Source organism: Mixophyes fleayi, chromosome 2 (genome assembly GCF_038048845.1).
Source record: "Mixophyes fleayi isolate aMixFle1 chromosome 2, aMixFle1.hap1, whole genome shotgun sequence".
NCBI lineage: Eukaryota > Metazoa > Chordata > Amphibia > Anura > Limnodynastidae > Mixophyes > Mixophyes fleayi.
In genome coordinates this window covers 316,393,121-316,454,068 of record NC_134403.1, presented here as the reverse complement: position 1 = coordinate 316,454,068, position 60,948 = coordinate 316,393,121, and the positions used below count along the sequence as shown (strand labels likewise).

The window sequence follows — 60,948 nt, the reverse complement described above, 5'->3', positions numbered from 1 at the left end:
AACCTTAGATATTCTGACTCATAAACAACTATTTTAAGTTGTGTCTTTTAAGTTTCATTTTAATCACTATGATTAATCACAATCACATGTTGTTTATTTATACGACTGAATGATTCAACCCATTTCAGTGGGTTACTTAATATGTATAATGTGCCTTCTTCTGAACATATGAAATTAAGAATAACGGTGAATAAAACAGATTATTTTACTTTAATACAAAATGTAATCTTTTTACATTACAACAAATATTACGTCATACATTGCAGATGTATACATGTAACTTAACATATACCGTATGTCAGAAAATATTCATACAGATTGAGACATGCCATTTTTAACTTGCAATCATTGTGCAAATTTATACTTTGAGGTCCTTCTAACCGAATTATCAAACTAAATCTACTTCACAAGCATTTATCTGGCAAAGGATACTGACAGTGCTGTTATTTATATTGAGAAAAGGCCAACAGTGTAAGATTCGCCAATTTTAGGTGCAATTATTACATTTTCCTTCTTTTTCACATTTTTGAAAGTAAGCAATCCTTATAATAGTTATTTCCTGCATTTATATGCTTTATAGATTATAGTCAAGTGACAGTTCTACACTAGCATAATTCATTACTTATTTTAGCTTCACCTCTGGAAGCCAAAAAATAGAATACACTTTTTGAATAGCATTCTGAAAGCTACACATCCAACTAGGAAAACATTTTACTAATGTGCCCCCTTCCACAAGCCAGAGACCTGGGTATATAACTGGCATGGTCCCAGGAAAAACAGCTGCCTGTAGCAGCCACTGTGGCTCTGGCTAGGGGAGGAGGCAGATTATTAAAATAATTTCCTAGTCAGTTGTTTTCTACTGTCAAAATTACATGGATTGGTCTAATGAAGGAGTAGAGGTAAGGGGTAAGAGCAGTAGTAGAGAACATGACTCATCAACACTACATAGCCGCTACGTTTAGATATTAACTTGATATATTAGATATTCAACATCAAAAGGCTGACTGCATATGCATAATATTTTTCTTGTTTAACTGTAGTAATCAGATAATTTTTAATCTGTTTTTAATGAGCTTGTTAGTAAAATAAATATGTGATTGCTTCATACACACACATTACAATTTTGGTCTAACAGAGCAGAATGAGCTTTTTTTCAGTGAATTCACATTGTAAAGCAGTTAGGATTGTGAACTTTACATACCACAGTACAATCAACTGTCACTTAATCCGATTGGTTTATCAATTTTATCATCTTATAGTACATACTATAATATAACTCCTCACTTCCTTTTTCAAAACGATCACAGGTTATTGACTGATGTTTCCAATATAAGAGGTTGGCGATTGGTTCCCCTCTCTTGCCAACAAACATCTAGAACTGGGTACAGCTTTCCTTGGAACTCTGCATGGAATGTATACAAGTGTATCAGCTCCTCAGGGTTGTCTGAATTATAAAAAGTCAGTTCACCTTTCTCATAATTAAGGAAGATGCCAATATGCTGTGGGCGGGAGTTGATGGGCAGAGAGACACTGGGAGATGTGAAGGCTTCATAGAAACGTCCTTCTTTGAGCCCAATGAGCCATGCCCCTGCTTCTGGTGTTCGAACCATCTTGCCCTTGCGACTTACTGTGCTCTTGACCACACCAATTCTCCACTTTTGTTTAGTACCAACCGCCACTTCCCAGTAATGTTTGCCTGTGGAAAACCCACGTGTTGCCAGCACACAGCTGCTATTTTCAAAGCCTTCAGGATTGCTGCCGCGGCGGCTTGCTGGTGATCGGCACTGCACCACAGTATCTCCCTTGGACAACTCAAGAAGAGGATGTGCTGTGAGAGGGTCTAGTTTCAAAATCTCTGGTTCTAAAGAAATAAAAATAATAAAAAAAAATGGTTAAATTGTTAAAATATGAAAAGCAGAAAAGAATAAAAGAATGACTAAATAGTTTTTCAATACTAACATGCCTACTAAATCGCTCTCCTCGCTATAAAAAGCCACTGGAATTAGGAGAAGGGGCACCTCCAGTATATGAGAGGAAGGACACAAAAACATAAATAACTATGGCATGTGGATATTTTGCACGTGCTGCAGAGTCATAAAAAGTTAAGTCACGGCGCCAGGTTTACAAATGTGTAGTATAAGAAGATTCTCACTGGGCAGAATCCGCCGATGCAGTCTTTTCCAGACTGTGAGCTTGATGTCATCCTGCCGAAATCCAGGCTTAAAAGAGACAGCACTATAACATGTGTCGGCAGAGCGTGGTAAGGGCGGCTGACAGCTGAGGGAGAAAAAGCACCATTATTTTCATTGTTCACCTACCAATCCCATTATCTCCATACAATGAATGTGCGTCTCTTACCTGGAAGTTTTAGCAGCATAGTTCTGTCAACAGAAACAAATGGAGCAATGATTAAAAATATCTTGCGTTTGAAAAAGTTGCACATAAGTGAATGTGTATGTACGCCACATTCAGAGTTGAAGATGCGTCCAGGTCTGAATGAATAACAGGTACGTCCCCTTGACAACAGACACATCCCTTCCGTCTAACTTGTGATCATGTACAAAAACATTTTATTTTATAATATGTTTAAACTTGAATAATATAGTTAATACAGCAGGAACAACTGCCTGATATGCACACAGAAAGCGAAATATTTTTTAATCATTCCTACAACATGCTTGGCAAATCCTAATCTATGGCTCAGTGACTGCAAAAGTCTCCAATTACAAACGGTTCTCTAGGTCGGGTGTTTGTCATTATCATCCCCTAGTTACACCTGTCACATACAACCAACAAATAAAACCTCTTTTTAGTTGTATCAGCCACTACGTTTAGTGCCTGATTAAGGGTTCAGGATGCCTAAGCTCGTATCGCCCCCTCGTCTTCCATGCCAGGCTAATACACGATAGGTAAAAACAAACTTTCACACACCCTCATCAATACTTATGTTCCCGTTTTTCGAAACTCTGCTCCTTTTTAAAAGGGTCATGGCAATCTTTGGCCAGTCAATATTGTGGTGAGTATCCTTGTTTCTTATATTTGACAGTTCATGAGTGTGCCATCAGAAACCAAGACTGATCAAGTATGGCTTTCATGGAAGGGCAGCCAGAAGAATGCCTATGCTCTCCAAAAAAACCTAACAAATAAAACGTAGATTTGCAGAGTTACATCTGAATGAGGCACAAGACTTCCAGAACAATGTGCATTGGAAAAACAAGACCAAACTGTATTTGATTGGTCTTAAAGCACAACACCATAATCGTATCACCAGAAAAACTTAATACCAACTGTCAAGGACAGTTTTAGAGGGGTAATGATTTGGGTTTGATTTGTAGCATATTATCACTGAGTCCATCATGAAGTCCTTTTTATACTGGAGTATTCTACATGAAAATGTGAGGTCATATGTCCGACAACTGAAGACTGGCCGAAATTGTAGCAGGACAATGATTATAACCGCACTTGCAAATTTACAGCTGAATGACTGAAAAAGAAAATAATTGAGGCATTGGAATGTAGTCGCAGACCAGACCTCAACCCCATTGAGACGTCTTGGTTGGACATTGCATAAACAAATGTCCTCAAACGTGAATGTTCTGAAGCAGAGTTATAAGCAGGAGTGGTAAGCAATTTCTCAAATGCAATGTAAGAGGCAGATAAAGTCATGTAGAAGATGTTTATTTCTGCCACCGGTGGGTCTAGAAGCTACTGAACCGTGGGATGTATTTATTTTCACACATGACTGCTTTATAGTTTATTTTTGTAGTTTATAAATAATGACAAAGTAAAATATGTTATGTGTTATTTGTCATATCATATTAGATTTATCAAATTTTAAGACTTGGTAAGAACTAAATGATTGTTAATTATGTCCCGTTAAGTAAAATCACATTTTGAAATAGGGTGTACTTTTTTTCTCAGGACTGTGTTTAGTTATACATTATATAGTCATTATTACTTAAATACCTGATTTTGAGCACATAATACATTATTTTCTTGTATTAGTTGTCTGCTGACATGTACTTTTACATAGCACATTAAAAATATCAGCAATATATTATTTATAAGTTTTTTTTTCATATAAAATAAATTATAGGTATCATGTCATCACCTCAGCTAGACAATGACATGAAGGTAGATTTACTAAAGCTTCTAAAAGGAAAAGTGGAGGTGTTGCCCGTAGCAACCAATCAGATTACAGGTATCATTTGTCTAGTACATTCTAGATGATAGCTAATATTTGATTGGTTGATATGGGCAACACCTCCACTTTTCCTTTGAGAAGTTTTAGTAAATCTACCCCATGGAGAGTGAAGTCTCACCCGGATGAAGTGCAGATAATTCTCATTTCCTAGGTTCTCTAGTTGTTTCTCTTTATCTCGCACTGTGCTCAGGATCTCATTTTTCTGCTGTAGCTGAACGTCGATGCAGTTGATGAGCTCTGTAGCTTTCCTGGACACTAACTTCAGGAAGTGAGACTCTTCTTCTGCAATGTATCTCTGAAACTCACGGAACTCTTTGCAGATTAAGCGTTGAAACACATCCGATTCATTCTGTAAAGCATTAGAGACAACAATGATTAACTTAACATATTGCAGCTAATTATTCTATCCTGGTTGTTAAATATTATACATATTTTATTATTTACGTTGATGGGGTTTTAATTCACTTATTATTTTTATTTGGTTGGAGAAGAGAGAAATAACATCAGGATTAGTCCACTGCGTATTATTTTGAAATAGCCATTACAAACATATAGCCTGCTAACATATTTAATAAATGTCTAGAGACTTTGCTGATATACAGGTGCATGGTGCTTTTATATAGAAATAGATGTACCAATATGCCAGAATCACTGGCATGGTTATAATTTAACCTTCAGAATATAGTAAAATTTATATAAAAGTTTTTGTAATTTTCTTTTCCTGGACTGTCGACATGGCAATGGGACAACGAAGTGTCATGTGGATGGACAGGAAATTGCTGTACGGTGGACACATTATTAATTAATCTTCATGCTGTCTGTTTATACCAACTATAAAAAGGGTGGGATTGTGCTCAATATCATGTCAAGAGGCCAGAAAAAGAAAATTACTGTAAGTCTGAAATAAAATTTCAATTCTTCTGGTTCTTCCAACATGGCAGTAGGACACGCAAAGGAAAAACCCTAGCAGTTACAACATTAAAGAGGGAGGGAGTCCATGCTATTTATTTGTAAGCACAAACTGCGGAAAAACCTATTACTTTGAAGTCTGACAGAAAAAATACATCCAACTTGTTATGTTTAAAAAAAAAAATATTGACAGAAGACCAAAGTACTACTCTGAATAGTATTTCAGATGAGTCTCTCTCTCTCTCTCCCCCCCCCCCACTACTAACCATACTAACTCTGCCCACCAGAAAATCTCCATCATCAATATTAGTAGAGGACCACTGAGGGTACCCCCTTATTTGTTATTGCACAACTGATTGGTCCTTGTATAAGAGTTAAACCTCCTGAAATGGTAGTGAGGAAAGAGTTCTTTGAAGTTGGAAACGTATTCTTGAAACTGATTAGGAAAAGTGTCTGTTCTGTTCGATTATCTAGATGTGTCAACCAAATAAACTTGTGTCCTTGGGAATTGTCTTCCAGGATGGCGTTTTAATCAAACTACCATCCCTAGATTCAGATTCTAGGGGGTTCAGCCACCAACACAGGGGGACTGTGTGCCGTGGACTTGTGAGAGCTGTACTGTATCATTGTTGATGTATGGTTGAAGTTTAGTAAGAAATGGGCTTGTTGCTTAACCCATGCAATGCTGTCTGCTGTTACTGTTGCAGTGTTACCACTGGCTGAATACAGAATATATTGTGTAATATGCTTGTTACATGACTGTGTATAAAGGGTTCATATTATTCTGTACTTGTTTTGTAGATTATTACTGCATTTATACTGCTTTTAAAACACTTAAACCAAATACCATGAGTGGTCTGATAGGAGTTGTACGTTGACAGTGGTCTGAAATAACCTAAATACATGGGAGTTGTAACTAAATAATACCACTTTCATACTGCCGCCCCTGCAATATCCTGGGTTTTTCAAGCCGGGTTTTTGCCGGGGCTCGGAGCGTCCCAGCTCAGAAACACCATTCATACTGCACCTCGGACCCGGGAATTTCCCGGGTTGACCCCATTCATACTGCACAAGTCTGTGCCCTGGCAATTTGTGGGAGTCATCACCAGAGCAGTTTTCATTGGCTGAAAAATGGTGATGTCATTGAAAGGTGACTGGTTAATGCTGGAACACAGCATTTATATGTCTCATAATCTGGGGATGTGATGATTCACGCAATCAATATAATAATGTGTATAGTATTTGGGATCTAAGTACCTTTCTTCATCACTCAGCGACTGAACTTATCATTCGGATTCCTGCATTATATTTACAAAAAGGTATGGTAAGAAGGTGTGTACCAAGATATTGTGATTTAAAGGTGCAGGGATAATAACTATTGGTGCTTAGAATTTAATTTTACTCTATGGTAATAAAACGAGGCAGCAACTTGACATGTACATTGAGCTTTCTTCTTTGTGACCCCTCTGTGGCTGAAGAATGAGCATTATACAGCTGCAGGGACTGGCTAAATGACCTTTAATTGTTGATGACCTTTATATACTACTTATATTCCAAATGTAGTGTACTTGTAGCTCTATTCTGGTTGATGTTCTTAATTTTCTCAAATCCAAACCCAATTACTACATTTTACTCTTTCCCCTTTTAATAAAGAAAACTGAGAGGTCACCTTCAGTTCCAAAAAATGTATGTACACAGCACAGTAGAATCACTGTGAGATATGCTGCACACAGATCTGTACTATAAAACATACCCCTCACCATTGCCCCACAGTTCTTCATGATTCACTGACAGGCAGACAGCCAATCATCTTGTTTTCTGTGCAACCCGGGTTGAAAAACCCGGGTTGCACCATTCATAGTGCAGGCAACCCGGGTCCGACCCGGGAATTACCCCTCGATAAATCCCGGGTTGAAGACCCGGGTTTTTAGACCCGGGATTTTAGACTTGTACCATTCATACTGCACCAAGACCCGAGTCGTTTGAGCTCGCCCCGGGAAAAACCCGGGATTTTGGTGCAGTATGAATGGGGTATAAGTGATACACACACACAGATACACAAAACGAAATCTGGGATTTGGGAAATCATATTTAATGGTCATTAGTACATTCGTCACACTATTAGGTGCCCTCACCTCCTTATCTCCCTTTTACACTGACCATTGTTTCTCTCTTGAAGAATATTAACTGTGAGTTTTGCAGAATCCCTTTCTGTAAGAAATGTATTTGTAAGGGGTGGATATGGATCATTGCCTGAAGCTGGGTACACACTACAGAATTTTCCACCAACTTTTTATGCCGATCGATTTTACATGCGATCGATGTTCCGATCGCTCGGTCCATGGACTGCATACACAATAGCCTTGTTTTAGACGATAAAGGGAAGAGCGGACGTCCCTTTAGCGACTTTTTACAGCCATGTTGTCGTGAGCAATAATTTTAATTTCGTACTCACTGAAGCATCATTTACAGGGCATGTAACCATATACCAAAGACATTAGTGTAAAGGGGCAGAGCTTTCACTATAGTTAACACCCAAAGCCGCATAAAAAGAGAAGGCAACACTGTCTCTTCATTCATTCATATAAAATAGAAGTTTAGTAACATACATACAATTTAGAAAACCATTTAAGTGGTAAAGTGCAATGCAATGAATATTCCCTAATATTAAAGTCCCTTTATATGTAATGGAATGCTCCATTCTCAGCGGGCATCATCGCTGATTGGTCCAGAGCAGAAACGAACGTCCATGTCTGAGTGTATAAAATGACAGAGGAACATGTCTGGCGCCGAGGAGCGTGAGAAGATGGCGAGTGAGAAAGTGTCAGTGGGTGTTAAGGTTGAGGAGAAGGTGTCAGTGGGGGTTGCAGCTATGGAAACGGAGACTGAGTCAGAGATGGTGCTGGAGGGCCAAAAAATGTTGAAAAAGTTAAGGTGGGGGATGGAGATGCTCAAGAAGAGCAAAGAGCAAATCCAATGAGCCCAAGAGAGGTGGAGATGATGGTCAAAGTACTGGACCAGGAGGACAATGACATTAAAAAAGGTCAGTAGCACATGTAGTGTACCTGCTAGAAGGACTTTATTTCATTCTAGTGTCACACGAAGCAATGTAAACGCCTAACTTGTAACATATTTTTTTTTATGTCGGAACGAAGAATTAATGCTGAGAAGGCCTATTTAGATACCACTGATACCACTAATGTTACACCTGTTATCAAACAAGAAAAAAATGAAAAAGAACAATATATAAAAGAAGTTCGACACAAAGGTATTTCAGTGAACATGTGTAGACAGCTAAATGCTTTGGGCAAATACCTGTACCATTATAATAACCAAAATGGCGCCTGTTTTCCAGAATGTATGGAGGTTAAGCCCACTATTATGGCGATTGCGCCACAGGGACCAAAACATAAACTGATCTCGAGCAGTGTGCAAGGTGAGAAAATTAGAGTATTTCTGTTGTTGAATATAAATTACAGATTTAAGGAACAGATAAGGAACGGTTTCCATTGTTGCTATTAGCTTCTCAATGCGCTTCCTTATCTGTTGTGTTATGGCAAGTACAGGTAAGACATTTGAAATTCAGGACAACTACTTAGAATCTGCACTGGACACAGCTGTCTTGGACAAATCTATTGGCTACTTATGGTTTTATAGGTAGTCAATAGTAATTGTAGTGTTATTTATATATAACATATATTTATATATAATAACAAGTAGTTGGTAAAATCTTTAACTATATCGCATTGGGAGAAATTTTCTGTAGTGTGTACCCAGCCTAAGGGTGTGTGTAGGACCATTGTCACTGTGCCAGAACAGCCTAATCTCAACTCTCATGAAGGACAAGCCACAAGGACACCTGCCTCTCTGCCTCAGAGTGACTGTGATCTAATCACCACATGTGGGAGTGTTATTTGTTAGGCCATTATAGCACACAATGGCTCACACTCTACTCACAAACACGAGACATTTTGTACACAACAGGAAATTGTGTAATGGAAAGTTTCAATCGAAAACATTGCTCATTTAAAACTGCAGCCAAATGTTAGCAAATAGTAACCTGGTAATACTAATTTTATCAATCTACTTAGATAACAGATATCAACACAATTACAACATAATATAATACAATTGAAAGAAACCTTACAAAATCCCAGCTAATCCAAACTCTGCTATTGAAGGGAAAGTATGTTTTTTGCGGATGACACAAACATATGCAACATGGTAGACATACCAGGAGGAATAAAACAAATGATTGATGATCTAAGTAGTCTAGAGGAACAGTTGACTGTGGCAACTGTAGTTTAATGCCAAAAAATGCAAAATCATGCACTTGGGTCTCAAAACCCCAAAGGCTAAATATACTATTAACAGCACTATAAGGGAAACTACTGCAGAGGAAATGAATCTAGGAGTCACTATTTCAGGTGATTTAAAGGCAGGTAAGCAATGTAACAAAGCATTGATAAAGACAAGTTAGATGCTTGGTTACATAGGGAGAGGAATAATTGGATAAGTGTAATATCCTCCCATCAGAGGTGGAGCAATTTAAACATGCTTGGGATAGATATAAGGATATCCGTACAAAGAACTAAGAATCAAATAGGGTTTCAGGTTACCATAGGTTTAAAAATGGGCAGACTAGATGGGCCAAGTGGTTCTTATCTGCCATCAAATTCTATGTTTCTATAGTGCTCCCCAAGTTACTGCACCCCACTCACTACAATACGGGTCTTGTTGTTGACGAGTTTGCTTATCTGTTCCTCCAGAACTCTTCTCTCTCTCTGCAAATCAGTCGTCAGTGCAGACACATCTTCCTGTAAAGCAGTATGGAAGGGTTATGTATTATGTGGCATTCATGCAGAATAATATATATATATATATATATATACACACAAAATATCTTTAAAAGGAAGCTACAGACAAAAATAAGAATAGTGGCTTGGAAATGTGGAAAGGAAGGCTGATATACTGGGTTATATGTGATGCTTGTCAGGCACTGGTAATCCACCTAAACATGCTAAGCTTGGTTCTCATCATGGGGCAAGCTTCATGAAATCTGGATACAACAAAAATAATAATTTGTTAAAGAGCTCTTGCAGTGTTCCATTTATAATTATAGTATTGTATATATTTAAAGTATTGGAACTTTACTCAAAAAAGGTTCATAGTCAACCTGATCTTAATAACACTACCTAGAACATTATACGTCTGTGTAATTGGTCATAAATGAGGAAAAATTATGTTCTTAGCACTTTTTCTACTTTTTAATTTTTGTATTCTGACATCACAAACTGGAAACTTGGCCACATTTATTACTTAGGTATATCTTAGATATTTACTAATTACTTAAGAGGTGACGTCCATCTCTGTGGATTCTATTTTACAAAAATCCTGCATCTCTCTAGCAGATCTTTAGAGGCTCCTCTCCTGCGACTGCTGATGTTACCTATATACTACTTACTGAACATTGTATTTTCCAGGCATAGCTACCGGCAGGGTGGTGCTACCACTAGGCAACCAAATGCGGTCGCCTATGCCACCAAGATTTAGGGGCGTCAGTGGTTTTGACATGGAGATGCTGACATGGAGTGGCAGCAGACAGCAGCTGTTTAAGCTCCTCCATGTTCGTGAGGTGCTGGGAGTGTGGAGCCAAGCACCACACTACCAGTCTCACAAAAAGGAGCAGAATATGCCATCCTCAAAACTCACAGGAGGCACTAGTCACATTATTTACTAAAGGCAATTTTAAAGAAGCCTTTTCTTCCATTACCCCCCCCCCCAGCACCCTCAAACTCACTTGAATTAAGTACAGAATCCTCTTTTCTGAACCAGACCTGACCTTGTATATTATTTAAGATTCCCATCCAGTAACCAATCAGATTCTTGCAAGCAAATTTGAATTATTTCACATATATGATATACTTTTGTATAACTTCTGTTCTTCATTATCCAGCAAATGTCAGGTTTCTTTATAAACCAAGACTATGCATGCATACCTTCATTCCACTATAAACGCTGGTGAGTGGTCTGACTTGGTGATGCCGGTGGTCCCCAATAGTGCCACAGAGGCCACAGATAACTTCCTGGTCTTGCTCGCAGTATAGGCTCAGTGGATTATTATGATTAAGACATGTCTCTGTTCCCGCTTGCTCCTCACCCATCATCTTTACTGTCTCAATAAGGTGCTTCAGTGTAACATTGGGGGGAGAAGAACTGTAGTCCACTTCCTGCCGACACACAGGGCACAACAGCTGGATGTCCGATTCCTTCATAAGTCCACATAAACAGTCTCTACAGAAAGAGTGTCCACACTGCAGCATAACAGGGTCTGTAAACATCTCCAGACATATTGGACATGTCAACTGGTTCTCCAATACAGGGAGTCTTATATTACCAGCCATCCCTCTCAATATGGGACCTGCAATACAACACCACAACAAGCAGACCATGTCATTTGTTTGCTGCTACAAGAAGAATTACCATGACAACTCTCGTGGAAAACTAGTAAATTATGAGGGACTTTGTGGATGGTAATTATAGACACAACATGAATATAGTAATGAGTGAAGTCAGTGAATATGTGAAGTATATTTGTCACTAGGAAGATGTAAACTTTTCTGTGATTATTACAGGGACATGATAATCAGTGATCACTCAAATGTGTCTTAGCATTTCTATTCTTTGTTACCTGAATCCCCAAAGACATTGAATAGTGTTTTTCAAAATAGATAGAAAATATGCTTGATTTTAGTAGTTAAATACCACAAAGCACTTACATTGACAGCATAATCATACAATATAGGATAGGTCCATATAGTAGTACATTTTCAGTGCAATGCTTCTGTAAATTGAATATTTTATTCTTACGACTCATAAAACATACCTGCTGTTTTATCAAGGAACAGTCAGCTTGGTCAGTGAAAATCTGCGTAGTATATTATTGTGTGCTGCTTTCTTATCTAGTAGTCATGGGAGGTGGGTGAGTAGATGTGTTTCATGTACGTGTTCTAGAAGTGGTGAGGAGGTACTGTGAGAAACAATCAGATTGGAGAACACCAACCACATATTAACCATGCCACTGCTCAATAAGCCAAACACAGCTTCTGTAACTGGTAGGATATCCTTTTTATCAGTGGACTGCTTCATTCACAGATACTGCAACTAAGGAGACATTTCTACAACCAGCAAAGCTGCTTGGGACTTTCACCCACCCACCACTCATAGCCATGTGATTCAGCTCCTTTGTGAAATAACCGGCGTTAGATCGGACAAGTACCATTACAATTAACATATAATGAAGGATTGTTGATTGCAGATGACTAGGTAGTTGCAGTAAAGCTACAATCAACACTGTCTACTTGTGCATTAAAGCTGCATTTAAAACCTTCCACTGTTTTGGAGACAAAGCCCTTCCTAATACAACAGATTTCCCTGTATGACAGATGGTCAGATAGTCAGTCTGGTTGGCTACTCACATGTAGACCACAATAATACACAAAATTCATCAATGAACTTCATTGATACATTTTAGATGATTCACAGCCCATGAGGGGTCTATACACTTTGGCCAATTAGAGCGGCATTCTAACGCTTTAGAAAAGCTGCTCTAATTGAGCTACAGTGAAAAGCCCTTGGGCTCTCCTTTGGCTTCTAGCGGAGAAAGTTGAGTGTCATTTATGAGGGGTGATTTCTATTTTTTTCTTAAAACACAGTTTACTGGACTAAAGAAGAAGAGAAGATCCAATGAGTAAAGCCTTTCTTTATAATAGGAGTGTCAAGTATTTTGTCATGGTTTGTGTGTGGGTTTATACCGGGACAGCAGAAGGAAACTACTTTTCACAGTCTCTGCCCTGCAACCAATCTAGGTACATTCAGGCCATAGGCACTGCAAGGTGGATTCCTCCCAGCCTTTTCATAGAAATAGTCTTTCCAGGACCTCTGAGACCACACTGCGGTAACATCAGTCCTTTTGTCTCAAATCCCACAGTTACCTTGTCACCCACAGTTACCAATATCTGGTTGTCCCTCAGGCTCTTTCTAGGTCCAGAAACACCCAAGACAACTGGTTGTGGTTTTTTTGCTCTCTGGACAGGAGGCACTGAGGTGCCCCACCTTGTTGTAAACAAAACAAAGGTTGGTGTCTCCCAAAACAGTTTTTCCGTCACCATCCAAGAAAAAACCCCAAAAACTATCAGTAGTATTGACAAATGAGAACAGTGGTACCCACCAGTCCACCCCATTTTACTGGTGGATTGCCCTGGCACGAAGGCGACTTTTTTAACTGTGGATGCCTGATTAGTGGCATATCTGTCAGTCAGTAGGGTTGCCTCCTGATGTTATGACCACGACTAGTAGATGAGCCTTTAGAACCAAGCTATTAGAGGTCTTCACCTGTAGCAGCTGCTTTTCCTGTAGAACTGATCTTGTTCGGAGGTACTCAGATGCCCCCAGGACTTAGGCTCTAGAGTAGTAAAGGTTTATTAGTATAACCGCGTTACAGGATGGAGGTAATCGGAATACTGCAAGCTGGTATCCGGGTTAGGCCAGGGTTGTGGGTCAGAAACAATAAATGTGGTCAGGTACAGGCAAATGGTCCGGGCTGGCGGCAATCAATAGGGAGACTAGATAGCAAGGCAGAGGTCAGGGCAAAAAGCAGGTAATCAAGGTACAGGAAACAAGCAAAGAGAATCAATCCAAGGTTCAGCAAACAGACAGGAGAAGGCAAGCTAACAGAAACTGAACGCTATAAACGGCAGCAATGCTAAGCCCTCCCTGCCTTAAACACTTACATGGGCCAATCAGAAAGGAGGAAACACAGGGCCGACAATCAGCCACAAGAGGCTGCTAATAAAACTATTAGGCGGCAATTGGTTATGGGCATGACCCTGGAACAAGTATGCATAATAATGAAGGTCCGATTTTTATCAGCAGAAAGCATCCCGACCGTTGTCCTGGCAACGGCAGGCCAGAAGAGGAAATGGAGGAAATGCCCATGGAGCAGAGAGGCACAGCGAGTCATATGTCATCATGTAGCCAATATGCTAACACATAACCTATATACCTCCATATATTTGTGGTTGTTTGGGAGGAGGTTCAGTGAACAGGACATCTGAACTTGTGCATGTTTCATGAGCAATGGTATCTAAAGGGATGTCAGAATAGAACTCTAAGGGAAAAGACAATTAACTGAAGGCATCAATGGGTGCAATTACATACTCAAAGATTATATTGTCCTTGTATTTATTCAAAGTGACTGCCATTTCAACCTATGGCATAAGCAGCTGATGGGGAACATAAGTGCCCCCAGCTGCCTGGTCCTATATATCTGCTTCTGTGCTACTGTGGGCCCTGCTCCCATCTGAGCACTGCAGAGGAATATTGTGCAATGATCGCAGTCAGCTGAATTAGTTGCCTGCTTTGTGACTGCCGACAGTCCAAGGTATCTAAAGCCCCAGGGTTCTGGGCACCTGAGCCGACATTCTAGAGTTCTGCTCAGCGGACTCACAACATGGTAAATGACGAAAGGATGTCTACCTAGAAACTTTGTGGGATCCTTCAAAATATCGCTCTTGGGTCCACAAATTATTAAATTACACCCCTGCTGCAAGCGTTTGAAAAATGATAGTAAATGTCTGATTGGTTACTTTGAGTCATAGCAACTGTTTCCTGTGCAGCAGCTTTCATAAGTAAAGATGGCTGACCCCAGCGCTGTGAATCAACAATGCTAACCACTGAGCCACTGTGTTGCCCCATATGTAGGTCTCAATATCCCCAGCACACCTTCCAGTCACAAGATGCATCTGCTTACAGCTGGGGTGGCACACACACCACATGACAATGTGTGCCCTGGTTATTTTTAAAGAGTATTTGTTTTGTTTTCTACATAAATGGAGTCATGCCAGGCTACTTTATAGTATGTTGACAATTTTCAAAGAAGTTTTGATAAAGTGAGCTCACTTGTTTTCTAATCTGAAGTTAAGTAAACATCCATTTTCACCTTCATATGAATAAATAGAAGCCTGCAGTGTTCTCCCCAGCACCTATTTCCCAGGTGCTCCACCCAACTGTTTTAACTTGCCACCTGGCTCTTGGAGCTGAACAGCATCCTATTATAATAGAAAAGGGACAATTGGTCCCTGGAGTACTGTCCATGACCTGATCTATCTCTCCAGGTCTTAGGGAGCTGTGTGTTCGCCGAAAGCGGAGTGACAGTGACTCAAGGCCGCTACCTTTGCTGGTAGCCTTAAAGAAGAGAGGGGGATAAGCTTGGATTGATAGACAGCAGTTCCTGAAAGTTACAAGGAGACTATTGAGGTGTTTTCATTATACCCTGTATGTTGTCTGTGCCAGACTGTGGTGTTATTTGTTGCAAGCTTTTATTTAAATATGTTTATTGCTGTTTTGTGCTACCATTTGGTTAAATAAACTTATTTGTATTATTTTGGATATTTGCCGGGGTGATTTTGAACCTTGGGTAGGTACCGGGCAGGCCAACTGTGCGGCACAGGTTACGTTAAAGCCGGTATCCTCACACAGGCCCTGACATCATAAAGTTAATAAAAGATTAACATTTTGGGCATGTAATGAATATTGTGGAACTTTCGGCGTGAACTTCGCTCAAACAAGTGATTTCAAAATTTTTAGGCAATGTTGAGGATCCAAACTACAAAGAAATTGTCAGGGAAATGCTTAAGAGTTACAGAAACCTTGGCTGCAATATGAGTTCAACGGTACATTTTTTTGAATCCTCATATTGAGCATTTCCCAGATAATCTCTGAGACTACAGTGAAGAACAGGGTGAACGGTTCCACCAAGATGTTAAAGATGTAGAAAAAAGAAACCAGGGTCGTTGGGACGTCAGCATGATGGCTGACTACTGCTGGGTGATACACAGAGACGTTACCAGGGTCATTGGGACGTCAGCATGATGGCTGACTACTGCTGGGTGATACACAGAGACGTTACCAGGGTCATTGGGACGTCAGCATGATGGCTGACTACTGCTGGGTGATACACAGAGACGTTACCAGGGTCATTGGGACGTCAGCATGATGGCTGACTACTGCTGGGTGATACACAGAGACGTTACCAGGGTCATTGGGACGTCAGCATGATGGCTGACTACTGCTGGATGATACACAGAGACGTTACCAGGGTCATTGGGACGTCAGCATGATGGCTGACTACTGCTGGGTGATACACAGAGACGTTACCAGGGTCATTGGGACGTCAGCATGATGGCTGACTACTGCTGGGTGATACACAGAGACGTTACCAGGGTCATTGGGACGTCAGCATGATGGCTGACTACTGCTGGGTGATACACAGAGACGTTACCAGGGTCATTGGGACGTCAGCATGATGGCTGACTACTGCTGGGTGATACACAGAGACGACACTGAAAAAACTTATAAGCGAAAAGCGGCAAAACGAAGTTTGAAGAAAAAACAAACAAGATTTTAACAATTTTTTCAATAATGATCGTTTTGTTTCTATTATTGTTTGATTTTAGTGTTATTTTAGTATGTAAATAAGACAAAAACACAGTGATATCATCTATACTTCTTTGTATTTCACAATAAATATGTCAAGAACAATTAAACTTCTTGATTTTTCTTAAAAATGTATGTAAAAAAATTATATACTATTTCTTGATGTACACAGGAGTATAATTAAGAATATAAAAGTATTATTAAAAAAGTTTTCAATACCTTAAATTTCGCAGACCTGTGTAATTGTAGCTGCTAGTGGGAAGAAGTGCCTTTGGCTTTTGTAAACCAGAAGCATTAAAACTTACTGATCAGTGATCACTGTACACAGGTGGCACCGGTATCACACACCTCATACACGCTGATCACTGTACACAGGTGGCACTGACATCACACACACTTCATACACACTGATCACTGTACACAGCAGTGGTAGTCTTAACCCTGATGACCGCAACCCCGACAACACAACAGAAATACACCAGAGGTGTATTCGCAGACAAACTGGTAATACTGACAGCTTGGAGGCCAGACGACAAACAGTGGCGACAAATGAAGAAGCCGGCAGCCAGCGATTACGTCACTTTTAAGGTGCACACACTGTTTCCTGCTGTTAACCTGGTAATTTAAGGACGCGTCGCCTCTACAATGTACTAGGCTTTTTAAACAACATTATAGAGGTGGCGCACCCTTATATTTCCAGGTTAACAGCAGGAAACAGAGTGTGCACCTTAAAAGTGACGTAATCGCTGGCTGCCGGCTTCTTCCAACCTGTCAGTATTATCAGTGTGCCGAGGAATACACCTCTGGTATATTCCGGTCATGTTATCTGTGTCGGGGTTACGGTCATCGCTAATAGGTACCCAACCCGTACACAGGTGGCACTGACACACACAACTCATACACGCTGATCAATGTATACCAGTGATGGGCAGCAGGTGCTCCTATGAGCCTTAACGGATATCCCACACCTGGCACAGACATCACAGATCAGATACACGCTGATCACTATACACAGGTGACACCAACATCACACACCTGTACAGTACCGATATTACACACCTGCTTATTCTGATACCCTGCAGAGCATTGGCAGTACATTGATGCTACAAACTCTAAGATATAAAATATGAAACTAAACCACATTATGCAACCTGTTGCCCTCCAGTTGTGTTGGGACTGCAAGCCCTAGCACACCAGACATGCTGGTGCTTGCAATGCCACAACTGGTGGACAACTGTTTGTATAATTTGACCAGCTTACAGTGATAATTGCACATGATGCTCCAGCATTGTGTTAATTAATAAACATTAATATTAATACAATTTCGTTTAAGTTGTCTCTCTCTCTCCAGAATCCTGCAAAGTTGGGCGGTATCTTCCTTGTCTGCTTGGTCAGTCAAATGTGTGTCCTGGCTTTAGACCCAGTGAGAACTGTACTGTTTTTAGAAAGAACACTAAAATAATTTCCAAACCTATGCACCAGTCATATGTCATATTCATAGTCACATTGAGTTGTTATGTGGCACTTGAACGAAGTGGTGGCAATTCCACATCAATGATGGCTCCTGAGGGTCCTGACCAGCTCAGCAGCGCTCACTCACGTCCGGCTCAGGGGTCAGAGGTGCATGTACCGAGCTTCCTCCAATCAGGGCTCAGCACACGCTCCTCTGACCGCAGGTGCTTAGCCGGACGAGCGGGTAGAGAAGAGCCTGGTATGATGGATCGGCCCTCCCGCACCTGTACTGTAAGTGTAGTTGTCGGAGCTACGGCCTGCATGTAACCTCCTCACAGTCAGGGGCCCCGTATCTGAAACATTTGTCTTTTTTTTTTTTCAATGTATAATTTATAATTCGGAGGCGCGCGGGCCCCCTAGTACTGTCGCAGAGGAAATGAGTCATTTTGGCAAGTATGATAGATCTCGTTTAACTTCCATTTCAAAAGGAGGTGTCTCACTTGTAAGCAGTGTTTTTTTTAAAAACTTGGCATCAAATTACTGCAACTTACTTTTGCTGGAACACCTCTCTCTTGTTTCCTGCTAATTATTGCTGCATTTCATGCATCTCTGGCTTTTCAGTGAAGTATCCCTTATTTTTTGTTTGAAAATGCACATTACAAGAGTACACAAGTTACATAGAGGTGCATCAAATCTTATAACCTGCAAAAACATATTATAGTACTTGAAGACAACAGCTGAAGAATATGATCATGGGGTAAATTTATCTAGCTGCGGGTTTGAAAAAGTGGAGATGTTGCCTAGAAAACCAATAGATTCTAGATGTCATTTTGTAGAATGTACTAAACAATAACTAGAATCTGATGGGTTGCTATAGACAACATTCCACTTTTTCAATCTCGCAGCTTGATAAATTTACCTTCATGTCTTTTGTATGCGTTTCCTCCTGCAGATTACTGACCACACCCTTTCACCGGAACGAGCTTAGGGATCAATGATCCTTAGAGCCAGCTCCAATACAGACTCCATGCATTTACGCATTCTCGCCTTAGCTATTACGTTGGTATAGGAGCAATCCCTAAAACTGCCCATACCATAATTCTGTTAAGTGAGCCTTGTTTCCTATTTCTTTGCATGATATTCTTTCAGTCAGTGTTCGAGAAACTTGCACAGAACATGCAAGATGTGTCAGGAGACGGAGGAGTTTTGAAAGAAGTTATCAGGGCTGGAAATGGAGAAAAAATCCCTCAGGATGCAACAGTAATTGGTAAATTCATAAAAGCTACTGGAGAGATTATGCAGAAATGAATTGGTGTTTAATAGTTAAATATATTTTTAAAGATGTACACAGGTGGTAAACCTATGTTTTCATTCACCTACATTAAATGAAGAGTTTTTAGAAGGCTCTTAAAATTTGTTGAGTCCAAGTTTGCTTTATCCACTTTCTAGGTCTGTGTTGGCTAACCTGTGACACTCCAACTGTTGTGAAACTACAAGTCCCAGCATGCTTTGCCAATATATAGCAGCTTATTGCTGGAAGGGTATGCTGGGACTTGTAGTTTCACCACACCTGGGGGTAAATGTATCAAGCTGAGAGTTTTCTGGTGGGTTTGAAAAACCAATCAGATTTTAGCTATCATTTATTTAGTACATTCTAAAAAATGACAGCTAGAATCTGATTGGTTGCTATAGGCAACATCTCCACTTTTCAAACCCGTCTGAAAACTCTCAGCTTGATACATTTACCCCCTGGAGTGTCACAGGTTAGCCAACACTGTTCTAGGTTATGTGTTTTTAAAATTTGTTAAAGGAACACTCCCCCCATTCCTTTCCCCTCCCCCATCTCTAAATACATAGCTGCCATGTCTTTATTCTAAGGGGAAACTGTAATGGTTTAGATAGAAAGCTAAAATAATTTCCACTAGTTGTACTGTTAATTATAGAAAAGTATTTATATGCATGCACCTATATGCACCAGTTACGTTGGGGTATTATTTGGCACTTGAATCAAATATATTTGGTGTTTTCTCATTTACTCTTCTATTCCGATTTTATTTATTTGGAATTACCAAAGACCCTAAGGACCTGTTCTGTGTACTAGGTTTTAAATATCAGGATAACCAACGTGTGCTACTTTAAATTACTGAAATGTGTACAAATGAATAAAATCTTTTGATAAAGTGCAGTCGGGACAATTAAGACCACTGTGTATGTGTAAACAATAGAAAAGATGGTGCTCTAGAACAAACAATATATAAATCACTGTATATCAGCACATACACAAATAAGAGAATTTTGTGCATATATTGGGTTAAGCTCACCTGCCAATGTCAAGGCTTCTCCTGTAGTTGAGTCCATAGTATGTGAAACAAAAGTATATTCAGGGTGGCACAATTAAAACCTTCCCCGAACCTCCATTTTCAAAGCATGCAGCACCTCAGAGGAGGGGTCTGATTCTTAAAAATCAAATTAGAGAGATCACTGAAACCAAGGCACTGGCGGTTCAGGGGGCGTGCTGTCTGTAGCCACGCATTATGTGCGTGTCTGTGTCAGGCAGACAGAAACTGCCCCTCCCCAAATTCTAGATCTACCCCTGACGCTTTGGTTTGCCTGATCTCTAATTTGTTTCACCTGCTAAGGACTTGCCTACAGGAGATACATTGGCCGGTGAGCTTATCCCAATATAGTGCACAAAATTATCTGTGTGTATGTATGTGTGTGTGTATATATATATATATATATATATATATATATATATATATATATATATATATATATATATATATATATATATACACACACACACTCTGACATAAAGTGATTTATATATTATTTGTTCTAGAGCTTGGACTATCTTTTTTGATCTAAAGAATAAATAATGTATTTTTTAATTTTTTATCATATTTGTGCATTGTGAAGCAAAGCAGAGTTATTTTTTTTCAATCTTCATGTCGCTGCAGTGAAATACTCAGGATATTTGGAACATTCCGACAAACCATTTGACACAAATTGCTTTCGACGTTACCCCCGGCTTATGAAGCTCGGTGAAGGTAAGGTCAGGTTATCTTTGCTAATATACAATGTATGGGAACTATTTTCTTAAGCCAGGGTGAAAGTTAAAATATGTTGGATACTTTGCAATTAGTGCTCTGTTTTCCTTACAGATATCACCCTTCTAGGGATGGAGGTTAGCATGCTAACAATGCAACGTGGAGAGTTATCTAGGTTCCTTTATTCACCAAACTATGCATATGGTTCATTGGGCTGTCCTCCACTCATTCCTCCCTCTGCTACTATCCTTTTTGAGATAGAGCTGCTGGACTTTCTAGATACAGCTGAATCAGATGCCTTTTGTAATCTTACTCAAGTAAGTGGGATAGGGTGAAATTAGATTTTGTTCAGGTTCTCTGTAAAAAGAAAAAACAAACCGTTGTAAGAAATTTAAAATCTTTGTTTCAGTACCATCAGTCAACCTTTCCTATAGATAAGGTCCTGAAAATTGCTGCTACAGAGAGACAGTTTGGTAATTACCTCTTCAAACGAAATCGATTTCATGACGCCAAAGATAGATATAAAAAGGTAAGTTGCCGATCAGGGGATGTAGTTATTTTTATACAATTGTTTTCCTTATCAAATTGGAGGAACCTGGTGTACACAACATAGACCTCCTTTAAATCCTTTTTTCTCTCCTCTTAGATTGCTGGCATATGAAAACAACTTAACATGTTCCACTTCATATTCATATATCCAATATAAACATGCAAATTTAAACAATTCTTAAGTGTACACCCCGTTAATTTCAAACTATTTCACTAGTGTTTCTGAAATTGTACTTTCAGGCTACCTTGATCTCTGCTGAAGGTTTGGCAGGGACAAGGGCACCATTCTCCATTTTGGAGGTCTTGTCATCTGATAAAGCCCTATAGGACGTGGCCCCATATCTATTCGTTTGATGGTTGTACCAATACCATACATGACCTTACCTTCTCCCGTGCACTTTGTTCACTACTATAAAGTCCCGATTATCAGCTCTTGCATGCTAAAAAGATCCCTCCTGCCAAACCACTGGAACTCTGTCCTTCCTGCTGTTTCAGTATGGTTGCTCTTAGTTGAAAAAACTACTCCGCTTGATGATTCCATAAGTAAAGCTCTGTTTGACCTTTTCTTTTTTACTCTTGGTAACAAGGTGAGGAAACTAACAAATGTAAAACATTACCTTGGTGTATGTGTGTGTGTGTATATATATATATATATATACATATATATATATATATATATATATATATATATATATATATATATATATATAATGTACATTATATCCTCTTCTATTTTGTCCTGTTTGCTAGCAGTTATACATTGTCCATTTGTGCTGGCTGCTGTCTTCTATAGGTCTGACCCTTCTTCCTCCTATAGACCTATCCATCCATTTTCTTTCTTTCCCTCACTTTCCAATTCCCTATCTCTATTTGTTTTACTTTGTCAGTGTGGTGTTAAATCATTTGCTTGTTCCTTTGTTTTTTTTAAAAACAATTAAGAACAAATTAATGAGTTAAAGAAAATAAAACATACAGAAAATGTTGCATTTAGATAGTGATACATGAAAGGAACATGAGCTCTCATACTGATTAAAGTTATTAGTTCACACTAATACACCAGTAGTAAGTATCTGTATATAGTGACATGAAATGTCAGAGGTAAACACGGCTATAATCATTTTGCAACCGTATTATTATCAATATATTCCATTGCATCATGTTACTGTCTTTCGTTATAAGCTAAAGATAGAAACACATAAAATAAACCTGCTAGCTTATAGGACATCTGTAACAAGCATGTTATTATTATACATATACACCCAAAATTGAAAATACACCTCATAGTTTATATTGTGCACATAGGAAGATTATGTAGCGGATGTAAGTAAAAACCATACAAATTGCATATACATGCAGACATTGTGATATTTTGGCATAAGTGCAATAATATATAAGTGTGCATGTCACTTCAGCATGACATAAGAAATATGACCACAAAAACACTATACATTTGAATAATACTTGATAATTATGACTATTCTCCAACTGCAGTAAGGGTGACAGGCAGCAGATTAAGTTCCATACCTCTTGTGCCTTGAAAACCTGTGCTCATTCCCATCTTATTCCAGCACTGGGCACAGAAGGTGGGAAAAGGTCTTGTGCCTTTATATTTAACTTTTTAATTTTTTTCGCTTCTGCACCACTAGTACCACTTATGTTTTCCTGGTCCCATCACTGGATTCCCTCATCCCCACTGCTTTTCCTCACCACAGCTGTTTATCAAGTGTATGCTTGGCCACCTAGGGTAAAGCAAGGATGTTACCAGCTATAATCCCTGCAGATTTCATATCCACCAGTTAAGTGTAGTGACAGGCGGGAAGGCTGCACAATGGCCATTTTGTATTCCAGTCCAGAAGCTTTTCTGTATGTCCATATTTGCTGGAAAAGGATGCATTTAACTGAACTGATGGATTGCGTCCCCAGAGGAGAGTGATCAAACAGGCAATCCATGTAAGGGAATAGTGCTAGAATCCAGGGAGTATTCCATTGAGACTCCTTATTGGAGATGCAATAACATTCTGTATAATTGACAGGGGCAGACAATACGAGTCTTCTTCAAGCATTAGGTACAGCTTACTGTAGTCAGTTTCCACAGTAGCTGCAGAGACTTTCAATTCTGGCAGCTCGTCTGACCTGCAGACCATTGTACTAGTGAGCCAGAGATACAGTAACATTTGCCACTTCCCTTGCCTTGGACTAGCTCCATTTAAGGGACATGGTCCTTTTTCTTCTTATTATTTATTTTCTTTCTATTGCACTCACTCTTTCATGGTAACTTAAATTAGCGGGTGGTAAATTGAATCTCAGACTAAGTAAGTAGTAGTAGTCTCTTCCTGGGTTTTTATCCTGGGTGTAAATGTCTGTTTCTTAGGATTCCTGCCTAAGATGAGAGAACCTACACCCCCACCTTAGAGATCCACAGTTGTCTGAGCAAAATGTTAGACCAAGATATCTGTCACCTCTGTATTCCTTGCACTACAAGGAACTGGTTACTGGTGGGATTATTCGGCTGTATACGTCATTCACTTGTTGCCTTTTATATCATTAGCTTGACTAGGCAGCCGTGCTCTGTATTGCATTGATGTCTGCTCTATATTGACCCTAATAATTTTGACTACATTTGCCTGCCGCCAGCCGCAACCACTGCCTTGTTACAGGGTTTCTTTGTCTACTGCCCTACCTGACCTTGGCTTGTGATTCCAGCTATTCTGTTTGCTGCCTGCCACAAGTTTGGATTGTATCTGACTTCTTGCTGTTTGTGTTGTTTGTCTCCCTACCTGTTTACTTTGTTATTTACCACTATTTTATGCTCGCTCTCTTACCTTTCATTGTATGCAACTATGTACCAATTAACACACAGCGCTGTATGGGATTTAGGGGCTGCTATAGATGATGTCTGGGCACAAGTCTGTAGGTTTCTTAGATAGCTGGTGGCATATATTACATTCAGAATGTATAATTGGAAAGGATTTAGGTTTCTTTAATAGTCCTGATATGCTGATCTTGTCTACAGAGTCTTCCTCTTCAGCTAGATCTATTTTCCCAAGGCCCTTTTTTTCAAAGGAGCTGGCTTTATCAATGTGGCCCTTGAAGCATTAATTCTTAAGTGAGGGCTTTTTCAACTTTGACTCAGACAATGCTCTATATGTGAAAGCCTTCCTCTTCCAGCATTTACTACAGTCTCCAGAAGTTCTATATTTTATAGACCTAGCAATGCCTGAAGGTTTTTATACTTTCTCATCTGCTCCTATGTTTTTAGGGTCTTGAATCATAGCTCGCCCTAAGGTGGTTGCTGGGTTCCATATGAACCAAGAATCGATGGTGCCTCCGACATTCCTCAGTTGAACTGCTGAATAAAGACAAACATTAGGTGGGAGTACCCTCTGGGCTTACAGCACATGTGACTAGAGCTGTAGACCCCTCTTGGGCAGTGTGGATGCATATTGCAACCTGGGCAGAGGCGGCCATTGGTAGGAATGTCCTCCTTAGGAATTCCTCCCCTTCTGTTGAGTGGCTTTGTGGTAACCCATTGTTTGTGTCCGCCTACTATTGGAAAAGGTTATTTATTTCTGTTTAAATCTGTTTCTGATGCTGTATGTGGCCACAGACCCACTTGCCTTGGAATATGGGCTCTCAGCTGCTCTTCTTTCTGTCTCTTTAATTTGATAACCGTAAACTGGGAAGAAGGGAAAAGAGGATTAAAGAATAGAGGAAGAGTCAGGTTTTGGTCAGTGCCATGCCTTCTAGAGGTGGCATCTGACCCACTGTCTGTGTCTACCCACAGCATCGGAGTGAGGGATTCAACTATAAGTACAAAAAAAATCTGCTTTTTCGGAGTGCCCATCCAGTTCCTCTGAAGAGGAAATTACTTCATGGTTTGTTTTTAATGAATACTTTTTTTTTCTTCTTCCATTTGTGTACATAAATTAGACACTTATCTATTTGCACATATTCGCTGGATATAAAAATATTAATTTGTATCTGCATAACTTTCACCCAACAAATAGGCTTCATCATGTCTGTCCCGTCAAGTCACATCCGAGGAGGAGAACCGTCAGCTTGATGCTGCTCGTCTGCTTGTGTACTTGAATCTAGGGATCACATATCTGAAGCTGGAGCGTCCTTCCCATACTCTGATATGGTCTGAGAAAGCTTTGGCAATAGACAGCAAAAATGTTAAAGCCCTTTTTCGCTGTGGACAGGTAAATAATTCCAATTTTAACTTGATGTGCTTGCTGGAGACTAGTGGAGATAAATTGCTGCATTATATAGTGGTGGTTTCCACAACTTGTAAAAGGAATACAAAGAGTGCCTGTCACCTCACGCAAGGTATATGCCTTTCCATAAGTCTGTATTGTTATCTGGTTTCATTTATTTATTTTTACCCAAGATACATATTTATTTTCATGCACAGAGGTGGCTTCATGAGAATATATTTCCCTTTATCAGGCTGTGACCAATTTGCAATCAACTTTGTTAAATATTGACATAATACTTAAGCTTATTGGGGTTATGATGGTTCTAAGATATTGCTAATGGATGAGAGTTAGGTTTACTACTGTTGGAATTATTGAAAGTCACTGAAAGTGAGAAAAAAAACAAAGATTGCATAAACACGTATACAGTTGTCCCTGATGCATTGCAGAACATAGGCATTCCAGATCAGTACAACATTGCATGAGTTGTGATGATTATTATTATTATTGTTATTTTTATGCAGCATGGGACAGTGAGGAAAACTGGACATACATAAAATTGGGGCACACATGGTTAACGAAATGCAGGCATGAAAACAACGGGTAGGGTGGGCTCCTATTAGAGAAGGCACTTTAGTGTGGATTGTTTAGGTGGGAGTAGGGCATTAAAGGTGTGTTTTCAGACAACGTTCAAAGATTTGAAGACTGTGGGAGAGTTTGATGGTTGCATGGTAGAGCATTCCATAAGTCGGTAGCAGCATTGGAGAAGACTTTTTGGCGGGAGGGAGAAGTGGTGACCAGAGAAGAAGCACAGGTCAGGGGTAGATCTAAGAGGGATAAGTATTTTGGGATGAGATTTGAGATGTATGATGAGGTGGAGTTGTCTAAGGCTGTGTAGGTAAGGACGAGTAATGTGAATTGGATCCTGGAGGACATGGGAAGCCAGTGTAGGTATTTGTAAAGTGGTGCGGTAGATGTGGAGGGACGAGAGGAAGATCAGTTTTGCTGCAGTATTTAAGATGGGTTTAAGTGGGGATAGATGAATGGGCTGAATGCCAGGTAGGACAAATTGCAGTCGTCAAGGAGGAAGATGATGAGAAAGAATAGGGAGTATTCTGGCAATATTTGTAAGGTGGAGGTGACAGGACAGTGAGAGAAACTGGATCGTTTGCCAGATTAAAAAAAAAATCAGATTGGTTGAATGCCTTTAAAGGAATCAACATTTTAAAGAACTCTGAAATACTTGTGCCCTAATTGGAAGGATTTTGCTTATTCAGTTATACAACGATTTCCAGACCAAAAGATTGGTTTACCTGCCCTTGATGAAGTGATCCTTTCCCGCTCAGATGAAATAACTGCGGTATAACCTATGTATGGTCCAGAAAGCTTCAGTGTGTGGCATAGATGGCTTTATGCTGTGAATAAGGCTTTAACGGAACCCCACCCATATAGCTGTAGCACTTTAAAAGTGGTGTCACACGAGCTTCAGACACAGCATGAAATGGATAGGAAGAGTTGGCAGGAAAAATGCTGCTTGGAAAATTCTACGTAGTATTTAACAAATTTTCAGTATATGTTTAATTGGTTGTGCTACGTAGAGGAAATAACAGATTTCTTTAATGCACTTTTTTTGAATTTTGGAAACCTTTTGTTTTAAGGAAACAATGTTAAAAGCAGACGTGCATGAGTATATATGTGCATGACATGCCATTTGTGGATGTGTGCCCTCCAGAGGCACTCCTTTGGGCCACTAGGCCTCTGAGCTCTAGGAGTTTCTTAAGGAAGTGCAGATTTAATTTCATGACTTGATTTTAGCTGCGATTGTGATTTCTGATTTCTTTCTCGCGCTCTCAGGCTTGTCTGGAGCTGCGAGAGTATGAGAAGGCTCGTACCTTCCTGTTGAGGGCTCAGAAGTTGGAACCATTCAGTCTGGAAATTAACAGTGAACTGAAGAGGTTGTCAAGGTATTTCTTTTCTGCTCACTTTTTCTTTACGGAGCACAGAATATAAGAGTAAAGAAAGCTTCAGCATAAGGGATAAATATGTATTTTGTTTTTTACAACTCTTATGGAGAGGTGCAACCATAAACTACTAAACACATCACAGACACTATAAAGAACATAGTTTTTCTAGAATGGTGCACTGACATATAATTTTGATATTTCAATTGATCTCCTAAAACAATTTTCTCTCTTTATTTAGATACACAAATGGGAACATTGCTGTCAGGGGCACTAGCGCAGGGCTGTAGCAATAAGGGTGGAAGTTGACTAAGCTTTGATGTTATATTATTTAGCTCATGAATGCACAAACCTTGATATTAATGTCCAGTAGGTGGTTTAAAGTCTTCAAAGTTATATGTATTTTTGACTTGGTGAGTCCTAAAACAGATGTTGCAGTGAAAAAGCTGTATAAATAATGCCCCAATTTGCTGAGTAGAGACAGGAAAAATTAGAAACAGACCTGGAAAGTATATAAGGTGACTCCTCCTTCATTCTGGTGTCTTTTATTACATCTCTGCTGAATAAGGAGTTTTGTGTAGGGATCATGTTGAGAACATGGTACTTCAACAAAGCAGCAGTGGACATAGTAGAAATCCTTCAATTTTGGCCATGGTTTGGAGAATGCATCAGGTGCAACCTTGGCCTCTACCATGCAGGTCAGATCTTGTACACCAGTGACCAGTTTTCACCCAAATCCAGTCTCCCCTCTCTTTGATGGAATAGAGATTGAGCAGTCACTATTAAGACACAAAGGTGTCTCTGATAAAGTAAATGAAACACTGATCGAAGTAAGAAAAAATAATTATTTTATTATAGAATCTACAAAAGATTTTGAGGTCTAAAGAGCAGATAGAGAATCCTATGTGTGCTAATATCGCAATTGTTTTGGAATTTAAAAATGGTATTGGTAATGGACTGTCTGTACCCTGATAGTTCAACTATCTGCACTCTGCACTCTTAAATACCTTATTTTTTAATTTTTCAATCCGATCAAATCTTTTGTGGCACTTTGGGATCTTAATATTGTTTTGGGTGCCTTAATTTCTGATCTCTATGAAGCTTTGCAGTGTAAAGAACTTTTTTAAACATTAATATGGACAAAGTAGTATTAAGAACTAACCCTGCTTTTTTACGGAAAGTAGTTTCCTCTTTCCGTCTCAACCAAGAGATTCTACTATAATCTCTCTGTTCACAACCAACTAATAAAAAGGTAGAACAGCTACATTCTATGGATCTTGTTAAAGCAATGTTTACACATCTTTACAGAAAAAAACAGATAAACTTTTTTTGATCTCTAGAGCAGTGTTGGGTAACCTGTGACACTCCAGGTGTTGTGAAACTACAAGTTGCAGCATGCTTTGCCAATATATAGCAGCTTATTGCTGGAAGGGTATGCTGGGACTTGCAGTTTCACAACACTTGGAGTGTCACAGGTTAGCCAACACTGCTCTAGAGCTTCCTACAAAGGATGTGCTCCAACCAAACCTACTTTGGCAAGATGGATTAGAGCTCTTATTGCACTGGCTTACTTGGGGAACGGACTTGAAGTACCTGCTATTCTAAAGCCACATAATCCAGGGCGGTGACTACCTCCTGGTGGCACAAAGCTCAGGCCTCAATGGACAACATCTGTAAAGCAGCTGGATGGTCTTATCTTCAGACGTTCACCAGACATTCTTTGGGAGAATAATCCTTCAAAAAGTCATTCAATAAGAGTTTAATTATGCACTATAAGTGTTTTTAAGCTCACCCTGTTTGGTTATACTGCTTTAGTACATCCCATTGTAAAGGCTGCCTGCCATGGAGTAGCAAAGGAAATAAGAGATGTTCTATATTATTGTTTTCGTAGGACAGTTTGGGAAGTTTCTCAAAGAAACTTGAAGCACGTCGGAATTCGGCTGTTAAAGTTGCTGTCCGGCGTGCTCCATCTGCTCTTCGCTCCGCTCCAGTATAAGCCTGGGAACCCTATATATAGACTATAAAAATCTTCTGTACTTACAAATGGCTCAATATCTTCTGTCAGGCAAGATGGTCCCTGTTCTTCTTTCTCTTCAATTTATTTCTTCCTTTTAAGCCAGGTTACAAGAACTTGAAGGTTGATGCATTATCTCACTTTTTCGACTCCTCAGATCAGGAATCATCCTCTGAGGGTCATCCCATCATTGATCTGAACGGCATAAATGCCATGAATCCTCTTTCTTCAGCAAATCCTCCTCCAGTGAAAATATTTCTTACTCCTAGATTTCGTCCCAGTCTGTTACAGTGGTTTCACTGATATCTGTTCGCATGCCATGCAGGAGTTCAACAGACACAGGAACTAATATCCAGAAATTATTGGTGGCCTACCCTTCCTCTGGATGTTGAGGAGTTTGATGTAGCCTGTTCCATTTGCACTCAACATAAAACTCCACATCAAAACCTTTAGATACTTTACATCAGCTGCCAGTTCAAGACAGGCCTTAGATACACATTTCGATGAATTTTGGCAATGATTTACCCCCAAGCAAAGGATGTAATACTATCTGGGTGGTGGTTGATATATTTTCGAAGGCGGACCACTTTGTTCTGCTGAAGGGGCTCCCTTCTGCTCTTCCACTAGCTGATCTTTTTGTCAAATATTCAGATTACATGCTTGCCCACAAGAGATTGCATATCTCGATCAGAGACAATTTGTGGCCAAATTCTGGAGATCTCTCTGCAAAAACTTTGGCATCAACTAAAATTTATCCATTGCATATCACCTGCAGTCAAATAGCAAACAGAGTGTCATGAAAGCCTGATAGTGGGAATGGTCTTGATCTCTGCTTGAGTGACAGCTACCCCCAGAGGGGAGCGAAGTCTAACTGAGGAGAGGTATTCACCAGCGATTCCCGCAAGGGAATATAGTTTTAGCTGCTCTCAACTGCAGGTTGTGCTCCTCTAGGGGGCGCAGAGCAGATAATACAGAGAACCACAAAGTAACTGTAAGGCTGAATGGAATATAGCCTCATGTGTATGGAATTCTGGAACAGGACAGGTGCTGTGCGATGATCAGCAGTATAGTCCCGAATCACGGTAATAGGATAGGCTGAGCAGGAAGTACAGTCACAGCAGAATAAGCTGAACAGATATAGATATGGAGCGATGCACTGCGGTGAGTAGAAGTACTGAGTTCCACACAGGTGATATAACTCTGGAATAGGACTGATGATTAGCGATACTCTGCAGTGAGGTCACAGGTCTTGACTGTGGAATAAGCTGAACAGGTAATGCTGTGAAGTGATGAACTGCAGAGAGCGAAGCACTGAGATCCACACAGGTGTTATAACTCTGGAACAGGCCTGATGTTGCAGCCGTTGAACGAATGGCCTAACTCGTGAAGACCGGAACGAAGGTAAGTATGAGCATGGACGGGAATCGGAGGAGATGCTTCCTATCAGGTAGGAGACCTGATGAACTGACACCCATAGAAAGGAGGAGGACCCTTATAAAGGTTAGCTGGCTGGTGATCCTCCTATCACCGTGGAGCAGAGGTTTTAAAAGGTTCCCGAGGTTGCACATGTGTGGAATGCTTGGCAAGATGGCGTCCGAGGATAGAGAAACGTCAGACTGTACAACAGACAGGAGTAACAACGGGAAACCCATGTATACAAGGCTCAAAATTGAACTTAACCAGTGAGATGCGTGATACAGAGAAGGGGAACCAATTCCTGGAGACCTTCATTAGGATGTATATTTCCGCAAATAAACACATTTGGGTTGAATTGCTACTTTCGGCTGAGTTTGTTTATAATAACCACATTCATAAAAGGACATCCATGTCCCCCTTTTTTCATTCTATATGGTTGTCATCTTCTTTCGGTACTCTTTTCTGTTCCCAGTTCAGAGATTACTGCCGTTGACTCTCTGTTATGGAAGTTCTTGGAGGCATCTGGACCCAAGTTAAAACAAATTTGATTAAATCTTCATCTCGCTACAAAATTGCAGCAGACAAAAGAAGACGCACACTTCCTAGTTTAGTTTCAGAGGACAAAGTGCGTTCCCTCCATCTCAGTCCCCATCCCACATGGATCTCTCCATCACTGTCAACAACTCCACTATCTCATCTGTCCCCCAACTCCGCTGCCTGGGAGTCACCCTCGACTCCTCTCTCTCTTTTGCCCCCCACATTCAATCCCTTGCCCAATCCTGTCGCTTCCAACTTCGCAACATTGCCCGCATCCGGCCCTTCCTATCTCATGAAGCATCCAAAACTATTATCCACGCGCTTATCATTTCCCGGCTGGACTACTGTAACCTTCTCCTCACCGGCCTCCCCCGCTCTCGCCTCGCCCCCCTTCGTTCTATACTCAATGCGGCTGCGAGGCTTATCTTCCTTTCTCGCCGCTCCTCTTCTGCCTCCCCTCTCTGCTTTGCCCTACACTGGCTCCCCTTCCCTTACAGAATCCTTTTTAAACTTCTTACCCTCGCATACAAGGCTCTCTCCCACTCCACTGCCCCTTACATCTCCAATCTCCTCTCCATCCACACTCCCGCCCGGCCCCTGCGTTCAGCCAATGACCGTCGCCTCTCCTCCACTCTGATCACCTCATCCCACTCCAGAATTCAAGACTTCTCTCGTGCTGCCCCCCTGCACTGGAATGACCTCCCACGGTCCATCCGTTTGTCACCTAACCTGTGCTCCTTCAAACGGGCACTCAAAACTCATCTCTTCCGCATTGCCTACCATCCTTCCACCTAACCCTCTCTCCATGCTCACTCTCCTCAGTAGAGGGGAGCGCTTGCTCCACTCCTCCGACATCCTCTGTGCCTGTCGTCTGTCTACCCTCCCTATAGGATGTAAGCTCGTATGAGCAGGGACCTCCTACCTCCTGTCTCGCTACCTTCTCTTCTGCTCCAACCTCCACTCACTTGCCTGGCCTGGAGCCTCTGAAGTTTTGGTACTACTCGTTTATTGTATTGTACTGTTATTCCCTGTACTGTCCATTGTTTGTATTGTGTACGGCGCTGCGGAAACCTTGTGGCGCCTTATAAATAAACGATAATAATAATAATAATAAAATATCCACCATGAAGCTTTGCTTACGAGTACCCAGCGTGAAGTTTCCACCACGCTTCATTGGATCTTTCAAAATTCTCCACAAGATGAATCCAGTGAAAAATTTAGGTTGGATTTACTGGCCTCATTACTTTTTTACATTTTGTTTCCTTACTCAATCCTTTAGTAATTACTCAGTTTACCTCTAGAAATGATCCTTCTTCCTCTATATCAGCCGACCAGGAAGCAGAGTATGTGGTTAGCCAGATGTTGGACTCAAATGTTTTTAAAGGTGGTCATCAGTTCCTTGTGGATTGGAAGGGGTATGGTCCTGAGGAGCGTTCTTGGGTTAAGGCTTCTGACATTCATGTTCCTCGGCTACTTAAGCTGTTTCATAGGATATTTCCTGCTAAGCCTTTTATTGGATGTCCGGAGCTCATCCTTAAGAGGGATGTACTGTCACACATCGGAGTCTGGTTGTAACTTTTTGAACCAGCTATCCAGTGCACTCCCTTTGCTATTACCTCCGCTCCAGACGCAGTATCCTGTGCCACTATGCTACTCTGTACAACAGGAGGCACATGGCCTGTTAAGAGCAGCTCTGAGCCTGTGGTCATGTGTTCTGACCTGTGACTTGCCCTATTCATCATCTTAGCTATTTATTCCTGATCTGTGCACAGGCATGTGCCAGAGTATTAGGCTCCAAACCTTTTCTCCAGTCTTCCTGTAAATCTTGTGACTGATTTCTGTGAATTCGGACCTGGACTGTTCCTGACTTTTCTTTTGCCTGTTGTTTAGTATTGTTTATGCTTCTGATTGTTGCTGACCCGGCTTGTTCTTACAGTCCTTCCATTTAATGAATTGGCATTCTGCAGTCCAATTGTAGCAATTGACTAGACTCTTCTTGCTGTTGTTACCAGATCGCCACACCTGGAGGCAGAGCAAAGGAACGCAATCTGCGAAGCCCAGACATCCTTTCAGGGGTCCATGATGAAAACCGGGGGTTCGTTAGACTATGTGCCTCTGTTACTGCCAGCGCTAATTCAGGTTGGTGAAAGAGAATCCACTGAATCCGCGCAGTCCCCTTACATACCCTCCAGGGGTGTTTCTTTTTTCTGTCCCAACTCAACTGATCAGGGGAATTTTAAATGAAAGTATAATTTACTTATTTAATTGCTACTTTCTGTAACTTGGTCTTTTGAATGTAGCATTTTCAGTTGTGTTTTGTGCTTCCCTTATCTTTCCTTTCCTCTAGTTGTTACAAGGATTACATGGACCAGCAGAGGGAGATTTGCCTTCGTATGTTTGCCCCACGATCATCCACAGCCATGCAACACTAATGCTAATGTCAGTTAGGTCATTCTCCTGATGTCAAGCGGCATACAAATCTCTGATCCTCAGCTCTTCTGCAGAATCCAGTGTTGGTTTTCAATAAAGATAACCACTCAACCTCAACTGTACTGATTAACAGAGAGTCCCTTAGTTTTGATTTGCAGTAAGAATACTAGTGTTAGCAACTGGTTACACTGTTTGTGTTTGTGCCAAGACTCCAAGAAAGTGAATGCTGTTCTATATGATTTATAAAACAAATAGAGCATATGATGCATGTTGAAAAGTTTGAGAGTAAAGATTGCACAGTGCACCACATCTGTTGTATTCTTGTGTTCTTTTTTTGTGGAGCCTTTTAGTGGTAAAGAGCAGGCAAGATAATAAATTTCTTACAGCTTTTTAAGGCTTGTTTGGATCTGTTTAAATATGTAAATATGTTTACTTGTTAAACCTACATGAGAATGGACCACATACAGAAAATGTTTTCAGACCCATTCAGCTTTCATTTTTTTTATTTTTTTATTTATTTTTAAATACTATTTATTGGTAATATAACATACAAAATAAGGTGATCATACATTAAGTATCCAGAAATGGTCACATATAAACGGACAGAGGGAAAGCATCGTCACTTGGAGCTTCACACAGAGTTCTCAATGGTTGCGCCCTACATATAATATGTTTTCGTCAGTGATGTACTTTAACTTATAAAGGGGTGGAGGCAAGGGCACAGAGAGATGGATAGAAGAAGGAGCTGGGGGTTGAGACAGTGCGGTGGGAAAGGATTGAAAGTGTTAGAAAAGTGTTGTTCACGCAAGAGGGAGGGTGCTAGAGGAGCAAAAGGAGCCAGTGGGATGTATCTCCCTATGGTAAGAGTTCATCTAGTAGCGAGGCAACAGCTGATTATGACAAGAGTCCCATGGGGACCACACTTTGTGAATGGAGATGGATGAGCACCTCAGTATGCTATTAATATCTGGTAGGTGTGCCACACCCGGCTGCAGACTGAGTGAAGCTTCGGAGGTGAGTGGATTGTTCCAGGTGGCAGCAATCTGACAAGTCGCCATATTCATGATGTGTCTTAACAATCTATTGATATGGGAAAGCTGCTTTTATAATCGAACATATATATTAATCAAAGTTAATTGCTTATTGATTGTTAGGGATTTCTGCACTTTTGCACAGCTATGCTTTTCTTTAATAGAGAAGGCCCTGTAACTGCCTATGGTGCCAGGGGTTCCTAGCCAGCGGCTGCAGTACAGTCGCTGCTTCACCACGAACTGGAGGACGACAAAAGTCATTAACCTCTCCAAACACAGCACAGTGCTGGGAGAGGGGTGTAGGGAGTCCTATTAGCTGCCTCCTTTAGTATAAAAGCAGCCATTAGGTTCCTTAGGGAGCTGCGTTAGACGGAAGTTACAAGATCAGTGTAAGCCACTGCTAGACACTGGATTGGCGGAGGGGACTGGCTTTTTTAGGACAGCTTCCAATCCAGTGCCGGACCCTGGAGGGAGGTGCTTCGTCCCTCTCCCTGCACTTCCTCCCTGGTGGTCTCTCACTTCATGTGTGCAGATACTGGAGTAGCAGTCATCTTGGAGCTCCAGTACTCCCTTTCTCTGTCCTTCCATCTCTAAGGTACCAGGTCTGTGTGTTTGTTTTCTGAGTGGTTAGTCCCTCAGATTTATTGGGCTCTGGGACTGTATTGCAAGCTCTCTTCTTTTTCCTGGTTGTATGCTACTTCTGTCCTTCATTGTATTTTATTTCTTCTATCTGCGTTCCTTGTCAGATGGTGGGAGAGAGTGATATCTAAGACTAGGGTAACTTCTATGATGAACTTTACATGTGCGGATGCAACGCAAAATTGCCTTCTGGACAGCCAAGCGCAAACAATCTGCTTTTAGTATTAAACACATGTATTTAGGCTTTGCGCACTCCCGTTTCAGGCAAGAATCTCTAGATGGTGTTCTGTTGAAATTGGGTGTACATCTGCTGTGCTCTTCTACACAAGATATTGCAGGATACGTCCAATATCTTTGTGGATTATAAATTCACAAAAGAATACACAGGGAAAAAAAAGAAAATTTAATTAGTGTCACATGAAAATAACACAGGCATTAATGAAAGAACAGATTTAAAAAAAGGTTTTATTTTATTTTTTCCCCATGAAATACATTTATTAGGATGTTAATGTCTATTGAGCATAAAATACATTTATATAGTTGCTCGGGATTGCAAACACATTTTCTAGCATGCATAAAAGATTATCATCACTGCTGATCAGAACTTAGACTAGTTCTTTAGTTGGAACAAGAGTTACGGCAGAAAAAACAGCAACATTGAGATAGCCAGAGCTGGATTCAGACATGGCTGCGTCGCTTCTTTTAATTGACTGCGGAAAAACACCCCTTCCCCGCCCTGTTCACTTCCTGAAATCTGCTCTGCTCCACTTCCTTTATCAGTTGGAGTTTCATAAGGCTCAGTACTAGGTCCTCTGCTATTCTCTATCTATACCACTTATCTTGGAAAACTAATAAGCCCCTTTGGATTTCAGTATCATATCTATGCAGATGGTACCCAAATTTATCCTCTCCTGGTCTCTCGACATCTGTGTTGTCACGCGTTACTGACTGTCTTTCTGCCATTTCATCTTGGATGTCCTCTGGCCAACTTGATCTTTCTAAAACAGAGTTAATAATATTCCCACCTACCAACAGAAGCATACCTGACATTTCTATTTCTGTTGACATGACCTTAAACCCTCAAGCTCGCTGCCTAGGCGTGGTCCTTTGTTCCCCACTTCGACTTTATATCTAAATCATGTTACATACATCTAAAAAAATACCTTTCCAGAATATTCACATATCTTATACAAGACATTGCAAAAGCCTTAATTCATGCTCTCATCTCCTACATTGACTATTGCAATTTCCTCCTTACTGGTCTTTCCCTAAACAGACTCAAACCCCTACAATTTATTTTGCATTTAGAGGCCAGATTGATTTTCCTTGCAAATCGTTATTCTTCTGCTGAATCACTCTGTCAGTCTCTACACTGGTTGCCTGTGTTTTTTTTTTTACCAAATCTAATATAAAATATTTTTACTAACCTACAAGGCCATCAACAAAGCTGTACCAACATACATCTCCTCACTTTTCTCAAAATATCTCCAAACTGGACAACACCGTTCTGAGTGAGATCTGCTTTTCTCAACCACTGTCATTACATCCTCCCATTCCCATTTACAGGATTTCTTTTGAGCTGCACCCAATCTATGGAATTCCCTCCCTCGCACAATAAGACTTTCTTCTGGTCTACAAACCTTCAAGTGTTCTCTGAAAACTCACCTCTTCAGGAAAGCCAATAATATTCCTCAACCACCTTCTTAGCCTCACTAGATTACCCTATTACCACCCGTTACACAATTCACACAACAACCCTCTGACAAACATTGCTGTGTGACTGTATCTTATAGCATACTAATCCCTTTAGTTCTTATTCTTTTGTTTGATTTTTTTTTCCTTTGCAATCTGGCTGGACCGAAATGCAATATGTAAACTTAACCTCATGTATCCAACTCTCATTGTCCCATAGATTGTAAGCATGTGAGCAGGGCCTTCTCACCTCTTTGTCTGTTTTGCCCAGTTTGTTTATTACTGTGTTTGTCCCCAATTGTAAAGAGTTATGGAATTTGCTGGCGCCATATAAATAAATGATGATGAAACAGTTGGTTGTAGTAAGTGTCCGAAGACTGAGCGGACGCTGCGTTCACGGATCTATCTCCCGGTTGTGGGCTTGAGCAGAGGGATTTTTGGCTGAAATTACCCAGCTAGTCCATTCCCAATGGGGTGGGCAGCCTTTCCCAGGATCTCTCTGGCTCTTCAGGGAGTCAGGTGTATTCTGTGCTTTTAGTGCTAGACCGAGTTCCTACGGGTCCTGTCGCAGCAATCTCAGAGTAACTGGTTTTGATCAGAGGTCTAGGGACTAAGGTACAAGGCCAGTTTTCTGTTTCCTCCTCTTTAGAGAGGTTGTTGGAATCCACTAGGCCGTCTTCCTTGTGAAATCTTAGGAGGGTGGTGGCGCTGCAACCTGGAAATAAGTGATTTTCCGACTGTTCTTCCCATGGAGAAGGTGAACTGCTTGTTGGGTTAGATGTGGAGTCCTCCTCCCTTGGAGAAAGTCATCTCTAACCGCCAGGGGGTGGAGAAATTGATACATGTTGTATGTCTGGTGTTAGACATCCCATAGGTGGCAGTCCAGGAGACTGCGGAGCCTTCTCTGTTTAAGCGACGGCAGAAAAGCGATCTTTCCTTTCCCTTTTCCTTCCAGCTGGATAATTTGTTGGGTGAGCCTTGAAACTTGCCAGATTGGAAGTTCCAGGTTTACCTGTAGGCTGCTGTTCTCTTATCCGTTCCCTTTAGAGGATATTATTAAAAAGGAAACTCCTCCCACTGTAGAGGCACCTGTTATGTGGTTGTTTAAAACAGCTACCCTGGCCATTCCCAAAGCAGTTACGCTTAAGGTTGGTCCGGACCATAAGGACAAGGGTATCCTTTATCATCTATTTTCGTGGCAGCAGGTGCCTCCTTTAAAGCACGACTTGGCATCTGCTTGGGTGAATAAGGCTGTGAAACACTGGTCTGAACAGCTTTCAGAGAGTATGTCAGCTGGAAAGCCTGGATCTGACTTGCTTCCTTTGGTGGAGCAAATTTACAGAACTACAGAAAATTTGGGGAGGCGGCCCTGGGCGCAGAACTGATTGGGGCATGGATATCTGCCTCTGCAGTCCTGGCCCGTCAGAGTCTCTAGTTCAAATCTTGTGAGGCTGATGTGGAGTCTTAAGAAATCTCTTGAGTCACTTCCTTTTTGTGGGGTTGTCCTTTTTGGGCTCTTAGGTCCTGTTACTTACCTCTCTGCTATCCCTGTGGTCCGTGGGCTCTGCTGGTCTGAGATTTCTCTGCGGGATGCTGCCCAATCTGTCTCCACTCCAGAGTTCCCTCCAAAACAAGTGACTGGGTGCCGCCATCTTGGATTCAATAACCTGATCCCTCAGCCAGTCAGAGTGCTGCTTCACCTCAGCTGACCGCAGCTTCCAGTCAGCGATTAACAGTTACCATAAAAGGACTTCCTAGAGTCCTAACCTGTTGCCAGTGCAACATTGATTACTCAGACACCAACCTGGTTTAGAGCAGTCTGCAGTCTACTCTGTTCCTTTTGCCCAGATAGCATAGCCTGCATTCCGGTCCCATTTCTGTTCCAGCATTCTGATTCCATTCCAGTTCCAGTCTGGTCTTCTTTGCTAATCTGATTACCATCTTGCTACTCTTGACTTCCTGCTAGTCTCCTGTGCCACTCATACTTGGTAATCTCCTGAACTCCCAGCAACCACCACATGCACGTGTTCTTTCCCTCCCATGCGAAAGGACATAATCAGGCCAGCCAGTTTTGTGCACATAGCCACCAGTTCAGCTCCAGAAACACAACCCAGTCCGTCTACAGACAAATCCCCAAGCGTGACATCCAGGAGCCAAGTCTTCTGACAAGCAATCTGCATGACGAGTATTTTTGCCCACCCAATATTTTTCAATGGGCCAAAAAACACGCTCGGGCCATCATGATGATCTTCAACCCAAGGGTGAAGAACTGAGAGGCTGATTTTCGGAGCAGACAGACTCTTTACCTCTGTGAATTGTGTCTGCATCCAGAGTTGTTTTGCGAGATTGTGGACAGGTGGGATCAACTGGAAGTTGTCATGATGGCGTGTCAGTGGAACTACAAGGTGGAGCTCTTTTGCTCAAGGGCCAGAGATCCTTGTGCAGTCTTGGTAGATGCTATATCGGTTCCCTGGTGGTTCCACCTGGTTTTTCTGTTTCTTTTTGTAGCTGTAGATGCTTCTGAGGGTATTGAAGAAGGTGAGGAGAGAGCCTGGTACACTGATGTTCTTCCATGACGGTGGGTTAGTCGGACTAGACCTGCTAAGTCAAGGACTGTTTCTATATCACAGTTTAGATTGTCTGGCTTTAATGACGTGGCTATTGAAGCCATGATCCTTTGGGCGAAAGGATTGTCTGAGTGTGTCGTGCAAACCATGCTTCAGGTTCAGAATCCAGGTTTCGGAAAAAATTATCATAGAGTCTGTGCGACGTATGTTGCCTGTAGGAAAGGAAGGGGGTTCCCTACCTTCTCTTTTCGTTTGCTTCGGTTACTTCTGTTTTTACAAGAGGAGCTGGGTGCTGATTTGCACCTTAGGTCTCTAAAGGCTCTGATGCCTGGCATACAAATGTTTTTGCATGGTATACTTCATGTACATTCTCCTTGTATCCCACCAGTGGCTCCTTGTCATCTAATCTTGGTGCTGAATGCAGCATTCTCCTTTTGAACCCTTGTGGGTATATTTATTAAACTGCGGGTTTGAAAAAGTGGAGATGTTGCCTATAGCAAGCAGTCAAATTCTAGCTGTCATTTTGTAGAATATACTAATTAAATAACTAGAATTTGATTGGTTGCTGTAGGCAACATCTCCACTTTTGCAAACCTGCAGTTTAGTAAATATCCCCATTGGACTGATTAATTCTAAAACGTTCTTTCCAAACTAAGGTAGTGTCCAGATTCCACATTAATCATCATGTCATTCTGGCTCCAACCAGGAGTAGGTCTCCTGAGGATGAAGGTTTTCTTCGGTCTCTGGATGTGGTCAGAGCTTTGCAAACTTTGTGTGTAAGACTCAAGATGTGCACAGGACTGAGGATCTTTTGGTCTTCTATGATACAAACAAGAGGGACTGGCTAGCCTCTTAAGTTACCATTGCTAGATGAATTACAGTTGTGATCTACCAGGCTTATAGTATAGCTGGGGAGCCTGTTTCAGAGAATCTTTGGGCTCATTCCACCAGTGTCAGTGAGTGCTTCTTGGGCAGTTAACTGGTCCTCTGTTCGCACTCTTACTTACAAGAGCATTGTGTATGCATCAAGGGATGCCAGTTTTGGGAGAAATATGCTTTGTGCTGTTTCTTTTGAGGGTTCCTATCCGTGATGATTCCTTTGGGACGTCCCAATGCCCCCAGTGTCCCCCAATGGATGATGGAGAAAATAGGATTTGTATGCTTACATTAAATCCATTTCTCTTAGTCTACTGAGGAAAAGCAGGCGTCCACCTGTTAACGCTTTGAGTTTTCTTTTTCTACTTGACATATTTGGTTTTGGTTTTGTTCAGGAGTATGTTGTTGTTCACTCCTTTTAAGTTTTCCCCTCTATTTTTCATCTTTTCTGTGGGGCTTGGTTAACATAAAGGCCTAACGAGAGTTTTATAGAGGGTGAGGAGCTATGGACAACTGTAAAGAATCTTAAAGTGCCTGGATTCTACACTGTACCCCAATGTACCCAGTGTCTCCCAATGGACTAAGAGAAATAGATTTAAAGTAAGTATAAAAACTCAATTTTTTTCTGTTCACATGTGGTCAACTTTCACTTTTTCACAGTTTTATGTTGTTTTTTTCCCACTTCAAATGGAGGAGGCTTAAGTGACTCTAATGGGCCCCCCTTTCCCATGATCGAGATGGGCAGTTTTGTCTTCTGATTACCACCCCCTCACTCTGCAGCAGTAAGTGTGATTGTTAGCATGCATTTCGAGTCTTAAATTAAAAAACTATATATGTATATCCTCTGAAGCTTATAAGAAGACATCAACTGCCAAGTCCATATTAACCTGCTATGTAGATGGAAACACACTGACTTACTCTGCCTTCAGAATCGCTAGGAAGGCGGCTGGGAGGGGAAATGTCTCTGGTCAGACTGGCTGCACACCCCCCCCCCACACACACACATACACATACATACACACTGCATGAGTCCTTCATTAGCGTACTATTAGATATCTGGTTTATTGTTGTAATTTGTGGATCAAGTGCTCATATATTCAATTTGAGAGACAGGTTGTTTTATTTTAATATTTCGTTTCAGTGAGTTGAATTTTTTCTAGCTGATGACATGGATACTATGAGTAAAGCAGTGCTTTAGCCACCAGGGAGCAGTGTTTGTCTTATGTGAAGAAAATGCATTTAAGTTGTTGGGGGGGTGGAAGGAAATGTATGTTCAATTTGCCAGCAATGCAGACTGAAAGTGCCGATGAACTTGCTGCAGTGGTAGTCCTTGCAGTTTAAGATACACTTAAATGCAGGTGGTATAAAAATCAATAACTCAATAATATGTTAACCATTTACTGCAATGGAATTGTTCCAGTTGCTTATAACCAAAAGTGCCTTTTACCACTTGGCAGGGTGAAATAGCTTATGTTTGTGCATACACCTCTTCCATGCAGAGGGAGCTTAAGGGAAAAATGCTGCCTGAAACTGAATGCCCAATAAATGCCTGAAAACCATATTGCATTCAATATCAACATGAACTAAGATAAACACTGTAGTATCCACTGTAGAAGGGAAAACAATTTACATTTTTATGAAAACTTTAAATGTAATGACACTTTCTTCTATGAATCAGTTTATACTGCACGAGTGTGTCTTCACTTTACACTGATACTTTTTTATTAAGGTATACACTGCCTTAAAGGGAAATGTGTATATACACACATGTGGACATGGAAATATGTAGGATAACCTCTAGTTTGAGACAATAGATAGTACAGATTGAAAACATCAGTAAATTTATGTAATAATATACTTTGACTGCAGTATGCTCTCAAACTTTTGGGTGCATTGTGGCTATTTGTATAGCGCCAAACACAGCTTCACAGCGCGGGGTTCATGTGTCTGATTCCGGCTAGGCCCTATGTTTGTGAAGTTTGTATGTTCTCCCCGTGTTTTTGTGGATTTCAGTTTGGTCCTCTGGTTACCTTCTACAGTCCTAAAACTTACTGGTAGGTTAATTGGCTTGTGATAAAATGCACTCTAGTGTATGTATGAGTGTGTGTGTGTGTGTGTGTGTGTGGGTTAGCGATTTAAAACAAGAGAGACTGGATAACCAAAGGGGGTGTAGTGAGAACACCGTTTAACCTGTAAACAGACCGCCCATAAGAGATTTTTTTTCTAGGGCAGCACGGTATTGCAGTGGTTAGCATCCAGAAGTTCTACTCTGACCAGGGCACTGTCTGAGCGCCACTGTGGCAGGGAAAGATGTCTCTGCTGTCTAATATGTTTGGCGCCATGTTTAACAAATCAACACTGAGTTTGTAACATTCTGATCAATGTTCAAACTAAGCTGCTGCAGCGTCTAACTGTAAAGTTGACAAATAATGGGTGCTACAATCATCTGATAATAAATGATCTGTCATAAGCCAATAAAACACATCTAATGAAATTAAACACTAAAGTTTACTATGACTACCGTAAGGAGCTGCCTGTTATGTGCGAGAAAATGTCCTGATGTTTGTTGAGGATGATTGTTATTGCTTATTCAATGAAAGCACTGCTCTAAGATTTAGTGCCCTAATGGAGTCATGTAGTCTTTTATATATCAACAGGGCGTGACTACACTAGGGAGTAAATGTATCAAGCCGAGAGTTTTCCGGTGGGTTTGAAAAGTGGAAATGTTGCCTATAGCAACCAGTCAGATTCTAGGTTTCATTTTGTAGAATGTACTAAATTAATGATAACTAGAATCTGATTGGGTTTTCAAACCTTCCGGAAAACTCTCAGCTTGATATATTTACCCCCAGATTATCTATTTTAACTCTGTATTGATCTTGCATATAACCCATCGCAGGCAAGAATCAGGGAATTAAAATCTTTAATGTGAGACTCTGACCCAGCTATGCACTTTTCCTGTTACAACGGCTTAGTGGTTAGCACTTCTGCCTCACAGCACTGAGGTCATGAGTTCGACAATGGCCTTATCTGTGTGGAGTTTGCATGTTTGTATGGGTTTCCTCCCATACTCCAAAAACACACTAATAGGTTAATTAGCTGATGACACAACTAACACTAGTTTGTGTCTTAGGGAAATTAGACAGTAAGCTCCAATGAGACTGATGTGAGTTACAAATATTTTCTGCAGAATTGGTGGCACTGTATAAAATAATGGTAATGATGATGAATTAAAGTATTGGGAGAAGGTTTCACCTTGCAGGTTCATCTATGGTGCATGTCTTGCATGTCATACATTTAAGGCATGTATACTATGCTACATTTGGTCTGGCGATGAAGCAGAAGACATAGTTGAAGGGAGACTGCGCTCTGCAGTGTCATTGGGGTGCTCTCAGGTGTTTCCTTGGGGTAAAGGAAGGTAAGGGTCCTATCATGGTATGTTTATTTCCAATAGGTGCAGGTAGCTTCTCCATAATTTTTAATTAGATCAATTTGCCATCCCTCCTAGCTATGAGGCTTAATGGGACTCCCAAGTTGTTGAGATTATGGTTGCTTAGAGGCTAGTAGCAATTGAGATAGCCTGCATTGCTGGAGCATGAACCATGCCAGATTTGGAAACCTTTTTAAAACCTCTTCATTGCATTAAATTTGTTTCATATGCCACGCTTTGGCCATTATGTCCTATTAGTAGTAACAGACTTGATAAAGACGTCCCTGGTTGGAAGCAAAGTCACTTTTGGTAGTAATGCTCAATGTGCCCTGTCTAGTTCAATATGCTGTGAGACGGGTCTTTTTAGAATCTTATTGAAGACAGCTTAAAAAGGAAATCTTCTTAATCCGTGGCCTCCTACATACCTCCCACTAGTATTGTGCTCCTGACTCCTGTTTTCAATGTCCTCGGTTCATCTATTCAGGTCCCTATATACTGCTTCCTAAGTTGATATTGGGGATGACCCCTCTTCACCTCATCTAATATATGTATGTATATATTGTATAACATTACATAGTATAATCCGTTACCATCTCTATTCAGCTACTGGACCAATTGAACCAGACTATTAGCGATTGGGCCATATTTTCGATTTTTCACCCTTAGAATTCTGCACTGGTAGTCTTGTACAGAAAATCATGCAAATATTTTAACTTTGAACATTTCATTGAGGACCAAACTACCCGATTTTCTGAAATGAGAAAAATGAGGAGAAATATACAGGTATTCCTCACTTAACGACCTAGTTCCGTTCCTACGACTAGGTTGTTAAGCGAATTGGTCGCTAAGTGAGTACAGTACTGTAATATGCACCTGAATAAAGAAATGGACTAAAGAAAACTGTATTTTGATAAGTTTGCTTTACTTTGCATAACAGAAAATAAACATGTGTACAGTAAAGCTGTACAAACAACAATTATAACAAAGAGGGCCCAGGGAGATCACGGCAAGGATATCTAAGGACCTGTAGGTGTATGAGTGGAGGTTCTAGATGTAGGTTTCGGGAAGTATTCTGTTAATGTGGTTTGCTTTGTAATTTTTTTTTTCTTTTATAAATTTCACGATAGCATAGTAAACCTTCATTTATTTTCCGCTCCACTTTCATGAACCGTCCATAGCCTCCAGTTCTAACATAGCCGCATTCACTTTTGAAAACACACCAGCTAACTCTTTTAAAGTGAACTTCTTTTGTACTTCTTGCATTGTTTCCTCTTCTTCCTTTTCCAAGTGTTGCTGAGCTTCCAACTTCCAACTCCATTAAGTCTTCGTTGCTCAGCTCTCCCTCAACATATTCCACTAATTCTTCAATATCTTCTACTTCAACCTCCAAATTAAGATTGCTAGCTAGTTGCACAGATGATTGATTTATGACATTGGCCTGTGTGTCTACGACAAATACTTCAAAATTATTTGCGAATCTTTTTAGGCATTTTTTCCATATGCCTTGCATACATTTTTCTGACACTTCCTTCCAAGATGAATCAACATTCTGTATGCAGTGATAAAAGTTGTACGACTTCCAAAATTCTCGAAGGGTTACCTCATTACTTTCAGTTTCTGCTACAGCTTTGGAAAAAGTTGTGCGCAAATAGTGCTCCTTGAACGTGGCTATAGCCCCCTGATATATTGGCTGTAGAATGGCAGTTGTGTTTTTAGGCAGATACACCACCTTTACATCCAGGTGTAGATCTTCAAGATGTTGTAGATGGCCTGGGGCATTATCAAGGAGGAGTATAATTTTAATTTTAAAGGCAACTCCCTTCCCCAGACAATATTGCTTGACTTGGGGTATGAAGCAGTTGAGGAACCAATCCTCAAATAAAGCTTACGTCATCCATGCCTTGTTATTTGAACGGTAGTAAACGGGCAATGTGTGCTTATTAATGCACGTGGGTTCTCAGAGCGATAAATGAGGAAAGGCTTTAACTTGAACCCGACGATATTTCCTCCCAACAACAGGGTGATCCTATCTTTAAATGCCTTGAAACCGGGCATTGTCTTTGCTTCCTTGTGAATGTAAGACCTTTCCGGCATTTTTTTCCCATCCACATTAAATATCTGTTCCATACAGTAGCCACCTTTCTCAATGATTTCTTTGAATTTGAACAAATTTTTCTGCTGCTTTGAAGTCAGCGCTTGCTGCCTCACCACAGGTTCTCCGATTATGCAAATTGAATCTTCGACAAAACTGTTGAAACCATCCATGGCTTGCCATAAATGTTTCCGTTGATTCCTCTCCTTCACGCTCTTTTAAAGTATCGAAGATACTGCGTGCCTTAGCTTGAATTATGAAAAGGCTCATCAGTATTCTTTTTTGTATCTGGTCGTCAAACCAGATTGCCAGTAACTTCTCCATTTCATGAATGATTTCATGATTCATAAAACATATCTTTTAGTTTGTGACAAAAATAGTAAAGTGTACATGTCACTTACACACAGTGAAGGCAACCATTGTGTTGCTCAACCGTCTTGAGAATGTTTCTTATCAATTCGTCAGTAATCAGTGACATAAAAGTTCTATAAAAATAAAGTAATATATTGTAATTATAATTGAGCTACATCATGACTAATATTTATAAGGCAGCCACATGAATAATGTACATTAGACATTGTCTCCTAGTGAATTGATCAGTTGTATTTTTGTGAATAATTGTGCAGCCCACATGATGTCTATGTGACAGTGACAGGGGCAGTTTAAAGTTGTATTGCCACCTAGGAAAATACATTAGCCAGAGCCCTGCTGCTCCATGCAACTGTTTTCTCCAGAGCTCCGGCTTTTTCCTTGTCCGAAAATTGGAGGGAGGGGGTTGGCGGGAGGACCAATCATAAGCCACAATCAAGAAATTGTGGCTTGTGATTGGTCCTACCACACTCACACTTCCCCTTCACCTCCACTTCAAGGTGATTTTATTAATTTTCTGGATCTGTATTACAGAACCGGCAGAGCCCAGTGAAATATGCTAGGAGGAGGAAGAAGAAGCACATTTGTAAAATATTTTCCTAGGTGGTAGTGCAGCTTTAAGGTAGATGCCAATATAAAATATGTGCCCAAGAAGACAATTTTGTACACAGTATTTGATACCTGTTCAACTTACTATCAATTTTATGAAAAGCAAATCCTCCTTATGGATAGGGTGTATCTTTTATGTCAGCATTGCTCTTTTCACACTTAGATTTTTCTTTGGATTATGTTCCACAGCAATTTGATGTTTTAAATGAAAGGGCCTCTATGTCTGCTTCAGGCACAGAAAGTATTCTAGCTTTTACTGTCTGTCTAACAACAGATTGGGTTAAGCATGACAAAGGTTCACTTTGGTGTTCGTAGCTGGCCCTGTTTGATGTTTAAGCCAAGAACAGGCTTCATATATGCCATTTTATTTCTGCCAGCAGCTACATCTCTGCTCAGCCTGGTATTTGAAGCTTCGTGTGTGGATTCCCTCTCTTGTCTTCTGTATCCCTGTGAGCGTTGCCAGCTACAGCTTACAAGCCCAGGTTGTAACTTCAACACCCCCTCCTTTATCTTCCCAGGCAGATTGTTGGTGCTGCTGATTCCTGGCGCCTGTGGGAAGAGAGAGCTGTGAAATCCTAGCACCTCCAGCCCCCTTACTTCCTTCCATCACCCCCCCTGGTTTGTGTTGGCAGGTAACTTCAGGCCTATGATTTTACTGGCTCCAGGATTGTGGCCAGTGCGATGAAAAGCTGTTCTGTCCCAGGCCTTGCAAAAAGCCACATGCTGCCTTGTGAACACAGACTGCTCTTCTTGTGCATCTTAAATGAAACAGTTCAGAGAGGGGGATTTTCACCCCCTGATAATGCATTGCCTAATAGAAAAGGGCACAAGGGCAGAACTGTAAAATAAACACTGATACCTGTGTAATGCTTTGTTTTTAACTCAGAAATAAATAGTGAATGGATTATTTCGGTTACAGTTTAACCAATGTTTTTAAAACATTTACTTTATATTCGCAGAATAATTTTCATGTTTATGAAAATTGAAGTGTAGATCAAATCGCTTTCTTATACATTTACCTTATAACGTTACACTCAATAGAACACAATGCTAACATAGATCAAACTTAATATCACTCTACACACAGGGTCACTGGAAGTTTTGATCATCTCCAGTATGGGGTCACAGAAATGGGGTTATAACCCACTGTCACGAGCCGCGGTGGTACTTACAGCCACCGCGACTCGCTTCCTGGTCTCCCCTGCGTCCCAGCCGTCACCTTGACAACCGGGACGTCACTTCCGGGCAACGGTCGGACACTTCACCTCATGCCCCTGCGTCCCGGCAATGAAAAGAAGCCGGGCGCGTGCGCAAAAGCTTCCTTGCTAACCTGCGGGCTAAGTAAATTTATTGGCAGCTGCTGGGCGGTGATTATCCAGAGCTAGGCTCTGATTGGCCACATGTAGTATTTAAGTCAGGGAGGGCTTAGCCTCCCTGCCGGTTATAGCGTCTGAGTTGTGCTCTTGTGCTGACCTGCTTTCAGTTCCTGTTGGATTGCTGTTGTGACCTTTTTGCCTGCTTACTGGATTTTCCCTTCTTGCCTGTGACCCTGATCTTTTGGCCTGTGCCTTGGATTCTGCTGACCTGCTCGTGACCCTGACCCTTTGGCGTGTTTCCGACTATTCTACTCTGCAAGTGACCCCTGACCTCGACTTGTTCTCCGGATATGTTGTTTACTGCCGGCCCTCGACCCTTGCCTGGACTTCACTCTGCTGTCTGCCATAACTCTCTATTCCTGGGTTCTCCACAGCCGGTACACATCTCACGACCCTCCGTTTGTCTGCAGCCAAGTCTGTCCCCACCACTAGGGGCAACAGTGAACACCAGACTTTCGGAGCAGACTCCGGGTTTTGTTGTACTGGCTGGAGAGGTTCCTAACATTATAACCGGCCAGTGAATTCTGGGGAGTAACGGGACGAAAGTAACGGGACGAACCCCTCTCCAGCTCAAGTCCTTGCAGGACAGATCCAAACGCTGTCCCAGATGGTCCAAGGACTTTCGCACCGGTTATCTGCTCAAGAGGAAGCCGCAAGGTCTTCACAACCCCAACAGGGTTCCTCGGAATCCGTTCCGGAACCTAAGTTGAATCTGCCAGACCGTTTCTCCGGGGAGAGGTCACTGTTTCGCAATTTCAAGGAAAGCTGCAAGCTTTATTTCCGCCTAAGACCTCGCTCCTCTGGGTCAGAGCAGCAACGGGTCGGAATCATTATATCCCTCCTTCAAGGTGACCCCCAGTCCTGGGCATTTAGTCTTCCTCCTACAAGCCCTTCACTACTTTCTGTTGATGTGTTCTTTAATGCTTTAGGCCTACTATATGATGATCCTGATAGAATGGCTTCAGCCAAGGCTCACCTCTGGGTCTAAAACACGGCCGGCACTCTGCTGAAGAATTCTGTGCCGAATTCAGGCTTTGGTCCACCGACAGTGAATGGAGTGATCCTGCGTTACGCAGCCAACTCCGCTTAGGTCTCTCGGAACAGATCAAGGATGCATTGGTTCAGTACCCTTCGCAAACGTCATTAGAAGATCTCATGCAACTCGCCATTAAAATCGATAGGCGAATCAGGGAGAGGCAGGCAGAGAGAGAGACGCTGTCTAGTCTACCACCAGCACTTACCTCTGCACCCTTGGATCCAGAGGAACCTATGCAAATAGGAGCGTATTGCCTCTCAGCAGAGGAAAAGGCCAGAAGGCGGACTCATGGCTTGTTTCTCTACTGTCGTACCAAGGGACATTTTTCTCGTTCCTGCCCTGCCAAGTCTGGAAAAGATTTGGCCTAGGGGAGATAGTGAGGGGGTTCACCTAGGTCTTCAGATCATCTCCTCTAAAAATGCTTTTTTGATTCCCGCCCACATCACTTTCTGGATCATTCTGTTAACTTTTCAGCTTTTGTTGATAGCGGTGCCGCCGGGAACTTTCTTGATATGGAATTCGATAAGTCTTCTGGAATTCCTCTCTGCAGTATCAAGACAGTTATCACTGTATGTGGTCTAGATGGAGAATCTCTCCAGGTGGCAAGGTCCTGTATGAAACCCCACCATTACATCTAACGGTGGGAACTCTCCATTCAGAATTCCTGACCTTCTACGTGATTAACTGTCCATCTGTACCAGTGATCTTAGGACATCCCTGGTTGCAACTTCATAACCCGGTAATTGATTGGACACAAGGGGAGATTACCCAGTGGAGGGCTCCTTGTTCGCAGACTTGTTTGAAGCTGCCTCTCCGGATGTTGCACCCTGTTTCACCGCTACTACCTCTGCAGTACCAAGAATTCTGGGATGTTTTCTCTAAAAAAGCAGCCGATATCTTACCTCCTCATAGGAAATACGATTGTGCCATCAAATTAATTCCGGGCACTAAACTACCTAAAGGGAGGCTATATTCCCTCTCCAGTCCTGAAACCCAAGCCATGCAGGATTATGTCAAAGAAAACCTTCAGAAAGGCTTCATTAGGCCTTCAAAATCCCCAGTGGGAGCTGGTTGCTTCTTTGTTTCCAAGAAGGATGGTGGACTCCGTCCCTGCATAGACTTTGGAGGCCTTAACAAGATCACTGTTAAAAATACGTACCCTCTTCCTCTCATCTCAGTTCTGTTTGACCAACTCAGAGGTGCTACCATCTTTACCAAAATTGACCTTCGCGGGGCATACAATCTCATCCGCATCAGAAAAGGAGATGAGTTGAAAACGGCCTTCAATACTCAGTCTGGCCACTATGAGTATCTAGTCATGCCATTTGGTCTCTGTAACGCACCAGCAGTCTTCCAGGATCTTATTAATGATGTTCTTCGGGAGTTCCTTGATCAGTTTGTAGTGGTATACTTGGATGATATTCTGATATACTCGCAGTCCGTGTCACAACATCGACTCCACGTTCAACAAGTACTCCGTAAATTACGGGATCATCACTTGTTCGCCAAGCTGGAGAAATGCGAGTTCGAAGTCCAAAGTGTATCGTTCCTTGGCTATATCATATCTTCGTCTGGCTTTTCTATGGACCCCAAGAAAGTACAAGCTATCCTTGACTGTGTGCAACCTGTTAATCTAAATGCGGTTTTGGATGCCATTAAGAAGTCCAGTGGTGGCAGCATTGTAAGCCCCTCCTACTGCGGCAAGGGCGCAATTGGGATAAAGAAAGGGAACGGTAGCAAATTAAGCCCAGCTGGTTCCCAGCAACAACAGATAGGGTGGCATAGGGGCGGTCCATCCTGTCACAAGTTATTTAGTATTTACACTCTTTGAAGCACAAATGACCTTCCTCCTGTCCATTTATACTTCTAGGGAGTGTTTCAGACAAGTCAGTGAATTGTCATCAGGCTAGGAGGAATGTGACACTATGTATAACAAAGGATAATTTGACCAACCATCAGAATCTGACCAGTCTCTTCCTGCAACCAAGTAATTGACTGATTAGCGCAGTGCTTTTGTTTATGAATATTCAGTACCCTATGGATCCAGCATCTGCGTTCCATTGTTAGAAAAAAATTAGTCATCCTTCTTTTTAATAAGTGGGTGCAAGGGCCCTATATCTCTTTTTCCCTGCTCTCCGAGAAAGCAGAGTTGATGCAACTGACTTCTACTGTTCATCAACTCCTCCTCTTCTTTGGATTCTGATCTTAATCTCTATCTGATATATGGGTACTCAATATTGTCAATGAAGCATACCGGATCTCTCCTTAAACTGTCTGCTATCTCAAGTCCCCAGAAAGCTAAAGAACATGAAACTTTCCATTCTACCATTCAGAGGTTGCTGAATGTAGTAGTCATCTGTCCTGTTCTGCTGCATTAGAGGGAACTGGGGTTTTTATCTGATTTATTCTTGGTGCCTAACATTAACTTTACATTCCATCCTACTTAAAAGCCCTCAAAAAACTCATCCCACTAACCTATTGAAGGTGGATTAGCTCCACTTAATGATCCTGGCCATGAGGCAAGAGATATTTCTACCTGTCAGCAGTCAGCATGTCTGACCGCCAAAATCTCCCTAACCCCATCAGGATGCACCTTAGGGTATATAGATCAGCCTGTGACACATGTCTAGTGCCAGAGAATTGGGTTCACTCTTGCTCCAGCATTTCCTGAACTTCTGATCCAGTGCTCTTCGGTTCTGACTCGGCTTCCTGTGAGTACTCTCCTGTGTTTCATTTTGGTACCTCGCTGCCCGGATAGTTTGACTATTTGGCTTCACCTGACTTGACCTGGATCCTCCCTGTGTACTGCACCGCTTGGTTGGCTCTGACCTGGATTGCCTGACTACGCCTGTCTACTACTGCCGCTACACCGGTGACTGTCTTGGAGAACCGCGACCTGCGTACCCTCTGCATACCGGGGGTATGTTAGACTCCGCGCCTCATTGTTCAGTTGTGCTAATACCGGTTAGCAGCCATCTCTGCAATTCCGTGACAGCTCCTGTGTTGCAGACGGGTGGTTCATTGTCATACTAAATATGAACAGTATCCTAGAGAAGGTATGATCCAGGAGGCTATCAATTCAACATCTACAGCTAGCCATCCAGACCATAAAAAGTAATTCCTGTGCCTCCTTTTCAATATAAAGAATTTTTGTTCCCCAGAACAAGATCCTTGAATACCGTTGAAGTGCCATCCTACTGTCTCCCAGGACTACCTTTAAGGACTAGATAGCAAAGAAGCAGATTTTTTGAGTCTCGAGAGACAATGCTCGTTGGCCTTCAAGGATAGATTTGCAGGCATTTCAGTTCAATCGCATATCCCCATCTATAGTACTAGATCCTGGGTCTCATCACAGGGGATGTAGTTGCAACATGGACAGTTAAAATGTCTACACCAAAATGTCTGCACAGTTAGAAGAACAACAATCATAATGTCTACATGTTAATAAAAATTTAAATCTAGTGCTTTATGTCGACATTTTAACTACCCAAATTACAACAATGTACACATTTTACAAATTGACGGTATAACTTTTTTAACCTTATGACTGTAGACATTTTGATGTAGACATTTTCACTGTCAACTTTTCATACCCAAACCCTATCACAGACATAGTGGCATTTCCTTGGCCATTCTACTTTGCCTGCCTCTTTACCCATCTTCTTTGCTTCTCCAGTATTATTCGGAAAGTCAATTTGGAACGGATTGGAAGTTAATCATCCATCTTGACAATCCTGTTATTAGCCATGATGTCTTCCTTTTTGGCCAGACCATTTTTCCAAGGGCCCTTTAATCATCAGAGTCTATGGGTGCTGTTTTTTACAGCATGGCTAATGAAACCCATGGTTCTTAAAAGTAAGGGCTATACCAGCTTTGTAGTTTAGACAATGCTCAATCTTCGTCTTTAATCTACAATAGGGTTTGGAAGACTTCCCTTCTATGGTGCAAACAACACATGTTCACACCTGATATTTTTTTTCTTCTCTGTTTCTATATCTCCATGTAATTAGGCCATGTAATTATGGCTAGCCTTGAGCTCCCTCAAGGAGTGGTTATTTTCCTTTCTATTCTTTTCCTGCATCAGCTATCATTCCAGAACCAAAGGTTTTCCTGCAAGGGGCATGCTGAATTCTGCTTCCTTTTCTCACTCCTGTTTTTCCTTAGGACCTTAACCTAATTCTCAAGGTTTTACAGGGTGCTCTGCTTTATACCATTGTGTTTCTTCACCTGGAATATGTCTTTTCTGGTAACTATTGTCTTGGCATGGTGTGTCTTCAAGCTTGCGGGAGAGAGCTGCCAGTCACACTCGGCAGAAGTTGCCAGAAAAGTTCTCGGCGGCTGCTTTTGTCTTAAGCGTTCCTTCCCTTGTTATTGATACAATGCGGAATTTTTCATTGCTTTCTTTGGTAAGAATGTTTCAATTTTCAGATCATCTCCATCATCTGCAAAACTGATCCCAGCATTCTCCATAATGTCAAAAAATTATAAACATATATTTATATCTATAATTTGTGCATAATTTTTCAAATAATTATCTCTTTGCAGTGCACACAGTTAATTGTATAATTAACAGTACTTCCCCTAAAATAAGTGTTGTTTGTAATGAACTTACATTTTGCATATTTGTATTTATAAATATGAGGAAGATCCCACATCACTTGTCTTTCTGAGGCGAGTTGGGGGATATTTCCATAGAACTGGCTTCCAAGGAAAAAGATATCAAGCTGCCCAATTATTTCAGAGCTGCCACTTACTGCCTTTTTATCCAGGTCCTCCCTTTTCTTTGCATTGTATTTATTTCCTGTCCATTGCCTAAAGAAACACAATGAAATGAAGGATAATAACATCCAAACTGCCCTCCCTGTTTTTTAACTAGACATGTACATGTTTGATCATTTACAAACAGCATTATATGTTTTTTGTGCAGATGCCGTAATACATGCTTCTTTTCCTGAGCTTCTTCCTGAAAGCAGATTTCGGTCACTAAGGACATAAACTGCTCCCTTGTATACATGTCCATAGGCTTAACTTAAAGAAGATGCATACTGCTGCCTATGGTCCTTTGCCACAATAAATATATTGTAGCAAAACGCGCATCAGCCTTTTGCTTTGTTGTCTGTTGGCTCACAATTTCAATTTACTATAATATGAATGAATGCAACCCTTCCTTGGGAATATAATCTGCCGATCATAGGCAGGAGGTTCAGTCTAATACAATATGTGTGCACCTAGTATGAATGAAACCGCAACTTTAGCGTTATTGTAGAAACCAGGACATTTAAATGGACGTGTTGTCTGTGGTGAATAAGGATCACACTGCATTACATTTAATATCATTTTCATAATATTTCTGGCGTATAACAGATCTATCATTAATACTGCCCCTTAAGGAAATTAGACAGAGAAACTAATATACTGATTCCAGACTAGAGGAACAAATTATATCTCTTGCTAAGTCTAACTGAGCATAAAGAATTTGATATATTTTAACTATACTAAACATCCCAGAGTTCCCCCATCAAAACATATTTTTATTTTCTTCTTTCTAAATACAGTGGACTACAATATGTATATGTGTGTGCACCTCCCAAAACATAAAATTGCTAAACATTCTAGATGGACATAATTAACTAAATAATTCCTGGGGTTGTTGAATACTTGGTGCAGTTAGAATATTTTTCACTTTCTATAGTACAGTATACACATAAGACCTCCCAACATTTTTTAAGCTGATGAACTGCCATTGTTTTCAGTTTTTAAAGAAGAAATTAAAATGTGTGGGCAGGTGTTCTGGTTTCCTACCATGCTCCAAAAACATACTAGTAGGTTAATTGGCTGCTATCAAATTGACCCTAGTCTATGTGTGTATGTTAGGGAATTTAGACTGTAAGCTCCAATGGGGCAGTGACTGATGTGAGTGACAAATATTCTCTGTACAGTGCTGTAGAATTAGTGGCGCTATATAAATAAATGATCATGTGTGTAACAAACGTTCACATGAAACAAAGTTCAGCCATCCAATTCTTTTCAACATTATACTCTCCCAACCTTTGTTTTTAAAGTCATCAGTTGTATAGCTATTATGCCAGTGTGTTAGAGATTAGTTACAAGTCTCAATAGACAAATATTGTGATGGCTGCCAAGGTTAAATACCTATGAAACATGTCCGGAGACCTGCAAATAAACTCCAGCGCACAGCCTAAAACCCAAATGGTTGGGTTTTTAATATGTAAAAAATGCTATTTCTTTGAAACCTTTCACAATTTGCAACAAAGAGCATTTAAGAAATAAGTACTATTCAACATTACTTACAAGTTGAAGTTTTGCAATGCTACCCCTTTAAGGTACATCAAATGAGAATAACTGAGGAAACAACAAAAACGAGATAGCTTTATTTAACCACAAGCGATTTGTGTGTTGATATCTTGGGATTTGTTTGAGGTGTGTGAGTACGTTTGATATTGTTGAACCCTTACAAATATTTGCTCTAGTTTTGGCATTTTTGCTGTTTTTATTTCAGCTTAGCAGTGAGTTTTACTGGATGAAATTTAGTTGCTATCAATATCCTTCAACATACTTGGTGTACCATTTTAGGAGGTTTAACATATTTTTAAATTGCTTTTTAACTTGTATCCTTGCTACAAGAGGCCTCATTTACAAAATGGAGATTTCTGCAAATGCACCCAGATTTTCACCAATGTACATTTATTTGCAGACCCAGATAGTGGTGGTGTTTACACCAGCTGATGGGAGTTATACAGAGAAAATGCGTTCCTTGCTAAATTTGGTGCCTTGTGGAGTAGTACAAACATAAAATTTACATTTATGATGTAAAATAAAGGGATGTAGAAGTTGCATGAGGACCGTGGAATATTTTAGGAGGAAAACTGAAAAGTTTTATTTCATGAAAGGGGTGGTTCTAAAGCGGTAACAAGCTTGTCTTTAATAAGACGTTTACACTCTTGCATAATGCACTTTTTCCATTTCTTTGTAATTCTAGGCACTCTGCCAATATGGGGAGGTGTCAACAAAGACTGGGAAGTAGGCATTCACAAAGTGCACTGTCCTTGTCAGGACACTTGAGCTAAATAAACATCACTTGGTTCAAGACATGCTTGACAACTTCTTTCCTGCTGTAATTTACTGTGACCTACAGATTAAACCCAACTCTAATACGTTTATGGTTGTTCTGAAGTTTGGACCAGGTTCTAGTACCACCGCTCTGCCCACTACCCAGCAGCTCTGACCAGTGTGATAGGCCAGGGGGGATCATCCATAGCATCCCTGATCTATAGGAAGAGATCAGGGGTACCAGCCCAGGTGCACCAGCAAGGGATACACTAGCAGCGACAGTTACCTAGAAGGAACGCGGTTCTGGATGCCGTTAAGGAGTCCAGTGGTGGCAGTATTGTAAGCCCCTTCTATGATGACGAGGGCGCAATTTGGGATAAAGAAAGTGAATGGTGGCAAAGTAAGCCCTGCCGGTTCCCAGCAACAACAGACAGGTTGGCATAGGCGGTCCATCCTGTCACAGAGGGGAAAAGTAAAGAGCCAATATGGTGACGTTTGAAATCACAGATCACAAATAAGATTCAGAGCTAATATATGTGAATTAAGATGAAGAGTTTAAATGTTAAAGTCCTAAATAAACTTCCGAGAATGTTTAATGAAAGATCTCTATACTTGCAGTTTTAATGTCACTTTTAACCGATGTACAGAGTCCTTGATATGTCAGCCAGTGTCCTTACACATACCTCTGTTGTCAAGCCCGGACCACACAGCATTAGACCTTCAACTTTCTCACTATTTTTATTTTCCATTTGCGCCTTTCCACATTGCCGAAATTGGACTATTTGCAAACACCTTGTCTTCTCTCCCATGGCCTCCCATCCTTGCAAAATGACGCTTATGTGCCCTTTCTAACTGTGGCTGTACTGCAACAGTGGGATAGGTTTTTGGCATTCAGACCAAGCCCTATGAAACCTTTTTATGGCCAAGTAGACTCCGGGACAGTAAAACCTGAACAGAGTTTGTTCCCTCGTTCTATCTTCCCCTAAGTGTCCTCCACCCACCTGAGTTTGTGCAGTATTCAACACTAGGGGTACTTGAACCTATGGAACTACCAATTGCTCTACCTTCCTCCCCTTCACAGTAACCATTCAAAATAACACATTATTTTTAACAATATAGGATGGCATACAGTCTGCTGAGTTGGCAGGTCTTACAATATCTCCAACATTACTAGCCAATTTAAAGACATGCTGTAAAGTCAAATCATTTTTCTAATCACGTGAAGAGTTTGGCACACTCAACAGTTCTAGATAATCAGACAAGTCTATACCTCACCAACAGGCAGGGAGGTTCATCTGTGCCTTTACCAGCCAATGATTTCTGCTGTCCAGGCTTCTGTGAATGGTGACGCTTTAGTGGCTGTCCTGCCGTGGCCGCCAGGATAGTATTCCGGTCAAAAATAGAAATATTCAAAAATAGAAGTGTTAATAGTTTTAGTTTATTTTTATCAACATTTTAACAAAATGCAAAGTGAATGAACTAAAGAGAAATCTAAATCAAATCAATATTTGCCTTCAAAACAGCATGAATGCATCAATTCTTCTAGGTACGCCTGCACACAGTTTTTGAAGGAACTCTGCAGGGAGTTTGATCCAAACATCTTGGAGAACTACCCACAGATCTTCTGTGAATGTAGGGTTGCTCAAATCCTTCTGTTTCTTCATGTAATCCCAGACAGTGCACTCCTGTGTTTAATGACTAAGAAGTTTCAAGATTTTGGAATGTAGAGGTCCCTTATAAACCTAACTTTAATTTCAGAATTGGATGGGGGTATTTTTTTTTATTTTTTAAATCATGTGTTTTTAAGGGTACATGGTCATGCCACTAGAAACAGAGCCACATGTATATTTTTATGTACATTTAAAAGGAGTGTGCCAGGTTTTTAGTATAGTGAACAGCGGTAAGCCGTACCACCACTTCTCCTACTGCCTTTATTGCAAAACTCTCAAATTCCATTCACTTACATTCCCATTACATTTTCCACACCATCACTTCTAAATTTCAATTTCAACCACAAAATAGTGAAAGTAGAAATGCAGAGATTACTATAGCTACAAGGTCAAATTTAGAAAGAAAGTAGACTTTAATGAAGATAGAGGTTTCTCAAGTATTCCAACCTCCTACTTAAAGAGCTAAGTATAGAAAGTGTCCAAAGTGCAAGGGATAGTTGGCTATTGATCACTCCTGATGCATGCAATAAATGCACATAGCAAAATGCTCAGAGAACTTGTAATGCTAGTCCAAAGCAAACAGCCTAGTATCCACTATTGTTATTATACAGTGTATAACAAAAAAAACATTTTTGTATATGTTTGTTTCATATGTGTTTAGATGCATTTAAAAGTCATTTTTTCCCCCAATATTCATGAGTTGGAATAAAATTCTGAAAACTAGCACTTCCTGGCTGAAATATATAATGGGGCTCATTTAGAGTTGGACCACCTCAAGTTTGCACTACCCACACCCAGGTTGAGGAGTCTAATGGGATGCTGGTCTCCACCAGGGACCACGGCAGGGAGATATAGGTTTAGCTGACTGCGGGGTCATGAGCATATTTTGTGTGTGGGGATAAATGTAGCACAGAACCAGCAGTATAGAGCACCATGAATATAACTACCAGCAGTATAGAGCACCATGAATATAGCTGCCAGCATGATACAGTATCAGCCACATACCGCACCAGGAATATAGCAGTTAACAGGATACAGCACCAGCAGTATACATGAGAAAGCTAGGATCCCTGAAGTATCAGAAATAAGCGCTCTGGCACCCTAATGGTGCTTAGAGCAAGTTTAAATGGCAAACTGAATGGAGAGGAGGCAGGGAGGAGGATCATTCGCTTATGCAACGGAGAGAGAAGTGAACCCGGCGGTGCTGCAAAAGAGTGACACGCTGGACGCAGTTAAGTCTGGCACATGACATTATACCCCCTTATAAAGGTGGACTCTGAAAACCTTAGGAATGGTTTAAGAGGAAATGTATTTAGGGATTCTTGTAAAGAGCGAGGGGCATGAACATCCTCAGCTTTTACCCAACAGTGCTCTTCAAGCTCATTTCCTTTCCAATCAATAAGAAAGAGTCTCCTGTTGGAGATGCGGGAGTCCACAATTATCTTCATCTACAGCAGAAGGTGCACTAAACTTGAAATATGCCATCTATCGCATATACCACAGAAGATGGAAGCTTAAACGTAGGGAAAATGGGATGATATCCATATATGACAAAAAATGGAGTAAAAGAAAAGGATTCAGGGAAATAGTAATTGTGGGTGAATTTTGCCTGTCCTAACAGATCCAACAAGTTATTTTGGATAGCTGACATTCTTATGAAGGTCTTCAAATCTTTGTTAACTCTCCAATTGACTGTTAGTTTGAGGATGGTAGGCTGAGGAGAAATTCAACTGAAAAGTTGTTTACATAGGGATCTCCAGGAGCTTGAAAGAAATTGTACCCCACAGTCAAAGATTATCTCCTTAGGACAACCATCGAAAAATACTTTAATGAAAAGCTCAGCGAGTGTTAGAGCATTGGGAAGACCAACAAGAGGATTTAAATTATCAGACCTAGAAAATCGATCCACCATCACTCAAATACTATTAAATTTGTTGCCAGTAGGAAGATCTGTGATGAAATCCAAAGTGTGATCATGGTTTGTATGGAAGAGACAAATGAAGTAATGGACCGTACAGAGCATGCCATGGAGTTTTATGCTGGGCACAAGTTTTTACAGGAAGCCACATATTTTTTAACTTCCTGCCGAAGAGCAGACCACCAATAGCTACTTCCAATGAGTTGAAAAGTCTTCTTAACTCCTGCATGACTAGCAAAAATGAGAGGTATGAGCCCAATGAAAAAGCTTCTTCCAAAATTTCTCTGGCACAAAAGTGAGGTATATTTATATTTATAAATTTGCCTATAGCAACCAATCAGATTCTAGCTATCATTTA

At 40.9% G+C, this 60,948-nt stretch overlaps 2 protein-coding genes across 3 annotated transcripts; one reads left to right on the top strand and one right to left on the bottom strand.

Moving 5' to 3' along the window:
* Nucleotides 1-262: 262 nt before the first annotated feature.
* On the bottom strand, nucleotides 263-11,517 carry TRIM50 (tripartite motif containing 50). The gene is made up of 6 exons (XM_075198190.1): nucleotides 11,113-11,517; nucleotides 9,835-9,930; nucleotides 4,323-4,553; nucleotides 2,359-2,381; nucleotides 2,153-2,277; nucleotides 263-1,861 (listed from the first exon to the last, which is right to left on the bottom strand). The coding sequence occupies exons 1-6, from the start codon at nucleotides 11,515-11,517 to the stop codon at nucleotides 1,302-1,304; spliced, it is 1,440 nt and encodes a 479-aa protein (XP_075054291.1). The 3' UTR covers nucleotides 263-1,301.
* Nucleotides 11,518-18,151: 6,634 nt separating this feature from the next.
* On the top strand, nucleotides 18,152-34,604 carry FKBP6 (FKBP prolyl isomerase family member 6 (inactive)). Of its 2 annotated transcripts, XM_075196659.1 has the most exons (9): nucleotides 18,152-18,352; nucleotides 19,211-19,328; nucleotides 21,022-21,111; nucleotides 21,226-21,428; nucleotides 21,521-21,640; nucleotides 25,668-25,862; nucleotides 27,711-27,820; nucleotides 33,797-33,923; nucleotides 34,132-34,604. In XM_075196659.1, exons 1-9 carry the CDS (start codon nucleotides 18,164-18,166, stop codon nucleotides 34,243-34,245), a joined length of 1,266 nt encoding a protein of 421 aa, XP_075052760.1. In that variant the 5' UTR covers nucleotides 18,152-18,163; the 3' UTR covers nucleotides 34,246-34,604. The 2 variants fall into 2 exon arrangements, with proteins under 2 accessions (XP_075052760.1, XP_075052761.1); XM_075196660.1 differs by lacking the exon at nucleotides 33,797-33,923.
* The last annotated feature ends 26,344 nt before the right edge of the window (nucleotides 34,605-60,948 follow it).

What these genes read in the sequence shown, in the direction of transcription:
- TRIM50 (XM_075198190.1), bottom strand. Translation starts at nt 11,517, where the DNA reads ATGGCTGGTAATATAAGACTCCCTGTATTGGAGAACCAGTTGACATGT. An exon ending in ATTATCTGCACTTCATCCGG is followed by an intron (nt 2,382 to 4,322) that starts GTGAGACTTCAC and finishes TTCTGTTGACAG; the next exon opens with AACTATGCTGCTAAAACTTC. An exon ending in TATGCTGCTAAAACTTCCAG is followed by an intron (nt 2,278 to 2,358) that starts GTAAGAGACGCA and finishes TTTCTCCCTCAG; the next exon opens with CTGTCAGCCGCCCTTACCAC.
- FKBP6 (XM_075196659.1), top strand. Translation starts at nt 18,164, where the DNA reads ATGATGGCTCCTGAGGGTCCTGACCAGCTCAGCAGCGCTCACTCACGT. An exon ending in GGCCCTCCCGCACCTGTACT is followed by an intron (nt 18,353 to 19,210) that starts GTAAGTGTAGTT and finishes ATATTCTTTCAG; the next exon opens with TCAGTGTTCGAGAAACTTGC. An exon ending in CCCTTTTTCGCTGTGGACAG is followed by an intron (nt 25,863 to 27,710) that starts GTAAATAATTCC and finishes TCGCGCTCTCAG; the next exon opens with GCTTGTCTGGAGCTGCGAGA.